Here is a 54398-nt window from a genome sequence, read left to right on the forward strand (position 1 = left end):
CTAATATAGAATATTAGGATAGAAATGACGCCATAACCTACAAATTATTTACAATAGTTCTAAAAGTTATAACTAATTCCAAGGCTCTTACTGTTTATAACTGACAGTTTTAACTGCGCAGACCAAGGGCTACGGAATATTTTATTCTATAAATGTTATATGTTAATAACTTCTCTTATTTATGTTGCAAACTCAAAGTAAAACTCTACTTAAATCATCTATATCTCGAACTCAAGAATTTTAACTCGAATCCAACTCCAACCATTTTTACTACTTATAAGGAGATATAATTATTGTACCTATCTGATAAATGAATATATTTAATATAATTAAAAATGTTTTATTAAAGTAAGTATTTTGAAGGTCTAAGAAGTGAAACCTTCTTTAAATATATCAGGGTCGTTTATTTATGTATTTAGAGGGTTCATTGCACCAAATAATAAAAACTGTTGGTTAACGCATGGATCTTAACATTTCCTACTCTCATAGCAAATTGAGGGGCATATACTTAGGTATATATGTCTATTATCTACCAAGTACGTACCCGACTTATATATGTATATATTTCTTACTTTCTTATAATTATTTATAATTTTTTTTTTTTTGTTTGGCGTAAGGACGTCGAACATGAGAGCAGTCGAGCACAATAATTAGTAGAAATTTACCAAGAACTATAAAAACCCAAGTCGTACTCCGATTAGGTATCAGTTTATCATCGTCCTAGGTAATCGGAATCATGTATAAGGTATGTAAATAAATAGTTGACTATCCATCTGATTATATTTAATAATAATATGTCCTATCAGTTACTCATCGTTTTCGCTGTACTCTCTGTGGCAATCGCGGATAAACCCTATGCTCCAACATACAAAGAACCTGAACTTCCTCCTCAACCTTTTGCATACCAATATGGAGTGAAAGATGACTACACCGGTACCAACTTTGATAAAAATGAAGAACAAGATGCCTATGGAAACCTTAAGGGGAGCTACCGGGTCAATCTTCCTGATGGCCGTGTTCAAATTGTAAAGTATACCGTTGACGCAGTTGAAGGATTCATTGCTGATGTTCAATATGAAGGGGAAGCACAATATCCCCCTGAGCCCAAGGAAGGGTATGGAAACTCTGGGCCAGTTTATAAGTCCAAACCTACATATTCAGCATAAGTTGGAAAAAATATTAAATTTTGAGAAAGAGCTATTCATATTTATACTCTTTCATTTTTGATTGAGAAATGATTGCCTTGCCTTTCTTTGTTACTTCATTCAGTAGATATGTTTTATGTAATGTTATTAAATCATAATAAAGTCTAATATAAAAATTGACTATATCTTCTTATTTTAAATTCATATTTCAAAAAATTTACGTCTAATCATTAAGCAAAATAGAAAATAAATATGAAGGACCCTTTTTCCAATGGTTTTAAAAATAAAATAACTAAACTGTTAAATAGTTTACAGCAAAGTTTTGGGTCTTTTCACACTTTTTTGTTCATTTCTGACAAGTTTTCGTTCAGGTACTCAATAGTTAATTTATTTCCGTCCTTTCATTTGTATACAAAATGACCACCACATGGTCAATTTTTGTCTAAATTTATTTGGTTATACTTTTTTGACTGAAAATATAAAACAAAAATTTCATTCAGGGAAATTCAAATCTTTTTAGCATGAGCTCTGTTTGATTCGGAATAGTTCAGAAGTTAGATAACTTTTTTATACAGAACCTTTTTTTATTCTTACTTGTTTTTTTTTGTTTTTTTATGAAGGACAATTTTGTTTGAAGTGAGTGTGAGGCCCAGAAATTTGAGTTTTAACGTTAATGGCGACTCAATGTTCGTATGAAGTAGTTGTGCTGTAAGTACCGGTTTAAGTAGCAATTTAGTATAGTACATTTTTGAACGCTTGAGTATGCCCAGTACCACTATAATACCAGTAAGCCGAATAACCCTAAAACTTGATTAAAAACACATAATTACTTACTACAAAAAAGTTTCTACAGGTTTTTTTATAGGGAGAGGGAGTTGTTAGAACTAGATATGAAAATCCTTTAATCCCTTATCAACATCCCATTACTAAATATTATAGCTTTTGAGGGGTAATGTCCACTTATCCCCTCATTGTAGACTACTTTGGTGTATTATTGATAATAATTATTTCATCATTATAGGAAGGTACATAATCTTGATATTTCACGACTTTATCCCACAAACATAAAAATATATAGTGTATTTTTTTGTTAGCTGTCGATTTTTCTGCTATTCAAGCCTTTTATTAGTGTGCTGTGAATGTTAAATGTGTGTGATATATGTTATATTGTTTATGTTCCTTTAATTGATCTTATTCAGTATAGGGATCGTTTAACGTAGAGTACGGCTTGTCAGTTGATGCACGGCGCAAGTATCGTAGTAAAAACTCACAGTATTTAAGACTATAATATATTTAATACATAATTAATAATTATCAGTGGAAGTATAGTAATTAAAAGTGAGACATCTAAGCTGAAAGCTGTTACTTGTCTATCACGCCAAGGCTGAGAAGATATTCGGTTATAATACTTTCATAAACGTAATCAAGAGCAAGCTGAATTATGGCAAAAGCTGATAATCGGACCATCCAGCTATATGGTTCTGACTGCTATGCAGGACCTTATGACCTCGTATTTGGCTTCCACTTCATATGTAATGAACCCAGTAATAATCAGAATCATCCAGATTATGTTTCTTCTACATTACTAGCTTTTCACAAAAAAACAAAAACAGACACAAATTTACAATGTAAGAAACGCACTTGTAACAGAGCTCAAGTTCCTCTTCTTGAAGTAAATCTACGGGTTTGCTATATAATTTTTATTTAAACAAAGATTACAAACACAGTTTCTGAAAACAATTTGTAAAGAGAAATGAAATTGAAACCAATCAAGATCCTGTTCCCAAAAAAATCACAAAGCTATAGAAATAATTCACAATCTTACAAAGAATTCTGCAACATCGCATTTAAGAATGATGTCGTCAATCCATTTTCACGCTTTCTCAAATGTGCTTGAGTTCTTGAGAAAAAATTTCAAGCTACTTTTGAAATAACCATACTTTTTTTCAAATCCTGTATGAAGCAGCTGAATGGCAAGCTTAAATATATATTTGCTCTTAATATAGAAGAACAGATTGCTTTATTTTTGATGGAATTGAAGACTAATGAATAATATATCATAATTGGACTCCAGTTTGATATCAATGACAAGACAATATTTAAAAAAAATTCAACGTGTGTTGGATGCTCATTAAAAAGTAGCTCAACATGAGCTTTGGTGGTACAAATAGGTGAATGTATACGTGATGATCCCTAAAAGCTTCAAATTACATTATCCTACAACCAGAGTATTTATGCTTCTGAGATCAAAATTCAAACCCCAGGTGAGGTTTCTTCCAGTGTCTTTTACAGTTCATCATATAAACATAATGGCACACTCAAATTGATTGTTGACATTGTATTATCCGGAAATATCATATTCATCTCTAAAGCTAATGTAGGAAGAGTCACTAATGTTCATCTTAATGCTGACTATGGCATACTTGATCTTTTGGAACCAGGTTATCAAGTTATTACTGAACTATTATTATTAAACCTTCTCTGACATTAAAGAAAACATAGTGAATGATAGAGGTTTTCTAGTATTGCCTCTATTAAAAAAAGGAGGTCGTACATCGCAAGAAAATAATATATAGTAACCTGAAGATTTAAGTGGAAATAGAAAGATTTTAGAAATTGAATTACTTAGAGAACTGATTGATCAATAAAGTTGATTAAATTATTGTTAGTGTTGCTGATACTGTAATTTATTTTCCTCCCCTTATAAAAAGAAAAACTTGACAATGAAATTAATTAAACGGTTTTATGACAAATAATAAAACACTTATATAAATTTAATTTATTATTTCTGAAATTTATTTAGTTTGTATTGAAATATTGGAGTCTACAGAAGTACTGTAAGAATGACTGTGAAGTAAATATTTTCCAATTTCTTAAATATATTCAAAACATACTACTAATCAAATTGATTAATAAATTGTTGTGAAATTTGGGGCAGTAGATATCAAGTTGTGCCGTTTTTGCACCACAAACTTGTAGTGAAATCCCATCAGAGTCTACCAATAAAAATGAATCCTTCATCTCCAAATTTCTCCGTTTTTATTTCAAAGGAGGGCATCAGGACTAGTTACTAATCATGGATGTTTTATATAGATAATATGGCCACTTTGAAAGGCTTTGTATCAAGCCTTTTCAAATTTTTTCATCACAATCTGCTCATTTTCAAGCCCATATTTCACAGCCTCAATTTCATTCATACTCTTTTTTCTAATTATCTAAGTTCAAATCTATCACAATAAATTGCTTTCTCACAAAGAAAATTGGCTTCTAACAGCCATTCTGGAATTTAAGGTATATTTTAAAACTTGTCATGAACTTCTGGCAATCGATTTTGTGTCAAACCCTGATATTGAATATTAAAAAAACTTTATCAACGGTTTTCCCACATGGGATACAATTACATAACATAATGACTTGGTATCTTAAATCAACAAAATTCATCCGTTAAGTACTCAGTTCTTTCCTGACTAATGAATTTAAAAGGCATAATACATGTTTGCACCCACCATCCACACAAGGAGTGCAGCTGCAATATGCCTTAACGACATTTTGATTATTGTCCACCTCTACGTTTCAGTCCCAATATCATTCTGACACATTTAATTGCATAACCTATTTTGCTGTTATCTTAGGTTTTTTTCCTTGTATCCGAACTTCTTGGGATCACAGTCTTGCTGCTTGTGGAAGATCTCATACCATACACTGTCCAAGTTGTGACAGAGAATCTACTGCAAGTATTTGCATTATTGATTATAGGATATTAAATTAAACACTTTCTCTTAGTGTTTACAATTTGAGACGCTGTGATCTTTGGCTTTTTTCACCGATCCAATCGTAATTGTTGTCGTTAATGCTGCAACTTTCGATCAATATGTCGGACAGACTTTACACCATCGTTTTACGGCATTGTAAACCGTGGAATGACTCACCGACCGTTTCTTCGTCATCGTCTTCATCGGTTTTGACAAGATAGCTTGTCTTGTTTTCGTTTCAGGCTATAATTTGATCGGCTTTGCGCTTCTATGACGATGACTGATATCTTCAACATAGTTGATCTTAACTTTGACCCTCCGAATGATGGTTCTGCAGACATTAAGGGTCCTTACATTATTAGAATTACTAAATCCGGTGTGGACTAAACGAGCCACTTCTTCTCCTTTTTTTGCTCCATTTTCGTTAATATTTATTCTCGAGACTTAGTAAATTTAAAAAGTAAACAATAAGCAGGGTTTTTTTTAGTTTTGTTTTTTTGTTAATGCAACTTTAGCATAAAATTAATCTAAATCCCTCAAAACCATAATTAAAGTCATGTTCCAAAACTTTTTGACGGTGCAGTACATAATACATATTTTCTTCTCTAGGAGCAACTGTGAATTTAACCTACACACATTGAGTTCAAAAGAATAATTTCGCACAAGTGCGTTGTCCACTGAATTATGTCGCTCCATAATATATGTGATATTTTAGATACATATTTTGTAATTTTTTTTCAGTATTAAATTTCAAAAAACAAAAAAGTTGAAATTTTCATAAATATTTAACTATAACTTTTAAATTACAATTATTAACCGTCAAAAATATTTTTAAAACCATCTAAAAACTATTTGGATCATTTGTAGAAATTTAAAACTACTTTTATTCTTCACTACATCGTTTTTAGTATTTTTTTACCTTTTACAGACTATCACGAAGGTCATAATTTCCCCCTACAAATACAATACTCCACTTGTTTACCTTGGAAAAAACATAAACTTGGGTGTAACATTTTTCATTAATTCAAATTAGATCAAAACCTTAACAGTCGCTCTTCTTTTAAATAGTGCAACAGTGATATCTCACAAATATAAAAATTTACACTGTATTTTGTTGTTAGGTGTCAATTTGTTTGCTTATTTTCCCTTATCAGTATTCTAAGCATTGATTGATTTGATTCTAAATAGATGTTAATCCCTACTATTATTAAATAAAAATTCCATAGTTGGTCAAAATTGGCTGACTTCCAATGATTTTGAGCCTTTTTTATAACTCTTTTAGGTAAAAAGATTGCGAGATTCAATGAAGGTAACGACTTGAATTACAGATAAATAGATTCGATAATATATTGATTGAACTCTCATAAAACTACGCCAGAATAGGCTGAACACATTGAACGTTTTTATCTATTATATGTAGGAATGGGCAAAACCGTGTGCTGACTATTTGACTAACGGACATATGACCAAAAATGATATTGATATATGCGATTGCATATTTTAATTCAATTAATATCAATAGCTAATAATAGAAAATAAGAGAGTTTATCGGTATAACTGAAACTAAGTTCAATTTAATTAAAAATATTCGTAAATAGAAGTATTATTTAATTTTTAATACTCCTTTAAGTTTAAGGCATTTTAACATTTAAGGCTCAAGTGATGTTCTCTACTTAAATTTGAACACATTAGAAAAATAAAATATTATTCTTTTTTATATAATATCCTACGTTATACCAACTTTCCCCCAGCTAATCATTAACTTAAAACACTAATATATAACTAAATACTTAAACGATTAACTCTTAACACATGCCCTGGAATGTCTCGGGATTCAAACATAGATGGTGCCCTTTTTAAATTAATCTCATTTTCAGTTAGTACTAAACTTCAAAAGACAGCTGTCAAAATTTCATGACAATCTGTAATTTAGTTTATGAGTTATTATGCTAAGTATGGCACTACATTTGTTTTTTGCAAAACCCATATCGTATTTTAATTTTACACTGCTTCTTGATGGGTAAAACTACCGTTCAGACTAAGCAATGGCTTTAAAAGTTATATGGAGACTCTTCTCCACAAAGCAATTAAAAAAATGAAATATTTATTTTAAAAAATCCAATTTTGAATAAAAAAAATATGCTTTTTGTTAAAGATACTTCAGCCAATGTGTTAAATTAACCACCAATATTTATATTTAAACAAATAAGTGTAAGTATTGAAGTGGATATTTGAATTTAAGAGGAAAATTAATTAACCTCAAAAGAAAAACAAAATTCTTAAGTTGTACGGTCAGAAAATGTGTCATAGCTCATAATTGTGAGTACTTGCCATCCTCAAAGAGCTGTAGCTAATACTGCACTAAAAGATGGTTATTATACAAGTGGTGATGGGAATGAAAGATCGCGATCTTGCTCCATGCGTCGGCTAGACCGTTCCCTAATTGCATCATTTTCATTTTGACTCCCCATCATTTTTGAGGAAAAACCAAAGCCTAAAAATTATATCATATAAATGCATATAATCAGTGTTATATCGGTTCCCATTTAGGACTGAACACTGCGTCCTGGTCCGTCCAGTTCAGTCGTGCATATCAGTCTTTAAACTTATAAAGTTTGTTCCTTGATGACGTCACTCAAATTTATTTCTTCTTCTTTTAATCAGTTCTAGTACTAACAGTCCAAAGGACCGACTGTTTTAAGGATCGGTCTCAATGACTGATAGGACCAGTCCTAAGCCTGGCTATACCGAATAAGTAAGGACTGACATAACACTAGATATGATTGTATCATTCCCTGCAACCGAGAGTATTCAATATTAGTGATGCGCTCATAGCTTACACAGATTTAATTCGAGTTTAACAGATTACTAAATAGAGGAATAAGCAACTAAAAAAAAATATATGCATATAGATAATTTTGTTGTAGTCAGGCATTGTGTTCTATGCAATCAAAAAGAAAAGTAAAAGTTGAAAAAAAGAGAATGTGTACATTCGATTTCTAATTTTTGGATTCTCGTTTTGCATTGAAATCAGGAAAAATAATGCATAGAGTTTTGTAAAGTATATCCTAGAACGCGTTAGAGCTTTAAACTACAAAGTTGGCAGTCTGAAAATGTTTTTCTTTTTTTTTTTTTCAAAGCTTTTATAATAATTCATTTATTTTTTTAAAATAGAAGAACATTTAAGAATGAAGTAATCACTAATGTACGAGTTCAAAATGATGAAGACTAGCACAGATTATTTTTTGGGGGAGTTATAAGTTTAAGTCTTAAGTTGTTGGACTCAGAGTAGAATCGGATTAACTTCTGTCTATGGCGATGATTTTGGTCTGGAAATCTTAGACCGGTTTGAAACCGTTATAATTTTTTCAAGGCCACACAAGTTCGGGCAGGACAGTCTCGTAGTAAAATTTGGTCTACATAGCACAGTAGCTCTAAATGCTGATTTTGGGAGATAGAACAAAGATGCACGTAACTTTTTAATCTCTAAATATTTTTACATCAAGTTTTTAACTTATCTATCTCGACATCATACGCAAAAAAATATATATTCGTTTACATCGATAAATAATATTAGCGGTTAATAATGCTTGTTATATTTTAAACTAAATTTAATAAATCACTCATCGATAAAAGTACATTTTTAGGTAATAGTTGAACATTTGTTTATAATTCTCAAGATATTTTTTATTCGACAATTTTCTAGGTCATTTAGATAAAAATGTAGTGTATGTAGTTGCTGGTAATAATTTATTATTTTGTTGTTGATCGTTGTTCTTCTCGTACTATATAAAGATTATTTTATTGGATTTATATAAGCTATCAATATGCCATGTACATTTTTCCTCAGATATAAAAATTTTTAGAACTGTAAACCTGAAAAGCACATTATATATGGATGATTTAGTGATGGACAGACTGGTGTTTATCCTGCAGGGTCCAGGCTGTGTATCCTCAACCCGCATTTCCAAGAAATATGAAATCGGTCATCACTTGGTACTTAATTTTTTTTAACCCTATAATTGTAATATTTCTTAATAAACAAGAGTCCCTATTCCAGAGCGAGTGATCAAGTCTCATATTTTACACTAAAAACTAAGACAAATCAACCCTTTCTTAAGGTTTTATGCCACTGTTTGAATTTTGCATACATTTTTTATTTTTTATAGTAGTGAGATAGGATAAAATGTTGAAGGTTGGTTTAAAGATATGGAAAATACATATTTTTCATTTGGAAATCCTAGGCACACGCCTTATGATCCTGTCTTCAACTTCATGTTCTGTTCAAGGGATATTTCCCTCCTCCTTTTAATGGACAAGATATTATTAGTTAAAAAAAGGATGATAAATACAAAATTACCTTTTCCCCCCAACCTAATTTATGAATTTAGTGGAACAATTTTATTTTTTGTTTGTTTGCATGAAATTGGTTGTTCGCTTCAGAAACATTTTTTTAGCTACATATTAAATAATTTTGTGCAATTTGATTGAACAAATTTGCATGAGACCATCGACAATATATTTCTAAAAATTTTGTATGTTTTAATTTCAAACCTCAACTAGTCTTCTTTTCAAAATGAAGAGGTTCTGTGATTTAAAACGTTTTTTTGTTTATAGGAGTGAAGATTTTGGAAGTACGACACTTACTAACGTGTTTACAAACTTATCTTTTCATGACATTTTTTTACTTATTCTTTATTTTGATAGGAAGGATGATTTAAGGTTTAATTAAGGATTATAATATGAAGAGCTCTTAAAAATTTAATATTTACTTCAAACACATCGTGAGGTGTACACGTCGGATGGATGTAAAAACTTCCCTTAAGAAATAAAATGGCAATTTCTTTCACATGTTCTTACATACGATGATGGTCATGAAATATACATATTAACATTAAATTTGAGTCCAATACTTATAGTTAATGAATGTAAATACGAGAGGTGGGGAAAAGTCTTACTTCCTACAGCAGGGTCGAGTCTCAAGTCTTTGATTTTAAGTTTAAGTGCTTCAATATTTTCATTACGTCCAGTTTGAGTCTTCAGACTGAAATTAAAACTCGACATGACCTCACAATCAAAGGTTCGTACTTGAAAGCTATTTTATACTAAACTCAAGAAAAGCTTTAATACTGTAGCTTTCAAGTACGAACCTTTGATTGGGAGGTCATGTTGATTTAGAAGTCTTCAAAATATGGATCCGAGTCTTAATTCTCGAGTCCAAGTCCCCACCTCTATTAAATACATATGCAAGTACATCTAATATCAAATTAAAAAAACATACTTCGAAAATATAGAAGATGGTTCAATGAGTTAATATAAAGGAAGGAGATCGTATCATGTGTTGATCTTTATCTCTTTTGTTTATTTAGAGCATCATAGTAATAAATATATTTCAAAGATCAAACAATTATTGAATGATTTTAAATTTTAGGATCCACTTTCGTTATGACTAAGTAATTTGATAATTTTATTTGAAGTATATGTAAAACTCAATTACAGTTAAAAAAAACATAGAGGCATCTGAGAGTATTTTCTACCCATTTTTCTAGAGTTTTTATAATTGAAGGACTTCACAATGTAGACACTTCACGGGATGAATGCAAAAAAAAACAAAAAAAAACTTTATACTTTTCACCTTAAATCAAAATGATAGAAAAATTACATTTTTTAACTTTAATTTCAATTGAGAAACCACTAAATTTCACTATTGATCACAAAATTTCTTTATGAATTATTTAAAAAATATATACATATCAATTTAAAAATAAATATGTCATAGCTGAGGCTCAATAAAAATAATAACTATGCATGATATCAATAAATAAGCTCTGTTTTTTTTGTTTTTTTCAAATAATTGTGAAAATATAGAAATTGCTATGTAAAGAAAGCGTATTTTAACATTTTTATAATATAAAATTCATGACATACTTCTAAAGGTGATAAAAACCATCAGAATCAATATTATTTGCAGAAATTGTCTTAATTACTCCACTTCCACTAGAGTGTCTTAGCTTGGATCTTTTTGATGAATTTGATCCTGTTCTAGATCTAAAACCCGAAGAAGAATTGCTCCGAGACAGGGTTACACTTCCATTGTCCGAGTTGTCCCTAATATGTTGACATACCATATCAGCAAGATCGGTAAATGAATAAGACTGTTCTGACTCGTTTCTTTTTCTATTTTGAAGAACCCATTGCTTCTTATAGTCTTTTCTCGCAGGTAGCCACGGAGGAATATGATACGTTCTCCCAGAAGTAGGAAACAAATCTTCTTCCTCTGATACAGCAGAGTTATCGCAAGCTTTTCTTAATCCAGTAAAGTATGTTTTTCCATGATGATAACCAACCTCTAAAATATCATCGAACATATTAAACTGAAATATGAATAATTATATTTCATTATTAAATTTCAAAATTGAAATAAAACATTTCATTTTGAAATTATTAACATAAGCTGTAATGAAAATAATTGCAAACTCATGATAACTTACATTGCCAGGAAGATATCTATCAACAGGCGGCTGAATATATTCATAATTTGGGTTACTTTTAAGTTCTTCCAAATTTTTATAATGAGAGCAAAACGCCAATCGTAATTGAATTTCTGATTGATCAGGAATTTTGACAGAACGAGAGAAGGGGTTAATCTTCTTCCATAGAACCCACCAACCAGATAGACTATCACCATAATTGTACAAATTTCGATCATCTAGTGTAGCCACATCAATAGCTAAAATATACTTGCATTGCTGTCGAGCCATAATATCTCCAGGGACATTATTAACGTAGCATCCATCCATCAATAAATGTCCATCCTCTGGATCACATATTGGAGGAAGTAGCCACGCATATGACATACTGGCACGACAATATTTCCAAAATATACCTTTGGTATGAACTCGTTCTTGCGAACATGTAATATCAGTCGTAACACAGAAAAAAGGAAGCCAAAGATCTTCAATATATAAATCTTCATCAAAAGTTTCCATTAAAGTATAATTAAAATAAGAACCACTTAAAATTGATGTGTAAGGATATGTTATATCAAGAAGTGGAAGCAAAAATCTGGTTGCAAGTCGATGAAAATATGTACGTGCCTTTTGAGCCACAGAGGAAATGTCTCTAGAGGAACACCACAAACCTCCAATGAACGCACCGATTGACACTCCCCCCACTTTATCAATGGGTATTCCAGCTTCTTGAATTGACTTAAGCATACCAATATGTGCAGCTCCTCTAGCTCCACCTCCACCTAATACAATTCCAACGGAAGAGCCTGTTATATGACGAGCTAATCTTGAAAAATCCGAATTAATATTAGGTGCATTATTATTCATTCGGCGCTTATAAAATTCTATCACACGTTTTTCATTTCTTTTAGTAAGGAATCGTTTAGGAACTTGTAAATGAAAATGCGAAGAAATCCATGGACGTTTTCTAAGCCAAAATCTTGTACCTTTTGGACATGTTATAGTTTCGTCATGGATAAGTACGAGTTCTTTACGGACTCGTTTAGCGACGAATTCTAAATCTTTTTCCCTTTGTGTAACATCGGTTGGACCAGAAGCAATAACTAAATTAAATATGACATCTGCTTGGCGGAGACATCTTAGAGTCCATTCACTCATATCATTATCAGACTGATAAACAACAACATCGTACCGATCTTCTTGCTGACCGAGCCAAGAAGTAAGACGAAATTCATGATTTGAATCCATTGCAGTAGGCCCAAAACGATCGTATATTGTGCAGGATGATATGTGAATAACAGACCCGACAATAGTGAGAGCATGTGTTAATTCAGAGGCAAAAGCCGTTAATGGAACAGAATGTGATCCGGAAAACAAAGCTACCGTTGTAAATTGACTACCCTCATTGAGAGCACTCTTAGTTCCAATGGTTCTTCCAGGACCCATATTCCATGTACCAATAAGACGTTTTCCTAATAGACTTATCAATTTAGAAACAACAACAGGATAACGAATTTTGAGAAGATGAAGTAATTGTCCTGGTACTTTACAAAGTTCTGAATCTCGAACTGCCATCACAGTTTGATATCTATTATCAGACGTCACAACATCCACAAGTCCAACCATATCACCTCGAGAATATTCATTTAACATTTGTTTTTTAATTCCTGCATTTATAAAAGATCTAAGTCTACCAGATAACACAATATAAGTGCAATCAGTTTTATCTCCTTGTCGATAAATTACCTTTCCACTATCAATATTTATCCATTCTAAAGCAAAATCAACACAGCGAACCATAGGTGATAGACAAGAAATTGTACGATGTGCTAAGCTCAAAACCATTTCTGGTGACTCTGATAAGATATTAAATAAAACTTCCTTTGTAATCATAGCAACTTTTGTTTTTTCCCTAGCTCTAGCAGTATAAAAATTAGCCTCTCCAGTCAGAAGAGCTAGTTGACCCACAATCTCTCCCTATAAAATGAAAAGTTAAAATATAAAATAAGAATTATTTCTAAATTTTTATGATTACCTTAGAAGCTATATATAAAATTTGGTCTTTGTGACTTTCTGATTCTCCTTTCATGGACATAATTAAACTACCGGATATTATATAAACAAGTCCAGCATCGTTGTGAAAATCTTCTGTCATAATAGAGTCTCCTGATTCTATGGCACGAAAAGAAATTCTGAAAAGGACATACATGTATTTTATCAAATATATTCAACCTATTATGAAATTGCAATACTTTTCTCTCAGAAATTCAACATTCTCAAAGTTCAACTCTTTCATGAATCCAGTTAAGGCATCATCAATAGAATGTTCTTCATCTTTATTTATTGAATTTCGATTTAAAAAGAGTGATTCATGCATCAATTCTTTTGTTAGGCCAAGATATTGATGTAAAGCAACGAGAATAACTCTCTGTATCCGAGCCATAATATGTTGAACGATTCTTATTAGCACTTCTGGATTTTTATTCAGAATATGAAGGAATGCAGATACAGGGACTTTCAGGACCATTGAGTCTATTGTAGCTTTTGCACATACGCTTTTAAATACTGAAGGTGATCCTGTCAAAACATCGATGAAGCTTAATAATGATGAAACACCATCACCTCTATGAGCCATTTTAATTATACATGGACTTCCAGACCCTTTGTCATCAATGTATACTCGTATTGTTCCACTAAGTACTACGTAGATAGAGTCATCCGTATCTCCTGAACGATATAAATATTGATTAGCTGCCACTGGAATCGATACAAGATGTGAATGCAATTCACTGAAGACAGATGGGTCGAATATCTTATTCAAATGTAATTTTTCCATTTGAGTTTAATAAGTATTAATATGTTATACGCTTTAAAACAATCAAAATACAAGTAGCTAAGCTAAATTTATGCATTACAATGATAAAGAATTTATAAATCTTGTTATTTGAAAGTAACTTTATTACTATTCGACTCAATAAATTCAAATGGAAAAGATCATAGGTAAGTATTAAACCCTAAAAACATGGAATCCATCCAATAGAAAGCACAAGTCATGAGATATAATAGGAGATTTCTCCAATGAGTCGTTGCATTTTTCTTCTTCGTCATCATCTGTATCGAGATATTCCTCTGCTGGTCCTATAAATTTGGAATCGGAACCACTGTCGTCGTCGATTTCATCCTCAGAGCTTGAGTATTGAAGAAAAGACTGTGTTAATCTTGAAACTGCATTCTGTTTGTCTATTTTCATCACTTTTCGAGCGAGTTTACGTCCATAGAAGGCAAACTTATCTCTTTTTCGAAATCGATAGCCGGATGGTTCTAAATCAGAAGCAGGGAATTCGAAGATGGGTCTTCTTTGACGATACTTATGGAATATTTCAAGGAGGGCAAGGAAGATTAGAAGAATAACAATAGTGGTAATGATTAAAACTCCATTATTCTCAACAATAGAAATCATTTTTAGAGTTCCAAAAGGTCAAAAAGCACGACTAAAATGTCGTTTTATTTGCTTGAGTTTTTTCTTCTTTTGTGTTTATTTTTTTATTTATATAGCTAACTCAAGAGAAACGTCAATTCTACTCCTACGTACGTACAGTACGTAGACCGTATGAGTTTAACTATATAATATAAAAATCATTATCAAATGTAAGTAACAACGATATTGAATTGGCGTTTTTAAATTTGTATAAATGATAAGGATCAATTATAATTAAAGTTCCATGATTTGACAAAATATTTCTAGAAAAAGCTTATTTTTATCTACGTATTTTTTTATAATAAAGAGAGATAGGTATATTATGTACATAGAGAGATAGTACGTCTTAACTGAGTAAGTATATGTGCTACAATCCAATCCTATATGGGCCCAACATAAACAAGAAAATAAAATGGACAGCAGTGGCGTTCTTAGTCCCCACACCGAAATTTGTAACATGTATATATAAAATAATCCAATTTATATAAATCATAGTATTACAGTGTTGATAATTTTTGGGGCTAAGCCTCCCCCCCACCCCAAAATGATGGAAACTAGCAACGCCCCAGATGGATACGTCCCAAGAATTAAAAAAACTATTATACAAAAATATATTTTATTCTACAAAGATATATATAATAGAGAATAATTAATTTAAAATAATCGAAAATGTACTTCTATAATCTCATTTAATTTTCATCAACATAACAAGCATCTGACCAGTATACATGCGAAACTTGGAATGAAATTTTCCTAAGAACCCATTAGTCGTTTTTTCATTCAACAAAGGGTTACCATTCCACTCCTCAACAATTTTAAATATTTTATTGGGAGATTCAATAAATACACGGAATCGAATGTGTTGATTAAAATTTCTAAGTCCTTCAATCCCCCATTTGATGTTCCAGTCAAGTAAAATTTCTTGTGCGTTGTGATACTCTCCTAGTGATTCAACAACAGTAAATTCACTTTTATATTGCGTAAATTTTTCAACAAATAGAATAAAATCATTTGCTCCTGTAATGCTTAACACTGGAGCTTCGAAAACAATATCATCAGTAATAATAGATTTCCAGTTTGACTTTGAATCGAACTCCTAAAATATGAATAATAGATAAAACAAATGCAATGTTTTGATATAATTTGAAAGATTACCTTGAGAGCTGCTATTAAGGGTTGCCGACTCTTTACAATACCGTCTATTTTATCTTTATTAAAGCTTACGGGCCAATCATCCAACGAAGGAGCTCCTGGAGTAGCTACTTCAACTTGATAAATGGTATGAGCAGTGAAGTATATGAAGACACCGATAGTTGCAACAAAAACATTAACTAATGACCTTATAACTCCCATGATTTGATAATATTGTATTAGCTTGATAAATATGAAATAATGAAATAATTATTACAATAATAATATTTATTCAGAAGCCGATGTAGCAGGAAACCAACAGGAAACTCTCTCTTTCAACTTCAACTTCTCTCTTGTATTTTTCAGCTGATAACATGGAATATGTAATATGGAAAACATAATATCCGATCAACTGTCTCTATGTACACATAATATCAATACTATTTTGACATCATACGGACGGAGATAAGTTTTAATTTTCTCTCTTCCTTTATTACTCACTGAATTCAGTTGCGCAACTTTCTAAAAAAAAACACATAGTGCCATGGATTTATTTATTAAAATGAATTCAAATACAAACTTATTTTATTATAATTAAAGATAAACAAAGTAACTGTAATATATATTAAATACATACATTGGAGAATAATATTATATTCATACAAAAATGGATTATCTGGAGATAATTGGTATTCAAGCCACATTGCATCTTATTTTTAATTGGTTTAAATATGCTCTATTATGATTTATGTCATTAAATAATATATATGTATTGATATATCTAGCCTATTTATCAGAAGACGGAACTTCTTGGACTCGAGACTTGATTTGGACGACTTACAGTATAAGCAATTTTCCCCAATTCTGTTATTTATCTTGCACCAAAGTGTTATCTATAATTAATAGATAAATTGGAGATGTTAGAATTAGGGTGCGATCCATATCGAATTTTATGGACCAATATTTACTATTCAAGATTTCAAAAAAAATTGAGATCCTATTAAACATAATTGAATTAAACTCCAATCATGCCCACATCGGCAAGTGCATAATTTTACTCAAGACTGGCATTATCTGCCAATATTTTGATCATCCTAGAACTTAACTTATGATCATTTTTGAATTGATGATTCAGTTTTATTTTATTTAAGGCAAAACATAGAATTTTGTGCAGTCTTTAGTTGTTGTTTCTTTGGCAAATAAAGACGATTCATTTTGAAAAAAATCGTAAAAATAACAATAGTTGATCCTAGATTAAATTGATTGTCAAAGTAAAAAATATATACCAAGGTTGACAGAACTTTCAAAAATGGATATACCAACCATATTTGTGATTTCAATGATTAAATAATTTAAAAAAATAATTTGTTGTTGTTGTTGTTTTTGCAAAAAAAAACTCTTGATTTAGCTTATTCAATTATTAAAAAGTGGATCTCGAAATATATGGAACTAAAATATGGGTAATAAATAATTTTGGTAACCAATGTTTAAATACTGAAAGCTACCTGTAATTGGTCGAATTAATCGACTTCCTAATATATCAGTCAAGTCCTTATTTAGTGGTTCTTTGAATGCTAAAAATGCATCTAGAAACAAATTAAAAACCGACAGTAAAAGTTGGGTAGCTCACACAATTAAGCCAATTTCAAGATTTTGATTAAATGCACAATAATACAAATAAAAACTGAAATTATTATTAGAATCATAATTTAAATCACTTATTAATAATTATATGTAAATTAATATTCTCTAAAGATAATAATTGATCAAAAATGTCGTACAACTCGTACTGAAGAAATTTAGTTTCTTTAGGAGTATGTAGTGCTGGTCCATTATTTCTCAACCTGTGCACTAAGGAGAATAACTGATTGCGTTCCAACATTTATGTTATTTATAGGTAAATAAGACCCAAAAAATGTGTACAACGGTTTGCTCAGGAGCCGTTTTAGCGTAAGTAAAAATATGTGTTATAAATTTTACATATTAAAAAAATTATCTCTATTTTTTTAGGTCCTTTAAAAAAAAAGGGGCACTTTTTGACAGAATGTTTTTTTAAAGCTTTTTTTGACCATTTTAAGAGAAGACAAATTAAAAAAAGAAAAAAAATGACAACAATGAATATTATTAATTTCAAATTGTGACCAAATTTTTACAATACTTTCATATTTTTTGACAAAACCAATTTGACAACAAGATTTTAGTCTGACATGTAGCACCTGTACCAGTGCCTTAAACCCGGTCCTGGGTGTGTTTTGTTACTTATTTTATTAATTGGCCCAGAGAATAGAAGAAAAAAAAAGTATGAGAGGCACAGAAGTAATGGATTAGGCAAGGTTGATCAATTTCAAACGAATAATTAATACTATAAACAACGGGTTTTTTATTTTTCACAACATAAAACTAAATTGATGATAATTAATAACTCAATTGCATGTTGTATCTTATAGTAACTAAAATATAAATAGAAAAAGAGCCGGTATTTTTGATCTTATATTATTAATTCTTGTTTGTTAAAAATATTTAAAAAGTTTTTGTTTTAAACTTTTTTTAATAATATATTAGGTAATTCGAATATATGTTAAAAGTGATATTTATGCAGAGTTAATGCTAGAGTAATTATGCTTTTCTACATAAGGTTAATTTACATAAAAGACGATAAAAAATACAATATATAACTTTATATTACCCGTTTCAATGTTTCATTATATAATTTAAAAAATGTTAATTTGTTATGCTATAAGTTTTTCCTGAAATCAACTTTTAGTTTTCTGAATTAGGTCTCTGTAAAATGTATGTACACAAAACTTTTAGATCTTAGTTTTAATTAAAATTACCTCTGTTCTAGAAGCAATCTTAAAATATGTACCTAGTTATTGAGTAAGTCGTTCTAAAAATTTAACAATGTATAATTTAATCCAAATATAATGAGTAAGGTCATTCTATCACATCCCCCATTATATGTAAGTATTCAATAAATACCAAAGATATTTACTTTTACTATTATGATGTCATCCGAGAACTGAGAGAGAACAAGTTCCGATTACGGAAAAAGTATGCAGCAAACCAGGCATATAATCTGATATACGCAAAAAAATGAGGTTAATTTTGCATTCATTGCCTGGTAAATGAATTTATCCAATTTAATAACTACTGGCTGTTTTAGAACTGCAAGCATTTTATTTGCAATATACCTCCTCATGAGTTAATAATAAAATAATACAAAAGTAGTAATAAGTAAATATGTCCTGAGAGAGAGGCGGCATCTAGCATTAAATGTCGGTTGTGGTCTTTCTCCTTGCTCTTTAAATGGAAAGGAGGAAAAGGCCGTGAAAGTTTGATTGCAAAAACTTATCTCTCAACCTCAACTTTTAATTATAAGCTAAGCACCATCGAAGATCATCTTTCTCCCATACATCATAATCACAAACATCAGATTTTACCTCCATATTTTGGTAAAAAAAATTTGGATTCAGAACATGTCATTTTAAATTAATATTTTGTTAATTATTGATTATGTATCTGCTAAGCATAGAAATTCGATTTTTAAGTCATCATGAAAATCGATTCTCACTACAAATGAAAATGAGTCGGACATTTTGGGAGAAATGGGCGTGACGGGCGTGTGAATTAGGAGTGCGCTAAAAGTTGATGGAAGTCAAATATATATAATTGAAAGAGATGGAAGCAGCAGGGGCATATGCTGATGGATTGTTCCTCCTCCTTCTTCTCCTTTTTCTTTCTCTTGCATACTGCTGCTGCTGCTCCTGGTACTGCCGCTGTTGCTGCTCTCTCTATTACAAAGTTAAAGTTAATATATCTCTATGAATGCTTCTCAGTTCTCCTCCTCTTTCTACTTTGCATTTCTTCTTCTTCTTCTTTCTTTTTCTTTTTTTGGTGTTCTTTCTTTTTCTCTTTCTTTTCTTTTCTATCCCAATCGAACTGCTGGAATGGACCTGGTAGAATGGGAGTCATAAACCTTGGATAATTAGTGGAAAAGAAGAAGAGTGGCAATACATTGAGATTGAGGATCGTGTCAAGTGGAACAAGAGGTGGAGTGTGAAGGGGATTGCATGGAGGATTTGAATGGATCGTAGAGTGTACAAGTGTAGTGAGTGAGTGAGTGAGTGACTTTGATAAAGCAACTTCTGAGCAAGCCCCCATTGCCGCCGTTGGTCTCTCTTTGAATGATGGATTGAGGAGGAGAAGGATTCAAGTCCTTGCTGAGTAGAATATCCTATTCCCGAGTGAAGCAATGTCCTGTGGAGGAGCCACAACTACTGTCAACATGAGGACTCTCACTTTGCAACCCGTGCCCGAACAACTTCAAGCCGATCATGTCTCCAAGAAAAAGGTAAGGCGTCCTCATCACCTCCAAACTCTGAAGGATTAGACAACTCTTGCTGGATCCATCACTAAAGTTTTGGAGCTTGACACACAAGTCTTGAACAAGATGTACAACAAGCTTGTCATTACTGTTGATTCAGTTATCCCTAATGGAAAACGGGATAGATAGTCTTTTTCTTTTCATTGCAATTTCTTAATTAATCGCTATTGCTAGGCAATACTATTTTTCTTCAGTCATTCAAGATGGCTTACTCAATGATGTTTGACTTGTTACTTGTTTTTCTATACACATTTGTTTATCTTCAAAAACGATACTGATTTCTATATATAAAAGCAATTTTCTATTGAATTAAACTTGACTCATTTTTAAATTCACTGTCCGTCCAATGGATTCTACTTATTAGTTTAATTGAATTATATATGTATATGTAGGTTAATCAAATACTTCATTTAATAATCATCATCATCTTGAGAAATACATGTATTCAGATTTAATTTCGCTGTATTCCTCAGCATATTTTACTCTCAAGTACGAGGCTTGTAAACTTACTTATAACGTATTACATTTACAGTACATTTAAATATAATTTACAAATGGAAACTACATTTCTTTTAGTATCGTTTTTAGATACAGTTAATTATCATGTGATTTATATTCATAATAATGATTTCTGACTTTTACTTTTCAGTAAAGTCAAATCAATGCCCCCGGGCTTTTTATTTATATTTGTACGTTTCACCATTTATAATTACTATTGAAACATAAATAAGACCCGGTGGTACTAACTAAGCGTACATTTTTCTACATTAAATTTGTATTAAGATGTAAAAAAATAATAATAAGGAGAATCGATAAGTGCACTTAAATATGCATTATTAAATACTAAATTGAGACATTCAGTTTGTATTAGTTTTGCATTTAATTTTTTGCGAGTTTTTATTGTATTATTTCTTATAATTTTTTTTTTAATCTATGATAATCTATTTTACTTTTTTATTTGCTGTATCACTATCATAAATGTTTCTCAATAATTAAATTCCTGTTAATGATCATTAAAATTAACTGTAAGGCCAAAAAACTTAAAAAGTAAATATTACTTTTTTATTTGAATTGGTTAATATTTTGATCGATTCATTGATTAGCAGCATAGTAAACTTTGTTATTATTTTTTTTTTTGAAGTATGAAAACTATTCAAAATCTATGTTTTTCTCTTCTTTTCATATTATTATTTTCTATTGCTTTCAAAATAATTGAACCAATATATGTAAAAATTTAAACATACATATATATATATATAATATATGTATATACACATGAGGTGGGTATGTCCAATGTGACCATGAATAATGATACATCTCACAGGGTTTATAAAGGTATAAAAGTAGTCGTTCTAAGGTAAGGGCAGTACCTATAAGGCACAAGCGGGCTTAGTAATTCTGTTGTTTTATCAAGGTTTTTTTTCCTTCTCTGCGCCCACTCTAAAACACGCTACATGTCATTTTAACCTGCCGTGCTGATATTACTTCTATAAGCACAAATTTTCGTTTTAAGTATTAGAAACCTCGTCATTAAAAGTGAATTGTGCTTCAAGTCTTCCAAACAATAATGGCAAACGATTTGTTATCTATAAATTAAAGTTAATATTTCCTTCTACATATCATTTATAAGGCTGGTCTGTCAGTAATAGTTTAGCTGAAAGAATCATTGAATTGTGTGTAAAGGATATTTATACATTAAACTGTGTGAGGCATGTAGTTTAGTCTCATTAGCTATTAAAAAGTGATATTTCTCCTCAAGTATTTGTTAGATGATGATCATCATCACTCTTTCTTCAACTTTGTTTAGCATTAAATAAATGAAGAAGGGGGAAAATTGCGTTATCAAAAGAGAGAACGTATATTTGAATAGTTTATCATTTTATTATAGGTGATACATTAAACTATAGTTTTTATTAAGTTCGATCTAAGCATTGTCGTGCAACATAAGTAATTTATGTTATGTGAATGTAGACACATGGACATTATGATGGTGGGGGTCATTATTTCGAAATGTTGAAAATACTCCGAAGGAAGTCATTTCGCCGATCTAAGGATTTTAAATCTTCAAATTCGTCTGTACAAAAGGATGATATAGGTGGACAATACTGTGCTTCTTCTGTTTTGCAACAATCAAATAAACCTAGAATTAATCAAATTTTATCACAAGATTCTGATAATTCATTGGAAAGAAGAAAGCAAAGTCATCGTTATTCAAATTTTTCCATTATTGGTCAAGGATCTACTGAAGCTCCTAAAATATTAAAATATTCCCGACCTCCTGAGAATCTTACCAGTCCTGTTCGTCATTCCAGTGGTAGATTACCTGATAGCACTACTGCTACTCCAATAAGCCTGTCTTTGTCGGAAAGTAAGAAATCTATTGCCTTTTCCAGCACCGTTGAAGCTAAATCAACTTTAATTAAGCCTCGTAGAAGTGTTCTTCGTTCCTTGAGGAATAGTTTTAAAAGAAAAAAAGTAGTTCCTGACAAAAGTTATACTATTAACAATTCAAATACTTCCATAGGATCTACACAAGCACAATTAGTTCCTAGTCGTCCTGTTGTTTCTAAGCATTGTAAAAAAAAGGACGAAAACATGGAATTTTCATCATCTGTTCATAGGTCTTCTTCTTATAGACCTCGATCTTCTATTTCAAGTCAGTCTGGAAGGTCTTTACCTCAAACTCCAAATGCTTCTCCTTTTGGAAAAACCCATTATAACAATGATTCATCATCAACAACGTTCTCCTTGCCAAAACCGGCAGTACGATTATCTTTGAAGAATAAGGTAGGGTATTCATTAAAAGATGTTGTTCACAGATTAATTACCTAAAAGATATGTCGAAATTTAGGAAGAATGGTCATCATGGTTTTTTTGTCCTAATATTTAAAATGTTTGATTTTTTTTACTAAGTACATATTATGTATTAGTAATTAGTAAAAATGTATTTTTCTCCATTTTTGATTGTTCTGGAGCTCCCTTTGATAATTCCTCGATAAATATGTACTTTTGTCAATATATGCAAGTAACTTAAACAAATACAGTTAAAATCCCTTCATCTTCACAATATGTATTATAACTCCGATTACAAGATACAATATGATGATGTATAGTTAACCACATTTATGATCAATGTAGTCTTATTATTATTGTAGTTTTTAACTGATATGTCAGAGTAGTAAATTAATTTTAAAGAAGCAGAACACTTTAGTGTACTTTCTTAGACTACGTTTCACTTGAAACTCATGCACGGTATGGCCATCAACTCGAAGTTCTTTAGTTAGATTTTTCTTGAGTTTTGAATGATATTGAAGGTTTAGTTAATTGTATTTTCTTAGCTATACATACAATATGTATCAATATTTTTCTTTGAAAGAACTTAGCAATTTATATGCTATATGTTAATAAAAAAAAAGAATATATATGCATTTTTACGGTCTTCTAATGTAGGAAGTTAATCAATGGTCATGTGATTCATCAAAACTGGTCTATAAATTTAAGTTGAAACTTACTATTATTACTATGTAGATTGTTCTTATCCCTGTAAGATGATTTGATTTAAAAATTTTTTTATTTAATTTTATAATACACTTGAAGTAAATTTGTTTTGGTCATTAATTTGGCCTGGAGATATGATATATTATACTAACTTATTATTCATTTTTTAAACTTTTTTTTTGTTATGTATTAATAACCATGTGAATCCAGGAAAACTTTCCAAAAGTAGCCAATATGAAAGGATCAAATGTTGGTATCTACATAGTCGTTTCAATACGTCAATTAAATCCTATATTAAATAAAATTTTGTTTCTATGCATTCATTATCTGCAAGAAATACTACAGAAAATAATAGATGACTCATTCCGAATTGCCTTCTAAGTATTTTTATGTGTAGATACGTACACGTACGTATAAATGCTGAATGGCAGGTTGGCAGAGTTATATGTATATTTACCTGTGAATTTTTTTATTCCTTCCATACGCACACAACCATTATTATATCTTTGCTTTAAAAATCTTGAATGGTAAAAGAAAAAATATCTGTATTCTGATAAAAAAATTCATTTATTTATGACATGTCCATATTATCCAAATTAAATTTGTAGTATTCATTAACGTTCAGTGATTTAATAAAAATATTGGATATTTGTTTGTCATTCCTTTATTATTATTAATATGTATTTTGAAAATCCAATACATTTAAGTTGTGTTTCTTCTCCTTATACCATAAAGGCAGACTGATAAATTGTTCTTCAATAATACAACAAAGTTTTAAGATGAAATGATTTTTGATCGAAATCATTGATTGCATATAATTTATGAAATTTGACGTATAACTTTATCTTGCACGTGATACATATTTGTCTATTTCGGGTTTTGGTCTCTTTCATAAAATACCATTTAACCTTTTTTTTTAAATTTATAAGATAGCTTTTGATGAGTTTGATGCTAAAGACAAAAAATAGGTAGTTATGTGACTATTTTGCTCTAAAATACTGCACCACCTTTCTCTCTTGATTACTAAATATATTCCGGTTTTTTTGTTTACTAATACTAAATTGTTGAATACATAATAATATCAATAATGAAAGAAATATATCTAGAATCTAGGTATTGTCATATGCTGTTTCTGATTCGGAATGGCTAAAATCAAATATATTTTTTATATACTATAAACCTCTGGATGTGGCTATCTTTGAAAATTTAATATAATTAAATTAAACTCTCATAAAAGTCGAGGGATATCAGTATCATACATTTTACGTGGTTTGAGAAATCCAAGAGCAAAATACATTGAAGGATTATTTAAACCTAGTTAAAGCTGAATAAATTGAAAATTATTAGGCACATTAAATATTGATGCTTCATTGTGAAATTACTGTTTCGACTTGGTTTGTAGTTTAGAATGAGAGGCAAGTTCTTAGAGGAGTCAAATTTTTATAATTTGTTTAGTGATTAATACATAATGTTTAAGTTTTTGAAATATTGGTTTTAAGTATTAATAATCGTTTAATCACAATGCAGTTTTGATTTTGATCATATTTGTGAGTAAGCATTTCAATTTTGTAGGTTGCTTTTGTCAGCTGTCTTTCATAATATATGAATCGATAGATTATTATCTAATTTGTTAACACAATTATGAATTTTTTCAAATGGTCTTGAAAGCATAATAAACTATTAAGCTCTAAATTATGAGGAGAAGATTAATATATATTTTTACTTTATTATTTCGTTATGTCAAAAGTTTTTTTTGTGTGTTTGAATATATGTATCGTGGGATTTAAATGCTTTATTGAGATTTATTTTTACCGATTTTAATTTATATTATTGTTTTAGGATGGTTCTCGCGTCTCAGGAAGAAGAACGGACCAAGAGCCGCATATTGGTAAATATAGATTACTCAAAACCATTGGAAAGGGAAATTTTGCTAAAGTCAAATTGGCGAGACACACTGCAACTGGTAAAGAAGTAGCTATCAAAATTATCGATAAAACTCAATTGAACCCAGGGAGCTTGCAAAAAGTACGTTTGATGAATATATTTTGACTTTATAATTGTTTCTATGGTTATTTATTTCTTCAGCTTTTTCGTGAAGTTCGCATAATGAAAACTTTAGATCATCCAAATATTGTGAAACTATTTCAAGTTATTGAAACCGAAAAAACACTATATCTTGTGATGGAATACGCAAGTGGAGGTGAAGTTTTTGACTATTTAGTACTTCATGGAAGAATGAAAGAGAAAGAAGCCAGGGCTAAATTTAGACAAGTATTTCTGTTTTTTTATTTTTATCATTGCTAGTTTGTATTTTGATAATAATTTTTAGATTGTATCAGCTGTTCAGTATTGTCATCAGAAAAAAATTATTCATCGTGATCTGAAGGCGGAAAATTTGCTACTAGATAGTGAGATGAATATTAAAATAGCTGATTTTGGCTTTAGCAATGAGTTCATTCCGGGTAATAAATTGGATACATTTTGCGGTAGTCCTCCGTATGCTGCCCCAGAATTATTTCAAGGTGAGAAAAAAATTATTTTATTATTAAAAAAATTAAATGTGTTTCATATTACAACATTTTATTATTACTTATCATAAATACATATTTACAGGTAAAAAGTATGATGGGCCTGAGGTAGACGTTTGGTCCCTAGGTGTGATTCTATATACTCTAGTCAGTGGTTCCCTTCCTTTTGATGGTTCAACTTTAAGAGAACTGAGAGAGAGAGTTCTCAGGGGAAAATATCGAATACCCTTTTACATGTCGACAGACTGTGAGAATCTGCTCAAAAAATTCTTGGTTCTTAATCCTGTACGAAGGGCATCCCTAGAGGTAATAAGTGACTGAATTAATTTTATTTGAATGCAAATAATGATATGATATGGGAGTCAGTTTAAAAACCGTATCGTAATCACATTTTTTTTAAGCCTATGACCTTTGTTACAATTATTATGCGTTTCTTTCAAGAGCATCAAATTTATATTAATCATAGTTATTTCGTCTTAAATAAATGTATATATATTTTTAGACTATCATGAGGGATAAATGGATGAATATGGGATACGAAGATGAAGAATTATTGCCCTTTAAGGAACCTACATTAGATATAAATGATACTAAAAGAATTGACATATTAGTAGGGATGGGATACAATAGACAAGAAGTAGAATCTTCTTTACGTAATCATAAATTTGATGATTGCTACGCAAGTTATTTATTGCTTGGACGCCGGTCAACGGATGTAAGTATATATCTGACTAAGGACTACATTTTTGATTAAAATTAATGTTGATTAGTTACTAAATTAGTAAAAATTATCCTAACTTTGTTCATAAGGAAATATTTATGTATTTTTCCTTCGCCCATATCGTTGATAGAGGTATCCTCCTCTCGAATTTAAATGTTTTAGCTGTGGAGTGATGTAAATTATAAGGTAATTTCTTTAGATCTTAATGCTAATTTTGTAGGACAGATTTAACTGGAAAAAAAATCGTATTCATTTAGGACAAAAATAATGAAACGTCTTTGTTAAGTTCTAATTTGACTCCTTTGTTAGTAGAATTTAGGAAGCACTCAAGTATTCGACACTTTATTTTCCATACGATTAATATCACATTTACTTATACGGTGGAACCTTAGTTTATTCATTAGGCTAGATATTAATTTTAAGTTCAAACATGTCTACATATTCTAATATTTTTCAAATATTTTTGCAAGCCGTTCATCAATTAAAAATATAAACAAATATATCTTTAAAAAATGTAGAATATCTAAAGTTTATCAAATAAGGATTAAGACAACATGTTTCTTGCGAAATTTTAAATTAATATTAAATTTAAGTGTGCTAATAAAGAAGTCAAACTTTAATTAGTGTTAATGTAGAACCATAGTTATCTTGTAATTTTGGGGGAGGAAATCATTAAACTTCACAGATGGTCATGTTTGTTTACACGTTGATTAACAATGTTTGAGTTCCTTCTTTAATCAATGATCCATGGGCAAAGGGTTTTGTTTATTTCAATACTTAGAAACTTTAAACAATTATTTTTTATTGATTGATACATTAAGAGATATAAGTTTTTGTTATCTGTAATCATATGGTATAATCATGCACTTGACACAGACTTCACTTTAAAGCAATTATCTTTAGCACTGTGCATGTTCTTTTATCATCTCTTAATATCTATGCTCTTGTTATCTCTAGTTTCTGTTTTTATTCATATTTGAAATTATGTGCGACAATTAGTTATAGAATAATATTTAAATTATTTCCTTTATATTATATTGAATACATATATTATATATGTATATGCATATTCACTATTGGAAAACATGATTTTTTGTCGAAATTTTCATTTTTAAATAGTTTTTATCCAAATTTTATCATCATTTAGTAATAATGCAGTAATAAATCAACATTGATGATAATGATGATAACATTCATCAAATTTTGAGTTTCGTCTACGTATTGCAGTTTTTTTTTTTTTTTTGAGCTAATATAAAGATCGAACCCTTATAATTAAAAAAACAAAACTGTAAATATGGCAGAACTATAAAACTAGGAGTAATGGTGTAATTAATAAAGATCATAAATTCATTTTTATAGTTTAAAAGAAATGTGTAATCGAACATACCCTTTTTTATGTAAATGTAGTAAATGTGGAAAAATATTATATAAACGAAGTCATGATTTTTATAAATCTCACTATTATAATCACTTTATAGTTTTTTTTAAATGATAAGGCTTCATTTTTAAATGGTTAGAATTTAATAAAAATTATTTAAGACCATAAACCTTTAAAAAGATAAGGTCATGTTTTACTTTTTTTTTATACAACAAAAGTCAAAAATACTTATAACATAAGTTTTGTTTAGCTAACTGATAGCTTTTTTGTGATGTTAGTTGCCTATGATTGCTTAGGTTTATGTTATATCACTTATCAAATATTCATCAAATTTCATTTCTGAGCTGATCTACTGTTAATAATACCACATACCAAATTTGAGTCAAATCCTTTCCCAGGTGGAAATTTCTCATGGAATGACTATATATATATATAGTCATTCAATGATAAATTTAAAAGATAAATATATACCATCTTTGATATAGCTAAAATTTGATGTGTGATATTATTGAATATAACTTATCAAAAATGTAGTCTTTGGTTTTTTTAGCATAACTATGTATGATATTCCGCAAGTACTGCAGTTTACATATTTATCACATAATAAAAATGATTGAAATGCCATTTTTTTATATATTTAAAAATTGATTTTGGCAATGTAATATAATTGATAAAGAAAGTATTCAAAATACATATTTTGTTCATCTTTTAATTTATATAGATATCGTTTAAAATAATCAAATATAGCTTACAGCTCTGAACTGAACTTATTTTATGAACTATTATATTTTAGTCTCTGTTACGCAAATATTGAAGAATTGAATTTGATGACTGTATTTTTTACATAATTTCCCCATTGTTAATATTGCATAAAACACTACTCATTCATATATTATACACTGTGTTAAAGTTTTAGAGTAAATAAATATTAACGTATATGCATATTGCATATATTGTTAAATAAATTCTTGTTCTAAACTCACATTTTTCTTAATTTCATAATATAAACCCAAAAAATACAATCAAATCATGTATTAAGTATATTTTATCTGCTCGATAGCTTTCAAACGATCAAAATAATTTATAGTCAAGAGCTCTTACATCAGAATAAAATCAAGCAATAGATCCAAAAGTTCATTTTATATTGGTACTTTTATCTAGGATATTATTCAGACTTAGTTGTCTCTAAATATTATTTTTTCCCTCCCATGTGAATTTATCATATAATAATGAATACCTCTTATTTATAAATTTATTTTATTTATAGTTGGAGAGTGAAGGTAGTAGGTCTGGCTCAAGTCTTTCACTCCGCAACGTTGTTCCTTCAGGAAACAGCACAACATCAAATTCTACTGCTGGTGGGGGAAACATCGTTTCTCCTTCGCATGTACCAACTTCATCTCAAGGAGGAGGGACTTCAGGTGGCAATGGAACAATTAACTCAGTTTCTGGAACTAATCATAGAGGAGTGCAACGTTCTATTTCGGCAACTTCCTCTTCGTCAAAACCTCGTAGGGGATCAACCGGTGGGAATCTTCAGCAAATAGCTGGAGGAGTTGCCTTGCCATCTCCAAGCAATGCAGTATCTTCATCAGCTACTAGCTCTAATTGTGAGTCTGGGGGCGTACCAACTGCTACAGCTACATCAGCTCCTTCAAAAAAAGTTATCATTGAAGGATCTAAAGAAATCCCCAAAAATCAAAAATCTGACGATTCAGATGTTTCTGGTATTTCTCGTATTAATAGAGTGTGGTTAATTTTTGATTTATGTTACAGCCCTTTTGAAACTAGTTTAAAAAAAAAATATATATCTATACTTTTTAATATGGTGTGTTTTGCAGAGAAAATTCATTACTTTTCGACAATTTTTATTAATAATAATGTCTTAGGTTTATTTTCTTAGTTGATACATTTTTCCAATGAAAATCATAAGACTTCACATTTCTCTTGTGTGTGTGTGTTTTTTTTTATTATAAATTAGTCGATGGTATTTCACCGATCAATTTTTCACATCTTTATGCAATTGTTTTTTTTGTTTTTTTTTGCACAGCTAATTGTTTTATGAAGGCAACATAATCAAATAATATAAGTTTTAGAAATTGTTGTTCACTCATGTTCTTTTTATGTAAACATTAAATAATTTCATAGTTGAATTATCACAATAAGGAGTTGGTACATAGATAATGATAATACGGCTTTGATAGTTTGGTACGCCCGCGGATTTGTGGGACTATTATTTCAGTTCATTTTTATTTTTTTGACACATTTCTAACTTCATAACTTAAATGACTCTTAAGTAAAATTAAAATTGCCAAGTGATTAATGAAAATCGATTAATCAGCTATTGAATATGCAAAAATTTTATAATTTTATATTTGATAGTATTTTTTTAATCAGTTCTCGAATGTAACTTAAGTGATTATAAACACTAATCACTGACCATTATTGGATACTTGTTACGTAGCTAAGTTTGAACATTTCAAACTTAGGGATACTCCAAACATTCGTGTTTTCTGTTATTTTATTAATATTGACTGAAAAATTATTATAGCCCACTCAATAATTATTTTGTATGTTAACTAACCTTGATCAAGTTCTGGTTATTTTTTCTAATTATTGATTTTTTAATCTTTATAGTAACGTATTTTAACTGAAATGCCTTGAAATCATTTTAATATTACTGAATGTCATTAGGTCCTCCTTCTGCAACCCCTCGTATTAATAATAATCATGCATCAACGACAACACAGTCAAATTTTAAACGTCAGAACACAGTTGATTCAGCGACTATTAAAGAAAATGCCTCGCGACACTCAACGCCAGGAGGAGGAGGCGGTACTCCATCCAGAGTTTCAGCCTCTAACACTCCGAGTAAAAATACTTCAGAATCAAGTAAGATCTCTAAAAAAAAATCATATTAATATATTTTACGTACAGTAAAACCTCGATTACTCTAGGTAATTCAAGTTATGCGGAATTTAGAGTTATCAATGTTTGTATTTTATCCTTTAACATCTCAATCATGTAATGTTATATCATAGAATTAAGCACTAATAGAGTTTTTTCATTAATATTTTTTATCAACTACCAAAATATTTAGCTTGAGAAAGTTAGAATTTTCCCCTTGCCTTACGCTATTGTGTTAATGGCTAATTAAATCTACCCTTACATCAAGCAATGTAGATTAATGGATAGAAATCAGGTATTTCTTCTTGCGTATGCTATGTCAAAGTTTAGACGATTAAACATGGAGCAGTATCCTAATAACTGATTTCTTCCACAGCCACCTCTCCTGACACAAATGTAACTACCTCTTATTCAGTTTCTAAATGGAAGCCTTGGACCTCGGAATCTAATTTTAATCCATTCATTAGACCCCTTCTTATGTATTATCTGTCTCGATACAATGATACATTAGCGTAAGAAAATCCTCCGTATCGTAGCCAATAGTTTCAACTTCAATGTCATATTTCTACATTTTCATCAAGTCACTGTATTACCTACATAGTACGTACTAGTGCCAAAAATAGGCATGGAAAAAAGGAATCGTCCAGACTGTTACAACAAAGAAAACATTTTAGTTCAATTAAAAGCACGAGTACATTGAAGTTACGTAGTTAGTTAAACATAATATCATTAGTGACCCTAGAGGCTAGAAATATTATTGCAGCCAACTAAATTTGGACATGGAATGATCATGTAATCATCTTTTCGCCACTTGGTTTATAGGCTTAGTTAACATTTATAATTTGGGGGAATAATCCTCAAACAAACTATCGGCGTCTATGAAATATGTCAGACGTCGAGGCGCCTTCACCTTTTATATTCGCCTGTCAAGCGCCTTTATCTATGGATTACGACTGGCTGCCTTCCAGCACTATTTCGTACATAGTAATATACACAATTTCAAAATATTAAAGAGTTATATTTTCTACTATTTTTAAATATATTTCGATCAAATAACGAGCTTTTTGAAATATTGGAGAGCTATCTATAATTACACATATAATTATCTGAATTATTAGATATAATGGGGAGTTATAGAGGTTTTACTTAATACTTCTGTGTGATAATTTAGTGATATATTAATACTTAAATAATTATTTATACTTTGTACTAATTAATGATTGTTTAGGAGGAGCAACATCTCCCAAGACGCGTGGTATCACGAAGTCAAACACAATGTCCAACGCAACAGGAAGAGCTGCCTTAGGGCAACAGCAATCTGTCACAAATAGACGATCTACCACTTATGAATATACAAAGTCATCTTCAACTGATAAAACTAATATTGCAGGAACTGATACCGCTATCACAAGGTAAAAAGGTTTTAACTATTTAGATATTTTTTTATACTAATGTTGTTTATGTGTTGGCGCTTCAATTTGCACTAAAATTCACACTGTCTTTCTTAATTTGTTTTGGTGACTTGAGATATTTTAATGACACTTTTGTTTTCCCAGTTTCAGTGAAGTGTATTAGCTTTAGTATATTTAATTAGAAAATACATAACTTAACGCTTTTAACCAATATTTAAATAAATCATCTGTGATTAATATATTTGAAAATATTATTCTTATTATTTTTTGGTAAAAGTTTAGAAAAAGAAAGTGGTTAGTCGATTTCTAATCTCATTGATTAAAGTGATAAAATAATTGAAAAAGGTAATAATTAATTTGTAGGTACTTCGGAAATATTTATTTGCTTAATAGAGCACATACATCTAATTTTTGAATTTATGTATTTAATTATTCAAAAATTCTTATAAACTTTTAGAAATAAAATATGAGTAAGTCGAGTATACTTGAACATGACTCTAAAACTAACTATGGAACTCTTTTAGCTGAATTACCGAAGTAAGTTCTGCGAAAGGGGGAAAAAGTTGCATACGTCATAATGAAAATATTTTCACATAGACCATGAATCTTTTCAAGCTAACATAAAGGCTTTGCCACTTGGTTTATAGCTGAATCAATAAATAAATTGGCTCAGTTTTGTGCTTTCATATAAGAATGTTGTTAAATATACGATACTTAATGAAATATGCGTACTCGAATCCATTCAAATTTTTGTTCTTTCTATACATATTTGTAAATCAGTGAAGCTTCTACAATATCCTCGAATGTTGCAACGTCGAGTGATGCACTAGCATCTGTTTCCACATCAGCTACGACAACAATGTCTTCCAATTTAGCGGATATTCAATCTGTTGTGACTACCACGGCATCTTCTCTCTCACCATTAACTGTAGGTGGAAACGTTGTAACTGGTAGTGGTGGTGGCGGCGGTGGACATGTTAAAAGTGCGTCATTGTGCGTATCTATACCTCCAACGCCAAGTTCACCCTCTTCTTCTTTGTCAGGCGTTGAAGGAGCTACTTCAGCAGCAACAGCACCTACTGTCGTGCAAAAACAACAGAAACAAAATGAAATAAGGCAAGGCTAAATTTTCAAAGGATGTTGTATATTGATATAGTTTAGTTTTGAGTATTCTGTAGTTATTTTCGTTCTCATGTTACTTTCATAATTTATGTTTTTATGTTGTTATTATTATTATTTAATTACGTTGAAAGATAAAATCCGCATGATGAGTCTTCCTTATTACATTGTAATCAAAGAAAAAAAAACTTAATTTTGATGGTATAAGTATTGCAAGACTTATACAATATTATGAAGGATAATACAAATATAGACGTTTCTTTATCAAATACAAATTTGTTAAATAATAATGAATTTAATTACTCTCAGGATTATTTAATTAGTATTAAAATATAGCGATACAGTCTACATTGTATGTATGTAGATAAAAGGGTTTGGCAAAACTTAAAAAATATTGCTTAAAATCGGAAATTGTACTTATGTTAATATGTTATGATTTATTTGTATTTAGAAATTCTTTATTCTTTAATTTTTGCATGATCGGTAGCAAACTTTTTATTGACATCAAAATATTTTGGTTTTTAATTTATTAATAATTATTTGAGTATTTTAAGGCCAAAAAAAGTGATGTTAACTTTGAATTTTGGACATCATATTGCCTGATTAATTAATTATGCTCGTGTTATTTGTTAACAAATTTTATTTTCAACTAACTTATAAATAAATCACTAAATATGCACTCTCTCTGGCCATTTTAGCTATGATGAATAACACTCACAAAACTTCATGTATTTATATATATATATTTTTTTAATTATTTGCAGTGGTAAAACGGCAATTAGCCCTACTGGTGGTCGTACACCATTGTCATTTAGTCGCAATGTTCCAGAGCGTTCCACTTTTCATTCGGGCCAAACTCGACCTAGAGTATCCAGACATAATTTCGCTGGAGTTCCATTGGTTCCTGTGTCTTCACAAGACACATCAATGCTTAATTCAGGAACAAGGTCGACTACATTTTTTTCGAAGCTATCCTCTCGATTTTCTAAACGGTAAGAAATAATACTTATGTTCTGTGGAGTATTGAAAACGCTATTCAAAGTCCATATCTAATGTGTATGTAGGTAGTATACCTATAATTATAGCAAGTATTATTATCCTGATATATTTACGATTAATGTTATCCTTACTTCTAACTTCTCTCTCTCTATATATATATACCAACATACTTACATATTTATATGATTTTTGTATCTATTATTATTTGTTGTTTAATTCGTTTAATTTATCCGTAACTCTTCTTGTAATAAATGTATTATATTATGGACAATGAGTACCGCTTTTAATAAGTCTGAATAAATGTGCAAAACTTTAAGTCTTTATTCAGGCTTAATATAGTAGACTAATTCATTTCAGACCAATGGACGGCCCTGGAGGAACTCCTGGTAGTGGAGGAGTTGTTACTGGCGGAGGAGGAGAAGAAGGAGGAGGGGGTGGTGGTGGTAGCCCAAATCCATCGTTTGGAGGGCCCAAGTCCTTAAGGCAAGTATAGGAATCGTACTTTCACTTAAAACATTAACGCCTATCGTGATTATATAAATACGGCAATTCTCTATACACTTAAGTCGTTGGCAGATTTATGCTATTTATCATATTCTTCTAAAGATAATCCATGATATATTTCAACAGTTGGTAATAATATCTTCCGTAGTTAGTATCGATTTTTCCCAAATCAATTATTTTTCTATGACTGAAGATTTTATAATGAGAAATTAAAAGACAATAGAAAAAATGTATAAAATCATATGAACAACAAAAAATGAGAAATCTTTTTCTCGTCAAAGGACGTCCATTTTCGGAGAAAATATTTTTTATATTTACATCCATATCAGTTAAATTAATAAATTCATTCAAAAATCTTATAAATATATTCATCAGCGTTAATGGACTAAGAAGTATCATATATCTAGTCCTTTAAAATCAAATTATTTATTTATTTCAATAAGTAAAAGATAATATTTGATATTATTTATGAATATTCTATTTAGTTGATTGAATATATCTACGTTTATAGGTTAGTGACAAAATTAATATAGTAATTAATACGGTTAAGGGTACATGCTTAATACGGATATTCGTTTAAATTGGACGTTTATGAAAGTCCCGGATTAGTTAAAAATAATGGGAGTATATAATTATATCGATAAGGCAGATGAATTTCTTTCATAGTGGACAGATTTTTTCGGTGCCTTGTATCCGGTTTAAAGGTGTTCTACTATATATATACCTTATATAGTGGTTAATTTTTCTCTCATATTTGAAAACTCTTGATGAATCGATTGAGGCTTATAGTCTACCAGATTTTAATTAAAGTTAGTAAATTCAACTAATGATTAAAAAGTTATATTAATCATAAGTACTTAATATTGATGTGACTTTTTGTACATAAGCTCTTACTTGCAAGAAAATAATTGGGCTAAATTTTAGCTTGCTAATATCTGCCCCTAATGTGACATGTGTACAATTCATTTTAGTTATATTTTCTTTAGTAACTATAACACTAGTCAACAAATGTTTGCCCTTGCATTAAGATGGTGTAATTTTGATTGATTTTATCCCAAAAAAATGAAAATAACCTTAATAAACTTTTTTTTAAGTATACGGAGGGCAAAATGTCATAGATTAACTATAAGCACTCTGCGGAGTCGGAGTTTGAAATTTTTGGTGGAGATAGAGTCAGAAGTCTTAAAATTTGTACCGACTCCGGCTACTAAAGTTATTATAATTTATGTGAATATAATTTATTTATAATCTAAGGCTTACTTTGAATGTTTGTGAAGTTTTTTTTTCTAAATGGTTATAAATTATTGGTACTATTCATTAAGTACTATTAATTTATTAAACTTGAAAGTTGTAACTAATTTATAAGTTTACTTCACAAATTTCAAATGTGTTCTATACGTGATCTATAGTACCATTTCATTTGTTGTACATCATGTTGATTACTTTATATTCTTAATATTTTCTTTATACCTCCCCTATTTACTAAATAGAACTAATAACTACCTATAACTATAAATTAAATCTATATTTCTAGGCTATAAAATACATTATCGTAAAGTTGTGCGTTTGAGTAGGATTTGGACATTTTATGTACCGACTCCGTAGACCTGATTATAAGGCATTCAATTCTTAAAAAGAAAGATAAATATATTTTGAATCTAGAAAAATTAACCTATACACTATTTTCTAAGTTTTTTTTTTGTTATTTAGATCTTTCAAGACGAAAAATAACACTAAATAAGGTAGAAAATGTAAAAAAAGATTTTAAAAACAACAACACAATAGGTCACAAAACCATAAAATTTTGGGTTATGAAGGTAATTTTCATGTTTCTTGAGGCAATAGCTATCAGGAACAACAAAAAAAAACAAAAAAACATATATATATATATATATATATTTATTAGTGTAATAATAGTTATTGAAAATTAAATGTGACATGAACATTAAATTTGGGCACAGATGTTTGTGACATCCATACATATCATGTCTGATAAGATTGGCTTGCTGTTTACAAATTAATGTTTTTCCGCTGCTCTATACATTTCTTATTGTAAAATCCAACTTTTAGTCATCGCGACGCGACGTTTGTTTTTCTTCTCACATCTACATATATTTATTTTTTAGTAGCATAATTTGTCGTTTTAATACTTTCTTTTTTAATTTATTAACTGTAATCGAAGATGATAGAATATGGTTAAGCTATGTATTAGTAGTAATGTTTCGTAACTATTTTATATCTTTTAATAATTAATTTATTCCTATTATAACAGTAATGTAGTAAGTGAATGTGGGGAAATCAAACCAAGGTCATTGAGATTTACTTGGAGTATGAAGACTACGTCGGCTAGGGATCCAATGGAAATAATGACCGAGATAAAAAAAGTAATTTTTTATATTAATACATTTCGATTTTGAATTGATTGCTATCTTTTGTTTTCATTTGATTTTAGGTTTTAGATGCTAATAATTGTTATTATGATCAAAGAGAACGGTTTTTATTACTCTGTGTTCATGGAGATCCACACGACGAATCTATTGTACAATGGGAAATAGAAGTTTGTAAACTTCCACGACTCTCACTCAATGGTGTACGATTCAAGAGGATATCTGGCACAAGTATAGGATTTAAAAACATAGCCTCTAAAATAGCTAATGAGCTCAAGCTTTAGTGGATTATTATTTAACCGCGTATTTTTGGAGAGGGAAACATCTTTTTATTATTATGCGAATTTCGAACGAGGAATTATTTTTAATTATTTTCTTCTGTGCATCATCGTCATCATATTTAACGAATAAGAGTCGAACTACTTGAGTTATATAATAATTATACGTCTAAATGTGTTTCAACAGCAACAACGCCAACAACAAAACCGCATTATAATTTTGTAAAGGAGTAAAAAAATTGTGAATATGGCCCCTCCTCTTGTTAATATACAGTTTTTCGCATAATTTTTTTAGAGGAAAGGGTATCATCATTAATTCTTGTTAATTTAAATCGATTAATCGATTAAAAAGTAACTAAAACCTATTATAAACCCTTCATCATCTTTGATTTTACGTTCGTATGATTTTGGCGTGAAAAATCATTTTAATTATGCCTCACATCATACATAGTTATAAGTATATCTATCTTCACGGATATAAACCATAATACGCAATTATTGCATATATTTATATAGTCACAACTTGTGAAATTGTAAATTCAAATTATAAAATTTATGCTTGCTATTTGCATTAAGTCTTTAGACAACATGAGGGCAATTTCTTCTGTTCAGTGTTACTTTTATACAAACAGGATCATTTCTTTTCGTTTTTCACTTATTAGATAACTATTAAAATAATATTTGTTTGTTTTAAGTTTTTATTCAAGAAACATGAAAAATAACTTCTGACTTTTAATGCAATTGGGTGGTTTGTTTTATCATCAATATATCAATATATATATATATATGTATCGATTAAATATATATAAATTATATATGTATATATATATATATATATAATTTTTTTTTCACGCTTAATAGCTCACTTTTACGAAATGGAGGGCACATCTATAAAATGTTTCATATAAAATCATAAAATATGATTTTTAACATTTAACTTTTTTTTAAAGGAAATTATATTTACTTTCTTTCTTTTTGTAAACCCTGAAATATTAAAACGAAAATAATAAAAATTCGAAAGGAATATTCATATAAATATATTATTTGTATTATTTTTTTTCAATAAATACCTAATTCATTTTATTTTGTAGGAGAAAAGCTTATTGTTTGCATTTTAATTGAGCGCTTCACTCAAGTTATAAATTGCACCTCCATTGAAGGTGACGCTATCTAAGGGGCTCATACTTGGTATTTTTACTTCATTAAATGGGTAATTTTTCAATAAATATATATGTATCTACATAACATGACTTTAAGCTTTTAGATAGATACTAATGTTCTTAAGCCCTTTAATTTGTTGGTCCCATTTTGAATGTGTTGTGTGGGTCCTTATTTAATCAGTCATGCCAAGTCTTAGGACAGTCTTAAATAAAGACCGACACAACAATACGGTCTTCAATTCTAAATAAGGATCGACACAACACTAAATTTTGACAATATTTAACTATTTTCCTGAATATTAATCAAAAAAGGGTTTTTATTCTTATAAAACTTGGTTGTTTAGGCTCCTAAAATGGAATTCTGACATAAAATAAAAACGCCTTTTTGTCTGACATGGTTTTTGTCATTCTTTTTTTAAAAATATTTATATTATAATATGCGAATTGGGATTTAAATACAATTGCATTCATTTTAACAAGATATTTCTGGCTTAAGGTTTTAAAACAGGATTCTAACTAAATTTGGGCTGCTGATTACGAATATCAACTCAATTTTTGTCGTGTCACATCAGGATTTTGAGATATAACATTTTTCCATTTTGAATAGTTATTTTTATAGTGATATAAATTTCTGAATTTATGTTCTCAAACAAAACAAAATATCCTTTGCTATATTTAGTATTTAGATGTAAGAGTTATAGGATACATAGCTGCATGTAATTGCACTTCATTTTAACCTTGTTCGTATATAAAACCTATGTAAATTCCCATTCATGATCTAAGTTTTTTGTTGGATCAATGAAATGGTGGTAGCCGCTGTTGATCAGAAATAAACGACGTCAGATGCAATATGAACAGAGTAGAAGTCGTAGTTTGCAACTTTTGAATAATTATTATTTATTGTTAACTATACAATTTTCATGACGTGTGTATTGCAATACATATTATTCTTTTCTGCGCATTAAGCGGAATGGGCATGTAAAAAAAAAAATCAACATGGTAACCCGTGATGAATTTGAAGAATGTTTTGGAGGATAGAAAGAATAACGTCCATGACGTTTCATTAGAGCATTTACAATCAGCTGTGACAAGACAGGAAGGAGAAAAGGATATAAACAAGGACATATGCTAGAATTACTCCGACGTCGATCTTCAATTCTACTCTGAGTCCAACAAGGACTTACAATAATAACTCCACAACAAATCCTCAGGGTTACACAGGGTCTTTTATGAGCACATACGAATGTTCAATCAAGTTTTGAATATAATTGAGTCTATTTAGGAAAGGATGTTCTCTACTCAGGAATTAAAAATAATGACAACTCCTTAGGAAAAGAAAATTCGTTCTTCAGATTACCAATTTTAAAAAAAAGGCAGCCAAAAAATACAGCGGATTTTTATCATTATTAAACGAATAATCTTACATCCGACGTCGTTTAATTTATTTAGTCGTTTCTTTCTTATCGACACCGCTTACTGTTATTAAAATATTATTTAGTAGATATTGACTAACAATTTGAAGTGGTATGGCATTGAAGGAAATATATATTAATAATTACGTTTAATGTTTTTTATAAAGAGAGTCTAAACTAGGAGAATGTATGCAGTGGAGAGACTAAGTTCGAGACCCATTTCCCCCCTTTAGTCTTAAGTGAGTTTTTCTATCAATATTCTGGTCCCTTCTGTGGGTTCAAACTGTGGACCGATGTTTTCCCCTACCTTGTGATGCAATAAATATTATTTTTTTTTCTTAAATAAAAAACCGCATTTTTGTGTGGGACCAATCTAGGAAAAGGGGTTGATAAAAAGAGAAAAAATAATATAGAGGCAGTTCTGTATAAAATGAATGAAATCTTGCAAGCATATAGTTCAACTCATGTTAAAAAAGAAAAAAAATAGGTAGTACCTAATATTAAATTTGAAAAATGAATGCGACTCTAAATGAGTGTAAGCAACGACCTAAAGGACTTCATGGCTCATCAAATCTTAATTAATTTTTTTAAAAATTTGTTATGTTTATTTTTCTTTTCTTGAGGAGAGAATGTCTAAGTACTGAGGGAGTAGCTCATGAAAAACGGAGGGTAATAACAAGGATTTCTTGTGTATGTAGTTATCTTCTGTATATTCAGAGCAAAGTTCTCCCTGTTCTTCGATGTCAAATAACTCCGGGCAATGCAGGATACTTCCCCCCTAGTAAATATATAAAGAAGGACTAGGAAAGTATTATATTGTTGTTGTGCATCGTTGGATATAATTGATTAATTATCGATATGTAAACCTCTTTATTTGCTAGGCGTAAATCTTAAAAACTTTATACCGAATGATTCTTCAATATGTACTCAACGTTTATTTGAATGAGTTATATAATATATAGTTAAATGAAGCTTGTTAAAGAAATAATTATATTCAAGATTTTTTGGTGTTTCAAACACTGACAAATACCTGGAAAATGAGATCCTAGGAGATAACTCCTAATTAATAGTAATTAGAAAAGTTAGAGTTAATGCCGCCGAAAAATATCTCATCTTTATTCGTCTTTTTAGAGATAATATGGTTGAGAAAAAATCCCAAATTACCATTTTGTGATTTGTTAAATTGAGCTTTTGAATGTAAATGAACTTGGTTAGTAATAACAGCATTTACATATTATTACTTAAGCTTAGGTTCATAGTTTGTTTTTCAAAACTGGGGGAAGCGGAAAAGGAAAAAGCATTATCTGTGAAATATCAAAAAATAAATGCTGCAACTCGAACTATAAAAAAATAATAATAATAATAAATACTTGACTGTACAAAGACGACAATTTTTCTGAAAATTACTAGAATTTATAAAAAATATTTTAAAGAATAATAGACTTTACTTAATTAACTTACTTGAATCATGATCAAAACTCAAAACATTCAAAGAATGACAAGTCAAATTTCTAGTATTAGTCAAAAGGATAATAAAAAACTGCAGAATTTTCTTTTTTTTAATTCAGTTGATGTTTTAAAAAGGAGAAACTACATTACGTACTCGGATTTATAGTTGTAAAAGATTTGATTTGAGGGTATATAAAAAAGAAAGAAACTTGAATTTATTGTGGTAGCCCTGACAATTTAATGAATGTTTGGGGAAGAGCAGTTTAGCTGTCATGACGTTAGAAATGTGAGGGAGAGGAATGAAATAAATACAAATCTCACTTCGTATCTAGTAAATTACTCCAACGTCGACCCTTAATTATATTCCGATTCCAACATGGACTTGTACTTATGAATCCCCAACAAATCCTTTGTGTTACTTTCCCTCATTCCTATGCACACTCACTTTTTACTTACTTGTTTCCTCCTACAGAATGAAAAAAATAATGAAAGCAGCGTTGGAAAATTAAAGAAACTTGTGCTATTCTAAGGTCATATTTTTCAAATTTATGTATACATGATAAAATTTTAAAAAATGGATCCATCGAACTAGAAAATCAATAAAGCATGTGTTTTTTAAATTAAGTAATTTAAAAAAAATGATGCTTAAGAAAATGCAGCTGTGGGAAAAAGCATTGATATCAATAGCGGGATTACCTCCTTTACAAAAAAACACATTCTGCATTTTCTTGTCACTTGTACATGTTTCTTCTTCTTTGCTATAATCAGTGTTCTGAACGTTGATTCATTGGATTAGAATGAGCTCTTGTTAAGCTGTAAACAAATAATTATTGATTAATAATTTCAAAGTTGGGAAGAATTGGCTCACTACTACAAACAGATTTTGTTATATTTTCTATGTATATTTTGGAAGGAAAAGTTTCGTTATACGATAAAAGTAACGACGTGCAATACTTTGTTTTCTTAGGCCAAATCAAGCAAATGTATTAAATTATCTATTTGGAGGATATTTTTTTATATTTTTGCAATACGTTTGTTGACAATAAGGCTTTATTGTTCTTATAAATAACATATATTTAATTAAAATATTACTACTCCAAAAATTGCAAATCATGCTATAAAAAGCTCATAGAAAATAAAAATGAAATTAGTATTAATGATATTATTCATTGTCACCATTTTTTGTTTTTATGTATAGTAGAAAACTCATAACTAAAGTTTTTTCTTTCTTAATTAAATGATGAAACTCAAGATTTAGGAAAATATAATTAATTCAAAAATGAAATAATTAAATTTGTGGAAGAATTTTTTTAAATGAGTTTGTTAAACCTCTTATAAGATTATAAATTGAATAATGATTTTAACATTAGTAGATCTTTTCAGGATAAACAGTTTTGAATAAAAAAATGTTTACATTATATGGCCTATATTTCCATTTTTATCTGTCTTGCACTCTTTCCAGAAATAGACGCTTAATGATAATTTTTCGGAATTTCAAAATTGTATTAGGCCGTGTGGTACTATTCGAAATTGTTAGTATTACTGACATAATATTCAATTTCAGTTCTTACATGTCAATATTTGAATTTATAAAGTAAGAACGACCGTAACAATTTTGATTCATTTATAATTTTTTTAATTTTTCATAAACGTTCCCCAAAGCTGGCTCTAATTACTCTATGTGGATCAATATTGCCAATTTGAGATCCAATGACTGAAAATCCGATAACACTCTCGCATAATTAATTCTAGAGATATTTGAGTTTAAAGAATTTTGAAAATTTCAAATTTACAAAACACTACTTGATAATTTACTGTGTTTCTCATTTCGACAACTGGCTAAAAATGAAAACAAACCGAAAAATATTTTATTAATCACTTAATCTCTTGTATGAGAAGGGAAAAACTGGGCGTGATTTACTCATACGGATCTGGATGAGTTCAAAATTTTGTTCCAATTGTAGTGCACGACTCTGTATAGGTTATTTAAAGCATATTCAACCCTTATAATATACATTTTATGCCTTGAAAATTCTAAAAAAAAAAAATTAGTTCCTGGAATTTCCTAAACACATTGTTGTAGCCAATTTCTAGACTGTGACAGAGCAGTGTAAAAAATACTATGTACATAACTTAGTTATAGGATAATAAAAAATGGTTAATAAGTCCAAATGTCGGGGAACTTATTTTAGGCTTTCTTGAAGTGTAATTTTAGTGTCCTTTTTTTTGAAAATATATATGATTTTGCTACTTTTATACACTTAAGTATATCACGGGAATGGATGAGCTGAATCGTCTCCATTTTTTTAGAATTGTTGTTAGTTAGGATGCATAAATTAAAAAAAGTAGATTATCAATATATAATTTTTGAAATTTTTTAACGTTTTGGCATGATTAATTACCCATTTGTAAAAATTATTTTGAAATGAAAAAGTATATTTTTAATATTAAAGTACATAGTATAAATACCTCAAAAGAAGAAATTATGAGATAACTAATTTTATTATCGATAAACACATTGAGTAGATTTAAAGTTCCAAATTATACAACGTTTTTCTTTTATAATAGCTTTGAATAACTTTTTTTTGAATACTTTTAAGAAATTTGAAATATTATTGAGTGATATTTTGATGATAAATCTCAAGTGTGATATATAATTGTAAAAATATATTTTTCAAAATCAGTTTCTCATCTTGAAAGGCCTTTAATTGAACTTAAAAAAAATTATATGTTTGGAAAAAAATATATATTAAACTCAAATGGAAATCATAAAAAAACTACTAGATGTTAGTATTGATTTTTTTATGTAATGTATTACTTCTTATCAAGGCTTTTTGATGTTTAGTTTGACTTAGTTTTAAAAAGATAAATATTCCACGCACTAAAAATTGTTTTATCAATTAATCCATACAAAGTCAAACATGTCAACTGCTTGTTGATGTACCTATATAGACAGGATAAATATGTTGAGGTTCAACTATGTCAAATACGGAGTAAGATTCTTGGCGTTGAATAAAAAACATTACAGTAATACCTTGAATTTAGGGATAGAGACAAGTTAATTAGGCTTTTGATAGGGAGTTTTGTTTTTCAGTTTGGCTTTTGAGTAGTGTTGAATCAACCCTTGGACTTCACCCCTAAAAATAAAACTAAAAAAAAAAAAAAAAAAAAAAAAAAATGGTCCATAAAGTGAATCCAAATCAAAATCGGTCTACAATGTGAGACCTCAAAAAAATCGGTCCACTGTCTGAGACCGCGGTCTGGACCGAAAGATCGATGTCAAAACTAGTATTAATGCATTTCAAGTAATTTTTAAATCTTAATTCAAATATAATATATATATCAAAAAGGCATCCATCAATTTAGCAAAAATATATTCCTGCAAATACTAGTACATAACTTTATTGCGAATGAAAAAAAGATCCTTGTAATTTGAAATATATTAAACTTTTTCTATTAGCACTTAGATGAGGGTAAATTATCGGGTGCTGCGAAAATATCTTTACACTTTCAATTTAGAACTCTATTAAGTTGTATTTCAGGAACCAGTTGTATCCTAATCATCAACGTAGCCCCAACGTATGGCTTCCATACGGCAATGGAAGGCCTCATACCCATTGCTGATGTAGTCCACAGACATAACATCCCAGTGCTGTTAACGGTGTCTTTGAGTTTGTTGATATTTGGGTGGCGGACGGTACAGGCCTTGGACTCAAGAGGCACCCAAAAAGTTTTTCTTTACCAGAAAGGCAAGTTAGCCTCCAACCACTTCTGGGCCTTTTTGGACGTGTGTACTGGTGCACCGTCCTGCTGGAACACCACTTTCATGTCCGGGTAGTTGGTTTGTACCCATGGTAACAACTTCTCCTCTAAGGCCTACACGTAGTCGCCCCTGTGAGCCTGTACCCGACTGGGAACCGCATGAGGGGTGACGTTGTCATTTTTTTAAAAGTATTTGACTGTAACTATTTTACTGCATTCACAAAAACCTTGATTTATGTAGCAAAAAGGACGTGTAAAGATTTTTTCGTCGTACCCGATTAATACAGGGAAAAATAAGAAATATCCCAAATTACCAGGCTCCACTCATCCTTTTTGAATGTGGAGATGCCTTTAACGGCAATATAACTTCTTTTTTTTTTGCTGATATATAATAATTGTAAATTCTGAAAAAGTGGGGTGGCCATGGCCCCTCGGATATACGTAAATCATTCAGTAAGTATTTTTGCGGGAACCAATAAAAATACAAAATCCTTTAGAAGAGTATATAAGCTTTCAAACGAAGGGCTAAGATCACTAGTCTGATAAAAAATGTCGTATCAGGAACATTGAAGACAAGTAGATTCATGCCCAAGTTCCAAAAGAACAATTTCTAGTATCACAACAGTCAAAACGACCAATAAATTTCAAAATCAAAAAACAAAACAATGGGGCCCGCCACTCAAAATATCCAGTGCAAATAATGGTTATTGGAGTAATGGTGTCTGCATAAAACGTTACTTCTTAAAGTAGGGAACTAAAATTGGGACTAGGGGGGTATATTTGAGTCCTTCGACATGTTATTATACCATCAATTCTCGCCAATTACCCCAACGGGAACTATATTTGACAGAAAGATGGTGCACTTTAATATACGGCCAATAAAATGCAGGAATTCTCCTGCCACCATTTCACAAATTTATGGGAAAAGTTAAAGTGGCCCCTTTAGTCTTAGCCTTAACCTTCTTGACTACCATTAGTAGGGTATGGTCTAAAGTAAGTCGAGCAATACCAACACCGAAATTTGGAAACCATAAAAAAAGCAAATCCTGATGCATGCCTTAAAAAATATATATACAGGGTGCGGTTTTACAATTAAGAATTTTGGAGACCAAGACATAAAACCTTTTTATATCTTAAATTAGTAGAGATATTTAAAATCCATTTATGTAAATACAAACGTAGGAACCATCCATAAGCTTAATCATTCAATCCAACCACCCTGAGCTTCAACCCTGGCCTCCAACTTGGTACGGAACCTGCTGCACGCCATGATCAGGTGATCTTTATTCATATATTTCACAGCCTCAATAATGGAGGCTCTCAGAGAAACCAAATTGTAGTGAGTACGCTTGTTGGACTCCATCTCCAAATTGTCCGAAAGCCAATTTTGTACCAGATGGCTAGTATGAGCGGGTGCGCCATCTTGCTGATAGAGATATGGCCTTCCGGTTGCAACCTGCAAAACTCCTTTGCGACTTTGTACAGGGTGGTAGAGGACAACTTGAGATGAGTTGATGATTTCTTTTGGCGCATGGCCTGCACGGAGGGTGAAAATGATCGCTGCACGACGGTCGTACTCGGAGGATATTTTTAACGCTTTGTGATCAGAACTTATACTAAATTGTCTGCTAAATCTGATAAACTGGTTTTTAAAGCTGTGTGGCTAAGGGTTCCCTAGAAAAACTGGTCTAAAATAATTCTTAATTCTAAAACTGCACCTTCTATATATATCTGGCCATACCAATTCCAACCTCATATCAAGACTGTTATGGAGGGTAATTGCAATTATATTAAATTAATCAATCAGGTTTTTACTCCTCTAGAAAAAAAAATGATTATGTAAATATTTTGCCCAAATATATACCAAATCAACAAAAAATCTATTTTACATTTTTGTCACCCCTACCCTGTATGTTATTTGAGCAAACAATATGTATCAGCATCAATTAATAAATTATGCAGTATATAAATACATATAGCAGACACAAAATATGCAATGTTTGATGAACTCTACATACATTAAGAGTCAATGCCATATAGTGCTGTAGGAATTTGCAATCTTGCAAAGATTAATATTTTGAGAAGAACAAATATTTGCATTTAAAAGACATGATTTAAGGAACTTTCAAACTTCCAATTAATGTTAATTATTGCATATTGATTAAAAAGATCCGAACGGAGTTCCTTTAGATTACTTTATGAAATGCATCTAATTTTATCATTCGATTAATCGATTACATTATTACCATAACTTAAATTTAAAAAAATTCATTTACCGGGAAGTTGTGTTTGAGTAAATCCTGGTAAACAAATTTTTAATGACTAAAAATAAATTTTAAGCTAATCTTATCCATAAATTCTCTATTCTCATTTTTGCGTTTTTATATAGTCACTAATTCTACACGGGTTGGTTATTTAAGAGCCCACGAATTTCGTTTTTTCTTAAATTCTGTAATTTGATCCAACTTAAATAGTAAATCCTTATTTTCTTTTTCCATGTGTTAAACGTGGATTATATTACAGATCTTTATATAACAATATTATGTATGGGGTATAAAAATAAAGAAAGGACAAGGGACCAGCATGGGTATTGTTGTTTGAGTAACGTTTGACACATTTTGTGTTTTGTTGTGTATCATTTACAAGGTCGGTCCAGAAGTAATCAGACTGACTAAGAGATTGCTGTAGTTGCTTAAAAAATCACTGTATTAGAAAATACACAATCTATGAAAAATATGTTTTTAATTTGTACTTGTTTTGAAGCTATCAACAGTGAACGTTGTCTGTGAATTTGTGCACACGGAGAAAATTGTTCATCTCCATATGATAAAATACTTTTATTTGAAAAAACTCACCCCAATTTATGTAAAACCTGAACTGAATTCTACTTTATGTGAGTCTCCTCATTTGTTTACAAAAGTAAATTTTAGTCGAGCTCAAAAAGTCGATTTTTTAGTATTTTCTATATACTACCTGATTCCTTTACGATTTCAACTCTCCTATAACCTTAAAACAAAATACACTCCACTCAAATCCTTATCGTGTCGTTGTTTGAAGATAAGAAAAGTATCAAACTCATCTACAGGGTGTTAGGATCAAATCGGTGCATTTTTTTAATAATCTTTAAATTGTCAATGAGGCCACATTTTCTTGGTAGATTTACTTAAAAATTGACATATGAATGTTGAAAAAGAACTCATTAGATGTATCAATCACAGCTTGGATCCATGCCCGGGACGAAGAGCAAGCGTTGACGAGGTAATTCCTTGGCACATTGGTCATTCTATCTTTGATAGAGGCAATAAGAGAGTTGTTAATGGTATGGTATGTTCGATATGCTTTATATTCCACGTAGTTCCAGACAAAATAAATCATCAAATTAACATCCGGACTGCTGGAGGCCATATTTCCTTCTCAATGAAGTCATAGTAGTTCTCTCTCAGTCACTTCAGCAAACTGTCTGAGAGATGAAAATTGATAAGGTGCTGAGTCTTTTTGTCAGACCCAATGCTGATCTCCAGCAATTTGCTGGATCCAATGGAGCCCGTTCCTCCTTTGTAAATTGATTCTTCTTTATGTAGAAAGCAGCTTGCACAATGATGCCCAAAGCTTCATAGACGTTTGTTAATAAAAAAGATAAGCCATTGGATAGCTGAATTATAAAAACATTGCTGGTGCACACAAACGCCGATGTGACTATGGATATCTGTTTTTGCATTCTTTTTTTGACCAACTAAAGGCCTTGAGTTAGTTAAAATGTTGTTTAAGGCAATTCCCATGCACTTATAGGTGTGTTCACTAGATAGTTTTTGTTTGGGATGGAAGGAAGTGTAAATTCAGATATTTGGTAATGTTTTTTTCAATTTTTGTACAAGACAATTTTAATTCTTGTCTTTGTTTATAAAGGCCAAATTTGTTTGGGAGGGGACAATGCTCAGAAATTTGGGGAATACGTCATTGACAGGTCAATTTAAGTAGGAGTAGAGTTGAAATTTTGTAATGAAAAAAAACAAAAAACAAAGAGAAGGTGGGAGTGAGACATATGGTACTACTGAATGAATACCTTTGTAAATATCAGCTGTATGTTATATGATTTAGGAAAGATAAAATGAATTACTGCAATAAAGAGTAGAAACCTTCTATATTTAAAATAACTTTAGTGCAGGGAAAATATTGTAATTATATTAATTTTAGTATGCATGTTTATAAGATTTAAGACCAAAGATAGGTGAGAATGCTTACACCAGAGGAAAAGTTAACACCACTTTGACGGATTAAATAATTAATATAAATGAAGAAAGAGCACGCAGCAACTGTTTTTCCTTTTCTAATTTTGAAAAGTAGTATTTTTTACAAACTACCCAATTCTAATGCATTACATAGCAAGTACCGGTTCCAATAGAAGGTGAGTATATAACCGTTTTAAATACATCGGTAACGAACAATACTATCATAGGCATAGGAAAGTGTGTTTTAAAACTGAAAATGCTAAGATTCTGACAAGGAAGAACATATTATATCAATTCCATGTTGCTATACATTTGAATGATCATTAATGTAATTACTTATAGCCGAGAAAAAAGTTGCTCGTGATTAATAACACTCAAATTTGTTTGTTTATGTTATGTACAATGTGCATATGATATTGATTATAATCAATCTTAACAATTACTCTTAATGTGATTCTCAGATAAACACATTTTAATTAATGTGTTTTAAAGATGTATCTTATTCTTGTTATCAAAAACGATAAATAAAAGTACATATATTCAATCATGGCGATATATGTAATTTGTGGTAGTAGGATTATATTCAAATATTTTGCAAATAAAAGCTAGAACTCCAAAGTACAATACAACAAAGATAGATAAGGATTTGCTTTAGTCCAATATTTGATGAAAAATATGTTAAATATTAACTTCATTAAATAAATTACATTCCGGATTGTTATTCACTATGGCAAATAATTTCTGTCAAATAAGTCATTTGAATATATTTTTATTTTCATTTGTTGTATATCTCCACATTTCCTCCTCTAAAGTGGTAGAGAAATCAAGATCCAAAATATGTTGGTAACTTAAGTCAATTCTTGCCCTCTATAGGGATTATTCTTTATTTATGAGTATGTTATATTAGTTTAAAGGATCGTCCAGTGGCGGTTTCAGATTCTTTACTCTAACAGTTCCCAGTTCTTAATGGATCATCATCTAAGTTTTAGAAGTTTTGTTCCGGTTCTGATTATGTTCCTCAATTAGGCTGACGATCTGGGGGTTTCTTAGTCCATTTCCTGTAAAAAATAGAATCTATATAATACCAGGAACTAGCAAGAAGGGGTAGGGACATGATTTTCCCTATTGTTATTGGCGAGTTAGGCATTTTCAGAGAGGAGCAAAAAATCTTCGTCAGTTAGAAATTTTGTTATTTTCCTCTAATTTTTAGAAAGTAAATGTTATATTTTGTCAATTAAAAAAAACAAAAAACAGGCTCCACTGGATGGTGTCTGAAGGAAAGAGAGCACATATTAGATAGATGAATTAAGACGCTTCATTCTTTTTGGTTGGCTAGAACAAATTTACGGTTAATGAACCTCTTCATTTGACAAGAACCATTTTATTAAAAAGTATTTTGAAAAAATATTCGTAGGGAATCCCACTTTCTTACTTAAGCGGTTCGCGAACCGGTTGGGCCCGCAATATTTGACGTAAATAGCAGATAATTGTTCACAACTTCACAAAAGTTAGCTTGAGTTTAACCAATACTAATAATATAGAACACTAATAAGGAACAAGAGTAGTAGAAAATAGGCAGTTGACATAAACATATTAAATCAGGGTAGACCAAGTTTTCATAGAAAGATTGTAATTTTTAAAGAAAAAAAATGATTCAAAAAGAATCATTTTAAACAAATCATTAAACACATATTTATATGAAAGAAAGTCAAAACGATTTATTTTTCACAATAGTTTCTATAAGAAAATTCCTGGGGTTTTTTTTTTGCCAGCTCTTAATTTTCTACTTTTCATACTCCTTATTATCTTATTAGTATTTTGAACATGGATTAGTTGAACTTAAATTAGCTTTTCTTATGGAGTAAACTGTTACTTACTGTTAAATAAAGTACCACAGTTAGGAAGAATTTGATAACTCTCATTTAATTGCAGGTCTTTTAAAAAATGTATTTGATTAATTTTTGCTTAAAACTATTTAAATATAGAAACTTTAACATTTATAACACTTCTTAAAGACCTTTTTACACTTGTAAGGCCTAAAAAAATACACACATGTGACCATCAATTCATAGTCTGCCCATCCCTGGTGCAAATTTTTATATTAGTAAGATGACATGGTTGCATTTAAACAATTGATAGGAATGAAAGTGGGTAATTTTGTCGAATGATCTTTAAATACCCCTTCAGGGATAGCAAAATCACTAGCCCGACGTTTTGGATGTATATACTTATTGATTTGGGGTATATTTGGTCCTTCTATGTGTGTGTGGTAAGTGCAGCCATGCTCCATATTTAGTCCTGAGACTGAGCAAAACAGGCACAAGGCATATTGTACACAGGACAAGAAAACAGTGAGGAGAGAAGAAAAGAATAAGATACAAGAGGAAATGTCATAATTTGTTGAAACTTTTCCCTCAATAACAAAAGCTGACATTTTCTAACTTACTGGAGCAATCAATTTTTTTTGTTCCTGTTCAGTGTTAATAAATGTTCCAAAATGTTAGTTATGTTAAATGTGCAATCACATGCATTAAAACAAAAAATGGACCAGTTCATTTAATTTTTCGGCCACTAAAACATAAAGAGTGCCTGTCAGAAGGAATCGTAGGGATTTTGAAATTTTGCAAGCACTGAAATTGGAAAATTTACTCTTTCATTAGTTTAATACAAATTTGTTAAAAAAACAAAAATATAAGTGGATAAATTAGAATGTTTCAAAATAAAGTGTAATGTGATATTTTTTCATGCTCTATATATTATTATATCTATTTATACTGACACACAGTTATTATTTGTAAATATATTTATACCTATATATAGATAAGCTAATAAATGAGATCCAATTGCATGAACTTTACTTAAATTTGAATTGATTGACGCCATAAGTTCCGAAATTTAAATTTAAGTTGAGTTAATACAACCGGGTGCTTTGGCACTTTTCTAAATTTTCAATTGAGGTAATGACAACATATTTATGAAGTTTAATTGAAATATTATTTAAAAAATGATGCTATCCTATTTGAAACAGAACAAAACCCATCACATCAGATATATCAGTTATTAATAGGGTAAACGTTTTAACTCAATATGTATTTTGAAATTATTTAACACTAGCAAAACAAATGTATGTTGTCATGTTGTGCATTAACATAAAAAATTATCTTGAACAAAAATCAAGTAAAGGAAAAAATCCCAATTAATTTTTTACTTCATATAAATATACAGTTCTAGGATTTACCGTGGGAACTTTTGCCCTCATATATATAAATTAATAGTATAACTGTATCTTTGCGCTTATTTTTTCAGGCTCAAAATGGGCCTTTCTTCACTTAAAGTTCTTTCTGATTTATCTTTTTTTTTTACATGGAATAACATGAAAGTGACTGCAAATTTAGATGGAATCACTTTAGTTTTGCTCCTAAGAATTTTGAGCTTGTAAAGGAAAATACGATATTGGAAAAAAAAAAAAAAAAAAACTCAAGTACCTCCCATTCCTACTGGACGGAGTTTATATAAATTCCTCTCGAATGTACTTTGCTAGCCTAAGGAGAGATCTTCTTTGTATTCGACATTGAACAATTTGATGAAGATCATATATTACATTTTGGAGCAGAAAGTGGGATTATCGACCTCATTAATTACAAGCATTCGGCTTGCGACATAATTTTCAAATACAGCCCAATCATTATTATTATTGGTTGAACTCGAGTCAGCTCTTGTTAAACAGTCAACAATTCCTTACTATTATCAATAGTTAGAGATGTGAAAATTGTCGAAATCCTCCGAATGTACATTAAAAAAAATATACATATATTTTGGTAACCTACGAGATATCATTATTAATTATTCCTATAATAAATTCAAATGTATTAGCGATCAATTATTACTATAGAATATGATCTTTGAACTCTCTCAACAGATATGTTGTCTCTCAAGGATACCAACCTATATATTTTTTAATTTACACTCATAAGAATTTCGACAATTTTCACATCTCTATTGATTAGGGATGCAGCAATAAGCAATTTGGCTGATTACAGATTAATCGCTATAGTAATCGCTGATTATTTATTTATTTTCTAGTAAATACCAAATACAATTAAAACAAGTCCAGTAAATGACAGCAACACTAAAAGTATAATAATATCTAACTGGTAGCATTAAAGAGACTAACAGGGAAAGAGGCGTCATGTATATCAATTAAGATTTGTTTTCTCATCTATAATTCTGATTGGTTTAAAATCTTGTATTGGCGCAATTTTTATATATTGCCCCCTTTATTGTTAAGGAAGATA

At 30.1% G+C, this 54398-nt stretch overlaps 4 protein-coding genes across 22 annotated transcripts; 2 read left to right on the forward strand and 2 right to left on the reverse strand.

Annotated features, from left to right (window-relative positions):
• The first annotated feature begins 638 nt into the window (after window positions 1-638).
• LOC121114831 (cuticle protein 8) lies at window positions 639-1325 on the forward strand. The gene is made up of 2 exons (XM_040708911.2): window positions 639-745; window positions 807-1325. Exons 1-2 carry the CDS (start codon window positions 737-739, stop codon window positions 1164-1166), a joined length of 369 nt encoding a protein of 122 aa, XP_040564845.1. The 5' UTR covers window positions 639-736; the 3' UTR covers window positions 1167-1325.
• An 8913-nt stretch (window positions 1326-10238) lies between these two features.
• LOC121114832 (neuropathy target esterase sws) lies at window positions 10239-15386 on the reverse strand. 4 transcript variants are annotated; one of them, XM_071887265.1, is made up of 5 exons: window positions 14381-15386; window positions 13620-14179; window positions 13403-13559; window positions 11389-13344; window positions 10239-11246 (listed from the first exon to the last, which is right to left on the reverse strand). In XM_071887265.1, the coding sequence occupies exons 1-5, from the start codon at window positions 14825-14827 to the stop codon at window positions 11205-11207; spliced, it is 3162 nt and encodes a 1053-aa protein (XP_071743366.1). In that variant the 5' UTR covers window positions 14828-15386; the 3' UTR covers window positions 10239-11204. The 4 variants fall into 4 exon arrangements, with proteins under 4 accessions (XP_071743366.1, XP_040564846.1, XP_040564847.1 ...); XM_040708912.2 differs by having other exon boundaries at window positions 10239-11271; XM_040708913.2 differs by having other exon boundaries at window positions 10239-11271; window positions 13620-14156; window positions 14381-15024.
• Window positions 15387-15444: 58 nt separating this feature from the next.
• On the reverse strand, window positions 15445-16418 carry LOC121114835 (uncharacterized). The gene is made up of 2 exons (XM_040708921.2): window positions 16001-16418; window positions 15445-15941 (listed from the first exon to the last, which is right to left on the reverse strand). The coding sequence occupies exons 1-2, from the start codon at window positions 16196-16198 to the stop codon at window positions 15531-15533; spliced, it is 609 nt and encodes a 202-aa protein (XP_040564855.1). The 5' UTR covers window positions 16199-16418; the 3' UTR covers window positions 15445-15530.
• Window positions 16419-19641: 3223 nt separating this feature from the next.
• On the forward strand, window positions 19642-39129 carry LOC121114833 (MAP/microtubule affinity-regulating kinase 3). 16 transcript variants are annotated; one of them, XM_071887262.1, is made up of 15 exons: window positions 19642-20327; window positions 25698-25883; window positions 25944-26129; window positions 26188-26380; window positions 26472-26692; window positions 26889-27101; window positions 29753-30011; window positions 31180-31377; window positions 32621-32804; window positions 33585-33920; window positions 34688-34915; window positions 35280-35405; window positions 37699-37810; window positions 37879-38548; window positions 38953-39129. In XM_071887262.1, exons 1-14 carry the CDS (start codon window positions 20229-20231, stop codon window positions 38095-38097), a joined length of 2760 nt encoding a protein of 919 aa, XP_071743363.1. In that variant the 5' UTR covers window positions 19642-20228; the 3' UTR covers window positions 38098-38548; window positions 38953-39129. The 16 variants fall into 16 exon arrangements, with proteins under 16 accessions (XP_071743363.1, XP_071743365.1, XP_071743362.1 ...); XM_071887263.1 differs by having other exon boundaries at window positions 19667-20327; window positions 29753-29996; XM_040708915.2 differs by lacking the exon at window positions 19642-20327 and adding an exon at window positions 21813-23147.
• Window positions 39130-54398: the final 15269 nt, after the last annotated feature.

This window comes from Lepeophtheirus salmonis, chromosome 3 (assembly GCF_016086655.4).
Source record: "Lepeophtheirus salmonis chromosome 3, UVic_Lsal_1.4, whole genome shotgun sequence".
In the NCBI taxonomy this organism is placed as follows: Eukaryota; Metazoa; Arthropoda; class Copepoda; order Siphonostomatoida; family Caligidae; genus Lepeophtheirus; species Lepeophtheirus salmonis.

Bases quoted from the DNA above. Each gene is read 5' to 3' on its own strand.
- LOC121114832 (XM_040708912.2), bottom strand. From the start codon at position 14,827: ATGATTTCTATTGTTGAGAATAATGGAGTTTTAATCATTACCACTATT. The intron at 14,180-14,380 runs GTTTAATACTTA...CATTTGAATAAG, and splicing joins ATGGATTCCATGTTTTTAGG to ATATTCGACCCATCTGTCTT. The intron at 13,345-13,402 runs GTAATCATAAAA...TTCATTTTATAG, and splicing joins TTTTATATATAGCTTCTAAG to GGAGAGATTGTGGGTCAACT.
- LOC121114835 (XM_040708921.2), bottom strand. From the start codon at position 16,198: ATGGGAGTTATAAGGTCATTAGTTAATGTTTTTGTTGCAACTATCGGT. The intron at 15,942-16,000 runs GTAATCTTTCAA...TTCATATTTTAG, and splicing joins CCTTAATAGCAGCTCTCAAG to GAGTTCGATTCAAAGTCAAA.
- LOC121114833 (XM_071887254.1), top strand. From the start codon at position 22,371: ATGTTGAAAATACTCCGAAGGAAGTCATTTCGCCGATCTAAGGATTTT. The intron at 27,102-29,752 runs GTAAGTATATAT...TTTTATTTATAG, and splicing joins TTGGACGCCGGTCAACGGAT to TTGGAGAGTGAAGGTAGTAG. The intron at 31,378-32,620 runs GTAAGATCTCTA...ATGATTGTTTAG, and splicing joins TAAAAATACTTCAGAATCAA to GAGGAGCAACATCTCCCAAG.